The sequence below is a fragment of the Aegilops tauschii genome, chromosome 2, assembly GCF_002575655.3.
Source record: "Aegilops tauschii subsp. strangulata cultivar AL8/78 chromosome 2, Aet v6.0, whole genome shotgun sequence".
Taxonomy (NCBI): domain Eukaryota; kingdom Viridiplantae; phylum Streptophyta; class Magnoliopsida; order Poales; family Poaceae; genus Aegilops; species Aegilops tauschii.
In genome coordinates this window covers 164,542,736-164,614,824 of record NC_053036.3, presented here as the reverse complement: position 1 = coordinate 164,614,824, position 72,089 = coordinate 164,542,736, and the positions used below count along the sequence as shown (strand labels likewise).

The window sequence follows — 72,089 nt, the reverse complement described above, 5'->3', positions numbered from 1 at the left end:
CATAATATGCAAGGTATACACAAAGAGGGAGAATTCCGGCAACTGGAAATCTGGACCAGAAAATGCTACGTCAGGCTACCTATTCTGCACAACTCTAAATGAGCTGAAACTTCACGAGGATTTTTTATGGAATATTTGAGAATTATTGGAGCAAATAACTACCAGAGGGGGCCCACTAGGTGGGCACAACCCACCTGGGCGCGCCAGGGAGCCCAGGCGCGCCCTGGTGGGTTGTGCTCACCCAGGCGGCCAGGCCCACCTATGGTTCCCAACTTCTGGTATATAGGTCATTTTGACCTACAAAAAATAAGGAGAGGACTTTCGGACGGAGCGCCGCCACCTCGAGGCGGAACTTGGGCAGGAGCACTTTTGCCCTCCGGCGGAGCGATTCTGCCGAGGAACTTCCCTCCCGGAGGGGGAAATCATCGTCGTCATCATCACCAACAACTCTCCCATCTTGGGGAGGGAAATATCCATCAACATCTTCAACAGCACCATCTCATCTCAAACCCTAGCTCATCTCTTGTGTTCAATCTTGTTACCAGAACTATAGATTGGTGCTTGTGGGTGACTAGTAGTGTTGATTACATCTTGTAGTTGATTACTATATGGTTTATTTGGTGGAAGATTATATGTTCAGATCCAATATGCTATTTAATACTCCTCTGATCATGAGCATGTTTATCATTTGTGAGTAGTTACTTTTGTTCTTGAGGTCACGGGAGAAATCATGTTGCAAGTAATCATGTGAACTCGATATGTGTTCGATATTTTGATAGTATGTATGTTGTGATTCCCTTAGTGGTGTCATGTGAACATCGACTACATGACACTTCACAATATTTGGGCCTAAGGGAATGCATTGTGGAGTAGAAATTAGATGATGGGTTGCGAGAGTGGCAGAAGCTTAAACCCCAGTTTATGCACTATTCCGTAAGGGACCGATTGGATCCAAAAGTTTAATGCTATGGTTAGAATTTATTCTTAATACTTTTCTCGTAGTTGCGGGTGCTTGTGGGAGGGTTAATCATAAGTAGGAGGTTTGTTCAAGTAAGAACAGCACCTAAGCACCGGTCCACCCACATATCAAATTATCGAAGTAGCGAACACAAATCGAACCAACATGATGAAAGTGACTAGATGAAATTCCCGTATACCCTCAAGAACACTTTGCTTATCATAAGAGACCGTTTTGGCCTGTCCTTTGCCTCAAAAGGGTTGGGCTACCTTGCTACACTTTTGTTACTACTATTGTTACTTGCTCGTTTCAAATTATCTTGCTATCAAACTACTCTGCTACTTATAATTTCAGCACTTGCAGACATTATCTTGCTGAAAACCACTTGTCATTTCCTTCTGCTCCTCGTTGGGTTCAACACTCTTACTTATAAAAAAGAGCTAAAATTGATCCCCTATACTTGTGGGTCATCACCTGTCCCTTTGTAGTAGAAACACTCAGTCTCAAGCTTGGGTCTAGCTTTGGGCTTCTTCCTGGGAGTGGCAACTTGCTTGCCATTCTTCTTGAAGTTCCCCTTCTTTCATTTTCCCTTTTTCTTGAAACTAGTGGTCTTGTTAACCATCAACATTTGATGCTATTTCTTGATTTCTACCTTTGCCGATTTCAGCATCGCGAAGAGCTTGGGAATCGTTTTCGTTATCCCTTGCATCTTATAGTTCATCACAAAGTTCTAGTAACTTGGTGATAGTGACTAGAGAACTCTGTCAATCACTATCTTATCTGGAAGATTAACTCCCACTTGATTCAAGCGATTGTAGTACCCAGACATTCTGAGCACATGCTCACTAGCTGAGCTATTCTCCTCCATCTTGTAGGCAAAGTACTTGTCAGAGGTCTCAGACCTCTTAACATGGGCATGAGACTGAAATATCATTTTCAGCTCTTGGAACATCTCATATGCTCCATGGCGTTCAAAACATTTTTGAAGTCCCGGTTCTAAGCCGTAAAGCATGGCGCACTAAACTATCAAGTAGTCATCATACCGAGCTTGTCAAACATTCATAACGTCTGCATCTGCTCCTGCAATAGGTATGTCACCTAGCGGTGCATCAAGGACATAATACTTCTGTGCAGCAATGAGGATAATCCTCAGATCACGGACCCAGTCCGCATCATTGCTACTATCATCTTTCAACTTATCTTTCTCTAGGAACGCATTAAAATTCAAGGGAATGGTAGCACGGGCCATTGATCTACAACATAGATATGCAAAAACTATCAGGACTAAGTTCATGATAAATTAAGTTCAATTAATCATATTACTAAAGAACTCCCACTTAGATAGACATCCCCCGAGTCATCTAAATGATCACGTGATCCATATCAACTAAACCATGTCTGATCATCACGTGAGATGGAGTAGTTTTCAATGGTGAACATCTCTATGTTGATCATATCTACTATATGATTCACGTTCGACCTTTCAGTCTCAGTGTTCCGAGGCCATGTATGTACATGCTAGGCTCGTCAAGTTTAACCCGAGTATTCTGCACATGCAAAACTGTCTTGCACCCGCTATATGTGAACGTAGAGCTTATCACACCCGATCATTGTGACACCCAAAATTTCATTTGGATTTTTCAAAAAAAAAATATTTGACTTAAGGGAGGTGATATAAGTTTTTCCTTCAAAAGAACCCTCCCTTTCAAAATATTTTTATGGCAAGAGTTTTATTTGGTTTCACCCAAGACTTGATTTTGGTCTTGGAGATTCTTTCTTTTTATTTGGACTCAAACCAAAATACTTCTCTCTTGGAAAAATGTCTTTTGACAATTTCTTGAAAAGCCCTATAGCTTTTGGAATGATCTTTACCCACTTTCAACAAATCTCCCTTGCCATGACCTATGTACAAATCCTCTTCCATAAACCTTTCCCCACCTTTGGATCATGATGTACCTCAACTACAGCAAGTTGAACCTCTCCATATATTTATTTTTCCACTTATTTCTTATCAAAACAATTTCTACCTTATATCTTGATCCTTGGAGATTTACAAAGGAGCTACCCTTTCTGTTTTGATTTTTGCCCCCAAACCAATTTCCCTTCCTAGTCCTTTGAACCCTCAACCAAGATCCATGAAGATCCACTGGTCTTCAGTTCAAAAAATTTCAAACTAGACTTGCTGCAAGTTTGGACCAGATTTGCCAAATTTGATGAAATTCATTCAAATCCTTCTCCAAAAATTCTGAGAAAAATCAGGCAGCCTCTGGATGCATTGAGAGGTCACCTCACCAAGTCCCAGCTCCAGGAAAATTTTTCTGCTTGCCAAATCATTTCATCGAACACCTGCTGGGCACTGTTGCTATCAAGTTCAGTCAAGTTCAGTTAAAAGTGGCTGAAACCACTGTCGTTTTCTTCAGTGTTCGATCTCAATCTCGCCAGTGCCCCGGTGTCGCCTTGCTCCCCGTCCCCTCCCCCTTGTTCCTGCGCCGCACGATCCCCTGGAACCTTGCGGACGTCGGGGACGAGCAGCAGGAGGTGCGCCGCCCTGTGACCGACGCCAGCGGCGGCTTTGCGGCCGCCAGAGAGAGGCGCAGCGCAGACGGCGCCACCCAGCGCCGCCCAAGCCACCGGAGATTGCCGCGTGGTCTTCCACTCCCTAGTGCGCGCTGCCACCCTCGTCGTGAACTGCTGGGCGTGGAGCGCGCTCTCTGCCACCGTCGTGCCCGTGCGGCCACCCCACCGTGGACCGGTGCCATTACGCCATGCCCGACCGAGTTTAGCAGTGGAACGGGACCAGTAACTCCCACTGATGCTGCCTGGCCACCTAAACCCCCTGCCAATCCACTGCCTCGCCGTAATTGCTCGCCGGAGATTCTCCGTTCACGGCCACCCCCTCGAGCCGCCTATAAATAGAGGCCCCGAGCTCCATCTAGTACCCACACCACCTCTGCACTCCACCAAGACCCTGCCTAGCCACTTGAAGAGCCCCGAGGAAGTCTCCTTCCTCAACTCCGGCCGCCGCGACCCGCCACGGGATCCAGCTCGATTCTCTCCCGTGCGTGCTCCTCTGCCTCCCATCTCTTGCCAGTAGCTCTCTAGTGCATCCCTCCTTCTGACCCGCGCTTCAATTCGAAGTTTGCAGCACACCACCGGAGTTCCCCACCATCGCCCGAGCCGCCGTCCGCCGGAGAAAGTGTCGTCATCGACGTGGTGCTCCCCGACGCCAAAGTCCACCACCCACCGACGCGGAAGGACACGCTGAAGCTCTTGGTACACTCAGATCTCCCTGTCTCGCCGTGGTTCGACGCCGGCGACCACAGCAGTCTTCGGGCACCGGCGAACTTTTTAAACCTGACATGTGGACCCCCCTGTCAGCCTCTATTCTCTTCTCCCTCGAAATGTTTTCTGTTGGCGCCTTCGGGCAAATACGTTTTCTCTGTGGGCTTGCGCGTTTCTATTCGAACCGTTTTCTGTTTTCTCAGTTAAACCCCTGGAACTTTTCTGTTTCATTACAGATGAGTCCCTGGACAGAAACCCTTATAACTTTTTAATAAAAAGTGATTTTTGAGTGATTCTTTTTCTGACAGTCTTATAATTTTGTCTAGTTTTTTATGGGATTTATTTGGAAATTTTTTGGAACAACTTTTATGCACGCGTTGGTTTTCACGTTAGTATGCATTTTTCGCTATACCGTAGGTTCCGGGAGAGGTGACGGAGCCGCGAACTTCGCCGAGCTAGACTCCGACTTCTCCGAACCAGGCAAGCATGTTTGAACCTTTGATATGATGGGTGTTTTGCATGTTTGCTTGAATGGTTTGTGCATGGCATATGAGCACCGGTGAGCATCTCGTTGCATGTAAGGCAACTATCCGTGTGCTCCAAAGTTACTGTGATCTCTGATGAGAGATGGCCTAGTCATGTGGTGACATGAAAGGCAGTAAGGTGGTATTGTTGTAGCATGCCAACCTTACGATATCCGATAAATTCCGACGTTAACGTGAACTGAGTCACGTTATCGTTCTTCCCCTTTCCGTGCCGCCACATGTTTTCTGCCAAGAATGCGGTGTAGTAAGTTGGTAACCTCTTTCCGTGTACACACCAAATAGAGGGGCTGGGATGAGGGTTCCATGGCCCTGGATTAAAGCCAGTCATCCGGTCAGGGGGCATGGGTGTTTTCGGTTGGGACCGAGAGGGGGGCACCCCTTAGAGCGCTCGTATATAAATTTGATCCCATGCTACGCGAGGTTGTAGCCTCCCCGTCTCAAGGTTTTTCTTGAACGTTGCCGAGGGTGATTCCTGGCTTCGGAATGTTGAATGGGTGTGTACTGGTTAGACGTGTTTCTTCGAAAACACCGTAGACGGAACTAGTCCCCGTGACTACTGAAATCCGTTGGCTGTGGTTAAAGTACAAACTTTGCAGAGTCAAATCCTTCCGAGTCATCGTATCCATGGTCCAGTAACGTGATCAGCGTATCCATGTCTATGTCGTAGCCTCGTGGTATATTCTTCTTTCCAGTAAGCGAGCATGAGTAGTAAACTTAGCTGAACGTTATTCCTGTGGATGGACTAACCCTGTTGTTTATCTCATGTCTGATTATTCTCTTGATACGATTTAAGATTCATGAGTTACTAAGTTATGAATATAAGCCCTTTATGTGATGTCGCTCAGACGTCCGACTGTGGCATGTTTGTCTCTTACTTTCAATATAAGCCCTTTATGTGATGTCGCTCAGACGTCCGACTGTGGCATGTTTGTCTCTTATTTTCAATATAATCCCTTTATGTGATGTCGCTCAGACGTCCGACTGTGGCATGTTTGTATCTTAATTTCAATATAAGCCCTTTATGTGATGTCGCTCAGACGTCCGACTGTGGCAGGCACTGTATTTTATTTTCTGTTATAAGCCCTTTATGTGGTGTCGCCCCGACGCCCGACTGCGGCATTATTATTCTTGCAGTTTCCTCTCGAGGAGTCATTCAGACCCTCGTTTGGCACCCAGTATTTATTTTGGGATTTCGGGAGGACTACCGCCCGACTTCTCTGATATTGCCCCCTGCATTATTGTCTCTATGTCTGAACGCACTTGTTATTCTGTTCATATGCTTCATGTTTACATTTGTTATATCTTATGTCTGAACTGTCTTGCGAGTACTTTCATAGTACTCACCTGGCTTGTTGATTTGGCCAGATGTTGACGAAGGCGATCTCATGGATGAAGAGTTTGATAGTGAGTCCGACGCCTAGAGGAATCCCAGTCAGTCCCGTGCGATCCTGGATATTGGTCACTTGTATCATATACGCTTCCGCCACCCGCAATAAGTCTCCTCGAGCCTCACTCCGACGCTCGAAGAGCTGTAGTTTTCAGGAGTCATATCACCCACTTCGCGGTGATATTTCCACCACCGTTGTTATCGTGAGTTAGTAGTTATGCCACCCTATCCGCCGTTATGTTTTATCGGCGTGCATGTAATAAAATTGTTGAGCAGTCTCCGCTCAACCTTGTATTATGTTCAGTACTCCTGGTATTTTTTCTTCTGTGACCAAGGTATTGTCTATCAGTGAGAAGGAATTCTTCTCTACTGGTCCGTAAAAGGGATTGGTCTCTCAATAAATATTTTATTGAAAAACCGGTCGTGACAATCATCACGTGGTGTCTCGGCACGACGAACTGTCGCAATGGTGCATACTCAGGGAGAACACTTATAACTTGAAATTTAGTGAGGGATCATCTTATAATGCTACCGCCATACTAAGCAAAATAAGATGCATAAAAGATAAACATCACATGCAATCAAAATATGTGACATGATATGGCCATCATCATCTTGTGCCTTCAATCTCCATCTCCAAAGAACCGTCATGATGTCCATCGTCACCGGCTTGACACCTTGATCTCCATCAGAGCGTCGTTGTCGTCTCGCCAACTATTGCTTCTACAACTATCGCTAATGCATAGTGATAAAGTAAAGCAATTACATGGTGATTGCATTTCATACAATAAAGCAACAAACATAAGGCTCCTGCCAGTTGCCGATAACTTTTACAAAACATGATAATCTCATACAATAACATATATCACATCATGTCTTGACCATATCACATCACAACATGCCCTGCAAAAACAAGTTAGACGTCCTCTACTTTGTTGTTGCAAGTTTTACGTGGCTTCTATGGGCTTCTAGCAAGAATCGTTCTTACCTACGCATCAAAACCACAATAGTGATTTATCAAGTTTGTTGTTTTAACCTTCAACAAGGACCGGACGCAGTCAATTTCCTTTATGCAAAACTAGTTGCATGTCTGTCGGTGGAACCGGTCTCATGAACGTGGTCATGTAAGGTTGGTCCGGGCCACTTCATCCAACAATACCGCCGAATCAAAATAAGACATTGGTGGTAAGTAGTATGATGATCACCACTCACAACTCTTTGTGTTCTACTCGTGCATATCATCTACGCATAGACCTGGCCCTGATACCACTACTGGCGAACGTAGCATGCAATTTCAAAAAAAAAATCCTACGCTCATGCAAGATATATCTAGGAAATGCATAGCAACGAGAGGGGAAGAGTGTGTCCACATACCCTCGTAGACCGAAAGAGGAAGCGTTAGCTTAACGCAGTTGATGTAGTTGAACGTCTTTGTGATCCAACTGATCAAGCACCGAACGTACGGCACCTCCGAGTTCTGCACACGTTCAGCTCGATGACGTCCCTCGAACTCTTGATCCAGCAAAGTGTCGAGGGAGAGTTTCGTCAGCACGACGGCGTGGTGATGGTGATGTGATCCGCGCAGGGCTTTGCCTAAGCACTACAACGCTATGACCGGAGGAGTAAACTGTGGAGGGGGGCACCGCACATGGCTAAGAGAACAATTGATGTGCTATGGGGTGCCCCCTACCCCCGTATATAAAGGAGGAGGGGAGGAGGCCGGCCACAAGGGGCGCGACATGGAGGGAAACCGACTAGGACTCTCTATCCTAGTCACCCCCCCCCTTTCCTTTCTTTCGGAGGGGGGAAGGGGAAGGAGAGGGAGAGGGAGAAGGAAAGGGGGGTCGCGCCCCCTTCCCCTTGTCCAATTCGGACAGCCCATAGGTGGGCGCACCACCCCTTGTGGGCTCCCCTCTCTCTCCGCTATGCCCCATGATGGCCCATTACTTTCCCGGGGGGTTCCGGTAACTTCCCGGTACTCCAAAAAATACCCGAAACATTCCGGAACCATTCCGGTGTTCGAATATCATCGTCCAATATATCAATCTTTACCTCTCGACCATTTCGAGACTCCTCGTCATGTCCGTGATCTCATCCGGGACTCCGAACAATCTTTGGTCACCAAAACACATAACTCATAATACAAATCATCATCGAACGTTAAGCGTGCGGACCCTACGGGTTCGAGAACTATGTAGACATGACTGAGACATTTCTCTGATCAATAACCAACAGCGGAACCTGGATGCTCATATTGGTTCCTACATATTCTACGAAGATCTTGATCGGTCAAACCGCAATGACAACATACGTTATTCCCTTTGTCATCGGTATGTTACTTGCCCGAGATTCGATCGTCGGTATCCTCATACCTAGTTCAATCTCGTTACCGGCAAGTCTCTTTACTCGTTCCGTAATGCATCATCCCGTAACTAACTCATTAGTCACATTGCTTGCAAGGCTTATCATGATGTGCATTACCGAGAGGGCCCAGAGATACCTCTCTGATACTCGGAGTGACAAATCCTAATCTCGATCTATGCCAACCCAACAAACACCTTCGGAGGCATCTTTATAATCACCCAGTTACGTTGTGACGTTTGATAGCACACAAGGTATTCCTCCGGTATCCGGGAGTTGCATAATCTCATAGTCGAAGGAATATGTATTTGACATGAAGAAATCAATAGCAATAAAACTGAACGATCAATATGCTAAGCTAACGTATGGGTCTTGTCCATCACATCATTCTCCTAATGATGTGATCCCGTTCATAAAATGACAACACATGTCCATGGTTAGGAAACTTAACCATCTTTGATTAACGAGCTAGTCTAGTAGAGGCTTACTAGGGACACAGTGTTTTGTCTATGTATCCACACATGTATCAAGTATCCAGTTAATACAATTCTAGCATGAATAATAAACATTTATCATGATATAAGGAAATATAAAATAACAAATTTATTATTGCCTCTAGGGCATATTTCCTTCATTGTCTTCTCCACAACCACCTTCTATTCCACCTATAGTGCTATGTCCATGGCTCATGCTCATGTATTCCGTGAAAGTTGAAAAGGTTTGAGAACGTCAAAAGTATGAAACAATTGCTTGGCTTGTCATCGGGTTTGTGCATGATTTGGATATTTTGTGTAATGAAGATGGAGCATAGCCAAACTATATGATTTTTTTATATGCTTGGGGATGCTTGATACGTCTCCAATGTATTTATATTTTTTTATTGTTCCATGCTATTATATTATCTATCTTGGATGTTTTATATGCATTTATATGCTATTTTATATGATTTTTGGGACTAACCTATTAACCTAGAGCCGAATGCCAGTTTCTGTTTTTTCCTTGTTTTTGAGTTTCGCAGAAAAGGAATATCAAACAGAGTCCAACCGAGCTGAAACTTTACGATGATTTTTTATGGACCAAAAGAAGCCCACAGAGTACCGAAGATGTACCAGAGGAGTCCCGAGGCCACCACAAGGGTGGGGGCGCGCCCCCCGTCCTTGTGGGCCCCTCGTGGTCCCCCTGACTTGTCCCCGACGCAAAAATTCTTATAAATAGGGAAAACCCCGAAAATAAACCTAGATCGGGAGTTCCGCCGCCGCAAGCCTCTGTAGCCACCAAAAACCAATCGGGAGCCCGTTCCGGCACCCTGCCAGAGGGGGAAACCATCACCGGTGGCCATCTTCATCATCCCGGCGCTCTCCGTGACGAGGAGGGAGTAGTTCACCCTCGGGGCTGAGGGTATGTACCAGTAGCTATGTGTTTGATCTCTCTCTCTCTCTCTCTCTCGTGTTCTTAATTTGGCACAATCTTGATGTACCGCGAGCTTTGCTACTATATTTGAATCATATGGTGTTTCTCCCCTCTACCTTCTTGTAATGGATTGAGTTTTCCCTTTGAAGTTATCTTATCGGATTGAGTCTTTGAGGATTTGAGAACAGTTGATGTATGTCTTGCATGTGCTTATCTGTGGTGACAATGGGATATTCACGTGATCTACTTGATGTATGTTTTGGTGATCAACTTGCGGGTTCTGTGACCTTGTGAACCTATGCACAGGGGTTGGCACACGTTTTCGTCTTGACTCTCCGGTAGAAACTTTGGGGCACTCCTTGAAGTTCTTTGTGTTGGTTTGAATAGATGAATCTGCGATTGTGTGATGCATATCATATAATCAAACCCGCAGATACTTGTGGTGACATTGGAGTATCTAGGTGACATTAGGGTTTTGGTTGATGTGTGTCTCAAGGTGTTATTTTAGTACAAACTCTAGGGTTGTTTGTGACACTTATAGGAATAGCCCAATAGATCGATCAGAAAGAATAACTTTGAGGTGGTTTCGTACCCTACAATAATCTCTTCGTTTGTTCTCCGCTATTAGTGACTTTGGAGTGACTCTTTGTTGCATGTTGAGGGATTGTTATATGATCTACTTATGTTATCATTGTTGAGAGAACTTGCACTAGTGAAAGTATGAACCCTAGGCCTTGTTTCGAAGCATTGCAATACCGTTTTCGCTCACTTTTACCACTTGTTACCTTGCTGTTTTTATATTTTCAGATTACAAAAACCTATATCTACTATCCATATTACGCTTGTATCACCATCTCTTCGCCGAACTAGTGCACCTATACAATTTACCATTGTATTGGGTGTGTTGGGGACACAAGAGACTCTTTGTTATTTGGTTGCAGGGTTGTTTGAGAGAGACCATCTTCATCCTATGCCTCCCATGGATTGATAAACCTTAGGTCATCCACTTGAGGGAAATTTGCTATTGTCCTACAAAACTCTGCGCTTGGAGGCCCAACACGAGTCTACAATAAGAAGGTTGCGTAGTAGACATCAACCGTCAAGAACGAGGTTATGTTGACAATGCAAAAGCTCCAGATGCTCAATTCCCAGTCATTGCATCTTCTGAACATTGCTACCCTAGTGCTCTTGCCAAAACAGTCAGGGGTAACGCAACAAACGAGTTTAGCCCGATAAGCCTGATCTTTTTTTTGCAAAGCTTGTCGCAAATATTCTAGCCATGAGTCCACAAGACTGCAACCAAAGATGCACACTCTTATTGCCCCATGCCAAAATGCTTTTATCAGAGGTCAATCCATGACAACTTCATGTACGTGCAGGCAATGACAAAACCCCTGAGGTAGCGTAGGAAACCTTCTCTGTTGATCAAGCTGGACATCTCAAAAGCATTTGACACTGTTGTGTGGGAATTTTTTAGGCTTTGGCGAGAAGTGGAGGTGCTGGATATCTATGTTCCTTTCCACGGCAATAGTGATGTTGGTTATAACTGGGAATAGCGATGCTTTTATGTCATTACCTTGTTGAAGGCATTACTCGGATATGCTCAAACTGGTTCTTCAGGGTGAAAACCTAGATTCTGGCCTTGGTTGGTAGGATCCGGCGACGGCGGCGCTTGAGCATTGATATCTTCCTGAAGGCGTTGTTGTTGAAGAATCTCGTCATCTTTGTGGTGTCATGAGATGGTTGGTGCGGATATGGTCATTGTTGTAGTTTGCCGATCGTGGATCTTAACGCTTTGAGTTTTTCTTTCTCCTCGCCGATGTATAGCTTTGGTCTTTTATGACTTTGCTATCTGCCGGCATATTTTGTGTGTGCGTGTGTTGGTGTTGGTTGTGTGCATCCTAGCTATGCAAAGGCCGGGTGTATGCTCTTTGGGTTTATATCTTCTTGATGCTCATTTTGAGCCAACTAAATCCATGCTTTGTCAGAAAAAGGCAAATAGAGCATGCATTAGAGCAACTCTAACCGATGCTCTAAAAATAGCGAAGGATCTGGTGGAGTAAACCCTGAGTGGAGTATTTTACTCCACTAAGTTTTCGCCGGACCTAACCAATCCCCTATATATAATGGAGTTATTTTTTTCTTTTGCATTTCATTTTCGGCCGCTGGACCACATTTCTTTGCTTCTTTATTTCATTCAACGACATTTTGATACATTTGAGTGCATAATTGACCAATTCTTCGCTACAAGAGCAAAACCAAAGAAAATAAAAACCATAATTAGACGTTTTAAAGGATATTCAACTTTCATAATTGCTCCCATTAGTTGGATTAATATCTTCTCTATGTCTTCATTGTTGATTCTCTCTATTGACTTCTCAATCTTGACACTTCTTTCTTCTTCGATTCGAACGAATTTGACGTTGCTTCGCATCTAGTATCATCTCTACCCTCTATTCTAGCAACGAGTGCATGAGCATCTAACAAATTTCTTGGTATCAATAGATCGCCGTATTCTTCTTCCCAATACCAAAACTTGCATCCATCCTACACACAAATTTGAGCGAACAATGAGCTACCGAAATTGCGCCGAATCCGGTGAACAACCGAATCCAAAAAAGCACATACCCCATCACTTTGCACTTGAAGAACACCCATCTGGGATGTTCCAATGTGGTGGAAACTTGGCGACCTGCCACAGGGGAGCCGACGAGCCGCTGGGCCAGCGTCGAGCCCGGGCGACAACCAAGCGTTTCTTTGCCGGTGAACCGCTGACGGTAGAGATCCGAGCGGCTAGAGGCCGATTCAATACCTGCATGTGGCGCGGAGGCGTTGTCGGGGCTGTGTGGTCCGGTACTCAGCCAATCCATAGCAAAGGCGCAGCCGGCGGCGGTCGGATGCGTCAAATCTAGTGGCGACGGCGGCAGCCTCAAATCTACCGGTTGTGGGCCGGCGACGGGATGGGAGAGGCCCAAATCCGGGCGGTCAAGGACCGCGGCGCAACCTACAGGCGTGCGCAGTGGCGGGCGGGGTTGGGAAGGACGGCACCGACGTAGATGCGACGTGGGAGCGGGGCGGGGGAGACAACGGAGTGGAGGAGAGTTTTTCCTCCAAGCCCGAGCGGTGAATTAAAAATAGAGGCGGGTGAGGATAATTTATCATCCGCTATCGGCTACTGGGGATCGGCTAGGTGCCGGTTAGAGGAGTAAAACCGAAACAAGTGGACACACATGAATGCAACTAAAGCCACAGTTTGACATTGCATGTGAACGCGGATACACAAAATTAGGGCAACCTATCTATACGAGTCTAATGTCTACATTCTCACAGCGACAAAATTCACAAACAATTTCCCAAAGAACATGTCTGACGGAGTAAAATGAGCCTCCAACGGCCAAGGCTGGAATCCCCAGGCCGAAAGCGACGCCCCAGAGCGGGAGGGTCGGATTCCTTGTTAAGGCGTAATAGAATCCTAGAATATTTCGGTGTCGTATTACTATGATTGATCGGACCTTGTTTGATTTCAGAGAAAAAACGCGACCGGAGGCTGTGACGGGCCGGGATAGGCTACTATATCGTGATATATAATAAATAAATAAACAAAACAAAAGACGAAACAGGCTGTCACGGGCCTCAGCTGCAATCTGCACAAATCGCGATGCTCTTTTTTAATCCAATGGTTGTGATAGCTGAGTTTTAGCAAAACCGCCCAAACAGGCAACCAACTCTGTTCGACCACTGTAATGGCGGCCGCCGCCACTGCCACCGCTGCCATCGCCGCCGCATGTTCGTCCAACGTCTCTGCTTCCTGCTCCGACTCCGACTCCGAGGATCTCCGACTCCTCCTCCCAAACCTCCTCCCCGCGTCCGCCGCCGCCGCCCCCTCATCCGAGGCGCAGCTCCACCAATTCCACCTCCCCGCGCTTCCGTCCCCCATCACCGTCCGCACCATCCCTTCCCTCGGGCTCACCTTCCAGCTCTGGCCCTCCGCCACCACGCTCCTCCGCTTCCTCCCAGCCTCCCCGCACCTCCTCCCGCGCCCGCCCGCCGCACACTGCCCGCTCAGCATCCTGGAGCTCGGCTCCGGGACCGGCGCCGCGGGCCTCGCCCTGGCGGCGGCTCTCCCGGCGCACACCGTCCTCTCCGACCTCCCCGCCGCGCTCCCCAATCTCCGCCACAACGCCTCCCTCAACGCGCCCCTCCTCGACTCCCGCGGCGGCTCCGTCTCCGTCGTGCCGCTCCCCTGGGGTGATGCCGCCGCGATGGGGGCCGTGGTGGCCCCAGCGCCGGCTTCTCGGTTTGACCTCGTCGTGGCGTCGGACGTGGTCTACTACGAGGAGTTGGTCGACCCCTTGATAGAGACGCTGCGGTTCTTCGTCAAGGGGGATGTGGTGTTCCTGATGGCGCACATGAGGAGGTGGAAACGCACGGATAAGAAATTCTTCGGGAAGGCCAGGAAGGTGTTCGACATTGAGGTGTTGCACAAGGATCCACCCCCCGAAGGCTGGCGCCATGGTCCGGTGGTCTACCGCTTCACAGTGAAGAAGCAGCGTCACAACAAGTGAAGAAGCAGCTTCCAAAAGGTAATGGATGTAATGTATGCTTGCTTATGCCCATGCTGATTCTACTGCACTGCAAGAATTAAACACAAAATGTTTCCTGTAAACGATGTGACATTGTGCAACTGAGGACAAAATTAAACAGGAAATCTTTCTTCCGAGCTCGGAACAGTATCACATTGTGCAACTAAGGACGAGAATTTAGTTGTATGCTGGTTTGGATTGTGCGTGTTAGAGTTATAATATAGGTCATGTACCCCTTTGTATTTATCCCGTTGTATAAGGGGTTTCCTGCATATGTTCCACACCTGTACATGTATATATATATCGGCCTATGGCCTCATGGGAATACAAGTTGCTTATTCCTAACATGGTATTAGAGCTTTAGGTTTTTTTTTCGCACGCGCAACTCGTGCTTCGATCCACTCCTGCCGTCGCCGCGTTCTCCCTTCGCTCGGCGTCGCTGCTCCATCTCCTCCCGCCAGGCGCCTCTCCTCCTCGATCGCTGTAGGGAGGCCCCCGATCGCGCCCAGCTGGTTCCGCTCGGCGGTCGTCTCCTCTCCCGCCAGGACTTCCGCCGCTCCCGCGCTCAGGCGCTCCCGCCGCTCCCGCCCGCCAGCTCCCGCCGCCCCCGCGTTCAGGCGCCGCTCCCGCCTGGCAACTCCCGCCGCCCGCCAGGTGCTCGCTGCTCCCTCCGTTCCCGCGCTCCAGTGCCTGGACTCCGCCCCTCCCGCCTGGACTTCGCATCCCCTTCCCGCGGCCGCCGATCTCTACTCAGATCGAGCATCCCGATTGGAAGGTCTGATCTCTGCTAAAAAAAAATGTCTGCTGCATCGGGCTATGTTGCTGTCCCTCGCTGTCCGGTGATCTTCGATGGTACTAACTACACCGAGTTCGCTGGCTTCATGCGCATTCACACGCGTGGCATCCGTCTCTGGGGTGTTCTTTCTGGCGAGGTCTGCTGTCCGCCACGTCCGGTTCCTCCGGTGGCCCCTACTCCGCCGACTCCACTGGTTCTTCCTCCGGATGCTAATCAGGCCGCCAAGGATGCGGCTAAGGTTGCTGATGAGGCTGCTGATCGTGCCTATGATGAGAGGGCTTTGGCTTATGAGGAGGCTCTTCAGACGTATCATGGTGCTTTGTCTGTTTACACCCAGTGGCTTGATGATGATGCTCGTGCTGCAGCTGTTCTCACTGCTAGTGTTCTGCCTCAGTTTGCTTCTGAGTTTCTGGGTCTTCCTACTGTCTTCCAGATGTGGACCTGTCTTTGTCAGCGCTATGAGCCCTCTGGTGATGCCTTATACCTTTCTGTGGTTCGTCAGGAGCATGCTCTTCAGCAGGGTGACTCTACTGTTGATGACTTTTATGCACAGAGTTCTGCTATCTGGCGCCAGCTTGATTCTCTCCGCAATGCTGGTTGTCGTACTTGCCCCTGCTGCCAGGCTGTCCAGGCCGATTTGGAGTTTCATCGTGTCTACGAGTTCCTGTCTCGGCTCCGTAAGGAGTTTGAGCCCCGGCGTGCTCAGTTGCTTGCTCGTGGCCGTATTTCTCTCATGGAGGCGCTTTCAGAGATTCGTGCTGAGGAGACTCGCCTACGTGGTGCTGGTTTGCTGGAGGTTCCCTCTGTGCTCGCTACTCGGGTTTCTTCCACTCCACCTGCTGCACCGCCCCATTCTCGCTCGAGTGCTCCGCCGCTCTTGCCCACTCCTTCTGGAGGCTCAGGTCGGCCCCGTTCACATTGTGACTACTGCAACAATGATGGTCATATTGAGTCCCCGTGCTACACAAAGCGGAAACACCTGCGCAAGGCGCGATCATCCTCCTCAGGGACTTCGTCATCTCCCTCGCCAGCTTCAGCCATTGCTTTGACTGAGCAGGATATTCTGCGCCTTAAGCGTCTGCTCGCGGCTTCAGGTTCTTCCTCGACGGGTACTGCTGGTTCTGTGACTGATGCTTCCCGCACTGAGCACCCGCCCTCTACACAGTCAGGTACATTCCCATGGGTTCTGGACTCTGGCGCTTCTTTTCATATGTCTTCTCATTCTTCCGCTTTGTCCTCTCTTCGCTCGCTGGATTCTCCTGTTCATGTCTTCACTGCTGATGGTACTCCACTTTCTGTTGCTAGTAGAGGCCATCTTTCCACTCCTTATTCTGTTCCTGATGTTGCTCATGTTCCTCGACTTACCATGAATCTGTTTTCTGCCGGTCAACTTACTGATTCTGGTTGTCGTGTCATCCTTGATGTTGACTCTTGTTCTGTCCAGGATCGTCGCACGCACACTCTGGTTGGGGCTGGCCCTCGCCGCCGTGATTCTCAGGGTCTTTGGGGTTGGACTGGCTTCATGTTCCTTCCGCTGCCACCACCATCGCCAGTCCCTCCGCTGCTGTCGCCTCTGTTACTGGTTCCTTCAAGCAGTGGCATCATCGACTTGGTCATCTGTGTGGTTCTCGGTTATCGTCTTTAGTTCGTCGAGGTCTTCTGGGGTCTGTCTCAGGAGATGTCTCTTTAGAGTGTCAGGGTTGTCGTCTTGGCAAGCAGATTCAGTTACCATATTCTCATAGTGAGTCAGTGTCTAAGCGTCCTTTCGATTTAGTCCATTCTAATGTATGGGGTCCGGCTCCTTTCGCTTCGAAAGGTGGTCATAAATACTATATTATTTTCATCGATGATTTTTCTCGTTACACATGGCTTTATTTCATGACTTCACGTAGTGAGGTGTTGTCTATTTATAAGCGTTTTGCTGCCATGGTTCATACTCAGTTCTCTTCACCCATTCGTGTTTTTCGTGCTGACTCCGCTGGTGAGTATATCTCTAAGATGTTGCGTGGTGTTCTTACTGAGCAGGGTACTCTTGCCCAGTTCTCTTGTCCTGGTGCTCATGCTCAGAATGGCGTGTCTGAGCGCAAGCATCGTCACCTTCTTGAGACGGCTCGTGCTATGATGATCGCCGCCTCTCTTCCGCCTCATTTTTGGGCCGAGGCTATCTCCACTTCTGTCTATCTCATCAACCTTCAGCCATCTGCTGCTTTGCAGGGCGGTGTTCCTTTTGAGCGTCTGTTTGATCGTTCTCCCGATTATTCGATGCTTCGCTTGTTTGGTTGTGTTTGCTATGTTCTTCTTGCCCCTCGCGAACGCACCAAACTGACCGCTCAGTCTGTTGAGTGTGTCTTCTTAGGCTACAGTGATGAGCATAAGGGCTATCGTTGTTGGGATCCTGTCGGTCGTCGGATGCGTATCTCTCGAGACGTGACTTTTGATGAGTCTCGTCCTTTTTACCCACGCCCATCTTCCTCGTCTTTTTCAGTGGAGGATATCTCTTTCCTCACTTTTCCTGACTCCCCTATCACTCTAGTCGCGCCTGTGCCTATTCGTTCCACTCCCTCTGCTTCTTCACCCCTCGTTGATTCGCCGCCACCATCTTCCCCGGTCTCCTCACCTAGCATGTCACCGGATTCTCCACCTTCATCTCCGGTGACTTCTTCGTCGCCACCCCCTGATTCTACCTTGGTGCTTCCTCCTTCTCTTGTTCCATCTCTTCCTCAGCATTACACTCGTCGTTCACGGGCTGTGGATGCTTCCTTGGATGAGTCGTCCTCTTCCTCTCAGCCTACTTATGGCTTGCGTTCCCGTCCTCGTCCGCCTATTGATCGCTTTGGATTTCCCACCGCTGGTGCTGCTATTCTTGAGCCGACTTCTTACCGTCAGGCTGTTGTTCATCCTGAATGGCAGTTTGCGATGGCAGAGGAGATTGCTGCTCTTGAACGCACTGGTACCTGGGATCTTGTTTCTCTTCCTCCCGGAGTCCGTCCTATCACTTGTAAGTGGGTCTACAAGGTTAAGACTCGCTCCGATGGTACTCTTGAGCGTCACAAAGCTCGTCTCGTGGCTCGTGGTTTTCAGCAGGAGCATGGTCGTGATTATGACGAGACTTTTGCTCCTGTGGCCCATATGACCACTATTCGTACACTTCTTGCTGTTGCCTCTGCACGCCACTGGTCTATATCTCAGCTTGATGTTAAGAATGCCTTTCTTAATGGTGAGCTGCGTGAGGAGGTGTACATGCAGCCACCACCTGGGTATTCTGTTCCTGATGGCATGGTGTGTCGTCTTCGTCGCTCTCTCTATGGCCTTAAGCAAGCCCCTCGCGCCTGGTTTGAGCGTTTTGCTTCTGTGGTCACTACTGCTGGTTTTTCAGCAAGTGCTCATGATCCCGCATTGTTTATTCACCTTTCTCCTCGTGGCCGGACTCTTCTTCTTCTCTATGTTGATGGTATGGTCATCACTGGGGATGACCCCGAGTATATTGCCTTTGTAAAGGCCCGTCTTAGTGAGCAGTTTCTTATGTCTGATCTTGGACCTCTTCGCTACTTTCTTGGGATTGAAGTCTCTTCTACCTCTGATGGCTTTTTTATATCCCAGGAAAAGTATATCCAGGATCTTCTTGCTCGTGCTGCTCTTTCTGACGAGCGCACTGTTGAGACTCCTATGGAGCTCAATGTTCACCTCCGTGCTACTGATGGTGATCCTCTCCCTGATCCGACGCGTTATCGTCATCTCGTTGGCAGTCTTGTTTATCTAGCTGTCACTCGTCCGGACATCTCTTATCCGGTTCATATTCTGAGTCAGTTTGTCTCTGCTCCCACATCGGTTCATTATAGTCATCTCCTTCGTGTTCTTCGATATCTTCGGGGCACGATCTCTCACCGTCTCTTCTTTCCTAGCTCCAGTTCTTTACAGCTTCAGGCCTATGCGAATGCTACGTGGGCTAGTGATCCTTCTGATCGCCGTTCACTTTCTGCTTACTGTGTTTTTCTTGGTGGTTCTCTCATTGCCTGGAAGACGAAGAAACAGATTGCAGTTTCCCGTTCGAGTGCTGAGGCTGAGTTGCGAGCTATGGCCCTTTTGACGGCAGAGGTGACTTGGTTACGGTGGTTACTTCAGGATTTTGGTGTTTCTGTCACTACACCGACTATGCTCTTATCTGACAGTACAGGTGCTATTAGCATTGCGCGCGATCCTGTGAAGCATGAGCTCACCAAGCATATTGGTGTTGATGCTTTCTATGTGCGCGCTGGTGTGCAGGATCAGGTTATTGCTCTTTAGTATGTGCCTTCCGAATTACAGTTGGCGGATTTCCTGACGAAGGCCCAGACTAGAGCGCAACATGGCTTTTATCTCTCCAAACTCAGTGTTGTTCCTCCACCATGAGTTTGAGGGGGGGGGGGTGTTAGAGTTATAATATAGGTCATGTACCCCTTTGTATTTATCCCGTTGTATAAGGGGTTTCCTGCATATGTTCCACACCTGTACATGTATATATATATCGGCCTATGGCCTCATGGGAATACAAGTTGCTTATTCCTAACAGTGCGGGTGCTTCTGCTGGCCCTATATAGTTGATTTCGTGGTACATGATCAAAGTGTTGGATTCTAGTTCCAAATTTCATGAACCCTCACCTAAAATAATACATTGCCTGAACTCTATGGTTGTTTGACATTTTACACAGTTGCTTCGCAAGCAACGGACATGGCAAATTTTGTAGTTTGAGCTTTGGGCATGTCAAGTTTGTTTTATTCAGCGTTACCGTGGTTTAATACTGTTACTTCAGTATGATGGACCTCCAGTGAATATCTCAATGACATGGTGCTCTGTGCATTAGGGACGAATATGGGCATGTAAGATCTTATTTTACTTGACCTTAATTTACTCAGTGTTCCGCATCTTTTGTTTGGTGTTCTGGTATGAGTCAAAGAAACAAAATTCTATACCAACTATTTTTCATTTTAGTGGTTTATCTATTTGGTAATTTGCTCCCTTTTGTTATGGGGTACAGATATAATTATGTAGTTTATTACTTCCTTTTGTTATGGGAGTATAAATATGTTTGCATTATGGTAACAGTCCCAACACTTGAATAGTTCGGTGTAAGGTCGATTCAAGTAGGGCACATCTACATCTAGTTTCTCAATGCACAGTTGAGGGAGTGGAAGGGAACATAGTTCAACAAAAAGGTAACCAAAGATAAGCAGGAAGGACATATGCTCAGTGGTGTTTGTTCACTGTATCTACGGTTAGTAGGTTGTGAGAGTAGGCCTTCACCTGATGTAGTGCCAGAATTGATTTTAATTTTTATCGTCATGTGATGAAATATCCAAATACAAATGTGCAATTGTCTTGCTGAATACAACAACTGCCAACACCACTCTAGGTACTCACTCAGGATACATTCATTGCTTATGTTTTACAGGTAGCCAATCTATACACGAGTAACTGAATTAAACTGTTTGCAGCATCCAGCCAGAGTTAATAACAACATCTCTGCAGTTTAACTTTAGTGCCATTCTAATACAGTCGGCACCAAACAAAATCGAAAATGTTACAATGTTGAACATATAGAAAGGAACTGCCAGACTTAGTAGCCCACCTCTGGCAGCCGCACAGAAGGAGGTGAACTGGATGCATTGGTTGCAGTGTACGAGCTTGTTTTCCCATAACCATTGGACCTCTCCAGCTCCTGCTGCTTGAGTGTCCCATCAGATGAGGTGTATGAAAACCTGCACAGAGAAATTGGCGGTGCAAAGTACATGGCCACTGGCATCTTCGGGGGAAGGTTTGGCAATGGTGCTTCAAACTTCAGTACACTTATGACCTGACGAATCGAAGGTCGGAGATTGTAATCTGGATGTGCACACCATAGTCCAACAACCATCAAGCATGCTGCCTCTCTATCTTCTAATGCGCCATCAAGCCTGCTGTCAACTGCATTAAGAATCTTGTTTCTTCCATAGAGATCCCATACCCACTGAACCAATACGATCTTGTCATCGTCTTCCTTTAGCACAACTGGTCGCCTTCCACATGCAATCTCCAATGCAAGAATCCCGAAGCTGTAGACATCAGATTCTTTGCTTGCCTTGCCAGTGGTGACACACTCTGGAGCCATGTAACCCATTGTCCCAGCTAACACTGTAGTTTGCGAGGCTCGGTCATGGTCAATGAGTCGCGCGAGCCCAAAATCACCAAGCTTGGCATTGAATGCAGAATCAAGCATGACATTGCTCGGTTTGATATCACGGTGAATGACACATTGCTCCCATTCCTCGTGGAGGTACAGGAGGGCAGATGCAACACCTGCGGTGACCTTGAACCTCAATGGCCATGTTATCAAATTACTGTTATCATAGAGGTGTGTGTCCAAGCTCCTGTTTGGCATGAACTCATAGACAAGCAAGAACTCTCCATGCTCATGACACCAGCCCTCAAGCTGCACAAGGTTGCGATGCCTCAGCCGGCTGATGATCTTGACCTCAGATATGTACTCCTTCCTTCCCTGTGTAGACCCTTTTGCCACTCGCTTTATGGCAACATCGAGGTTTTGATCCTTCAAAAGGCCCTGGTAGACTGCGCCGAATCCTCCTTCTCCAAGCTTCCTCTCCAAAGCAAAGTTCCTTGTGGCGGCCACAAGTTCATTGTACCGAAATCTTCTTGGGCCACTCCCTTTTTCAAATTCACCATCAATGGACTCATGATACCCTAGCTTCTTTTGTTTCTCATTTCTTGATCTCCTAGTCCTAAAATGCAGAAGGCACCAAACCAAGCACACAGAACATACCATGACACTTATGGTAGTAGCCAAGCTTATGACCAGTACACTTCTCATCTTCTCAGTCTTCATCAGCTGCAAATCCGTAGAATTGAATTCCCAGTAAAGTATCTCATGGAGCTCAACAAATCTACCCGTGGCAGCTGAGAAGCCAATGGCCACTTTGCCTGGGAGGTATTTTCTGAGATCAACTGTATAAGATAAGGTGGAGTTGCCACTGAATTGTGGATCCTCCAGGTACGTCAAGAAGACGCTCAAGTTCAAGGAGCTGGCCTGGTAACTTACCCACGCATTGGCTATGCGACCATCATTAATGCTACTATTCCACAACACCTTCTCTACGGATACAATTGAATGGATGTCGATGCCCACATGGTCGCCTTTTGGATCCCATGTGTCATCGTGGCTGTCGAACTCAACAGCCACGAGCTCATTGGATGGGTCACTCTGATCACTCCCATTGCTGAAGAGGCCAAGAAAACCACCAGTTGAGCTATTGGGAATCACCGAAGGGTACGGTGAGAGGAAGAAGGCTAGGCCTTCACCGTATGGTTCGTCGGTTGCGGTTAAGTTTGTGGCAGTTATCCTGAAGGTGAAGTGGGTTGAGAAGTCGGCTAACTGACCAGTGGTGGTATCCCAGAGAAGCACTGGATCGGTGTAGACTGCTCGGCCTACACTGTTAGTGATCTCGTCTTTGAGCTGGTCCTTGGTCAGCTTGATCCCCTTGTTGTAGAAGGCGTCCTCCTGGAACTGGATTGCGGTGGACGCAGTATAGTTGGATTCGGTGAAATTCAGCTTGAAGGACAGAGGACTGACGCCGGCAATATTGAAAGTGAAGAATAGGATGAACTGGAGAGCCAGGAAACAAGTTCCCGTGCCTCTCGATCTCATGGCTGGAGAAAGAGCGGCGGCGGTGGTGGGGGGTGGTGGAAGCCTGGAAGGAAGGAAGAAGAGGAACAGAAACAACTTCTGCAGAGCTTAGAAGTTGTCACATATGCATGCTGCTGGAAATAACCAAGAGGGCATCAACTTGGTCAACTCTCGATGGCCTTGCAGCACTCGGGTTGTCATACTGCCGGCCTGCCAATTCCTGAGAAGACAGATGTAAGACAAGAAGAGGAGCAGCTCCGGTTTGGAGCTCTAACATTGGTGGAGGTGGAGCTATCTGAAGCTCTAAAATAATGAACAATGAGTCGAGCTTTCCAACAGGTGAGACGGGGCTTGGTTTGCATCGCCATGGCCGGCCAAGATTAGGGACAAAAGCAGGCACCACCATGGAAAGAGGCCACGGGTCTCGGGGATATCCGCCCAAATGTTGTTCCGATGGTCGAAGACAGGAAGCTATTACGGCCGTTTGGTTCAGCAGATTGCAACAGGTATTGTTATTGTAAGTATATAGTGTATGTGGCAGGCTTCGCCCGACTGGGTTCAGACATTCGGCCTGAAGGAAGGCTCTCTTCGACATGACGTTTACCCTTAGCAATCATGACGTGTTGTTTTCTTCATATATTTAGTTAAGTTGAGCAATCTCATGCTGTGCATTCCCAAGACTAAAAAAAGGGAAGAGAGAAGTAAGTCCAGTAAACCCGAATGCTCAGTACAAATCCTAGTATAGAGAACACAGGCACACTGTCAACCATGAACAAACAAAATTATCACACGCTCTGATATTTTTTGAATGCTCAATACTAGTATAGAGAACACAGGCACACTGTCAAACATGAACAAACAAAACTATCACACGTTCTGATATATTTTTTCGAGTTCACAGGACAAAAATCATTAAGTGACATTCACACAAACCCCTACGAGAGAATGTACGCGGATTATTCTATTCATTTTTTTTCTGATAAAGGACTATATCCACAAATGAGTAACTCAAATCAACACTCAAAACCTGCAGGGATTCTACCACGCGTAGTACATTGTCGAGTGAAGCAATCATATCCTACTCAACATGTAACCGTCAATCTTGCTTGTCGCTGGAGTTCGTGTCATCAGTTGGCCACACCACTGTTTCCATTAGCCTCTCACGCATGAGCTCCAGGTTCTCATTTGAAATCCTCTCGTACATTTTCGTATGGTCGCATTTCTGATCATATGCCAAAAAGAAAAAACAGAGGTAAATATTTTTCTTCTGCACTTTGCATCCTATGCTTATCTTAGAACCGGTGAAATGGCCCTCTGTCTGCATTATTTACCTTAATCCATCTACCGTATAAGTGAAGGCGCGTGACCATCACCCTCTCTGCCAAGTCTTGCCTCTCCTGGTATACATGTACGTAACAGGTTAAGAATGATCAGGATTGCATTGCTTTATTTCCTCGTTTTTCTTTTCTGTAGCCTCGGAGCAAGAGACGAAGATGATACCTTCGAGAGTGCTCGCAGGAAATGTATACCCTCTTTTGCGTCATTGACGACAAGATAACTGAGAAAGGATAAGTATAATTTTTGAAAAAATATTTCGAAGTATTCGAACTGTCCAACAGGGAAACCCATTTGCATGCAAGAGGCCAAGGAGAAAACATCTTACTTATAAAGCCAAGTGTATGCCGGCGGGTTCATCTCATACAACTGATAGAGAACCGTCTGTGTGGCCTTGTAAGTGAAGTAATTCATGATTTCCTGCAAATGGAGACATGTCAAAGGGGACGGCCATCGAAAAATATGGCGTCAATAGGCATAGTGAAACAAACCACGGCTAAGGTAAGGGGACGGTCTACAACTTTTTTTTTTTGAGGGGTAAGGGGACGGTCTACACCTACGCTGCCTGGTTTGAAAAGATATCCAAGCCATCTTTCGAAGGGCCTATTTGGATCAGATAATTCCCATAAGAATCTTGTAGGATTTTGATACACCCTACTTTCTTTTCCATATATAGACTTTTTGGATGAGAAAATGAGGCCATCAATATTCATATGGATTGTTTCTCACTCTTGTAGTCCCTCCATTCCTAAATATTTGTCTTTCTAGAGATTTCAACAAGTGATTACATACGGAGCAAAATGAGTGAATCTACACTCTAAAATATGTCTATATATATCAGTATGTGGTAGTTGATTTGAAATCTTAAAAAAGACAAATATTTAGAAACGGAAGGAGTATGATTTTTGGCAAGATACCATTTCCCCGTCTGAATTTGCTTTCATGTTTTGCATGGACTTTCTCTATCTTCAAAGGGATTGTCTATTTATAAGTTGCTTTTCTCGGTAAAGATTTAAAAGTTGTTTGGGGTCTTTTAAAATCTCATTCATATTTCTAAGCCTTTGGATCAACATCCAACTGCTCTCACGTCCAAAGTCGCTTCATATGTAACCTGCAAACCAAAATCTGCACTATAATAGTGCATGTTCAAAGATTGCAATTTTAGACTTCATAGTACACTGTTCTATCTGAACTAGTCTTTCGTAAAAAAAAAACACCTAAGAATCAGCGAACGTGTTGAGGTTTTACTCGTTATACTGTGATTCTATGTTTGAAAATGTGCACTTCTTAAGTGACTAGTAGTAATATTTATGGGAATCACGCGACAGAGGATTAGCAAAGAAACAAGTTCAGAAGTCCAAATGCGCTCTCGAGGATACGCATGAATATTCCCCGGAAAGAAAAAGGGTAGACACATGAATATTATCGTTTCGTCAGAAACTACCGCTGCTCTGATATATACGGAGTACATATCAATCTTTTCTTTGCGCAAATCAGTACGCCCGCCCACCGACTTTAATGTGGATACCAGTTAGTGCAGCGACCATTCACCGTACGTACCAATTCCACGTCCCCGAACCCGTCTTCGTACTGCCCGCCGAACGCGTCAGCGATGACCAGGCCGCGGCCGGCGCTCCCCCTCGGCCGGCAGCGCCACCCCAGCCCGCCTCCGGCTCCGGCCGGTCCCCGGGACGGCGGCCGCGGAGAGACGGACGGCGCCGCCCCGGCCACCACCGGCGTGACGACCGCTGCGGCCTGGGCGACGGCCATCGCGGCGCAGTCGCAGAAAGCAAGAGGACGGCGAGATGCTTCTTGCGCAGTGACGACCTCGGGCGGTGGCACGCTGAAAGAGAAGGAAGAGATGCGGGATTCGGATGGGTGGTGTAGCCGTGTCCGTATGACGGCAGTGGAGGGATCCAGGTGGGGCACAGACGCACAGTGGCTGAAGGCAGGAGAAGCGAGGGTGTTCTATTTTTCGTTTTTGGTTCTTTTTTCTCCATTTCTTTTATGTTTCTTTTCAGTTTCTGCGGAATCTTTTTTTTACGACGATAACTGACACACGTGTGGCATCTAGGGGGTTGTGCCGCACGCCCTGTGTGGCACGGAGACAACCCCGCCCGCACGACGGCGTCCGGGCACACGCAGACACAGCCCGCGCGTCCGGTGTGTGGCACAATCGCCCACACGTCCAGACGATCGACCGCGCTGCCCGCACGACCTAACACGTCCATCGTCCCGGCCTGCCTTCGAACCCCAGTTCGACCTGCGCCGTCGTCTCCTACCTCTCGATCCCCTATCTCCATCGTCTTCCTTCTCTAGTTGCCATCAGTGGCGGATCCAGGACCCAGGCCGGGTGGGCCTGGGCCCTGGGCGTGAAGAAACAAAACTGCACTAAGTACAGCATCATGGATACTGTAGCAGTACTGTACACGTACTGTAGCTAGCCTAGGGCCTGGGGCTTAGCTAAATCCTGTGTCCGCCCCTGGTTGCCATGGCAACCAGAGCAGATCCCTAGCGCCTCCCCACCCCCCCCCCCCCACGACGACGAGCTAACAGGTCGATCTCCGATCTCCTTCTATTTCTCGTCCTTCTTCTGTCCAGAAAATTAAAATTCCAGATTGCCCACGAAGATGGCGACTAGATCCACACTGTCAGGGCAAACACACCATGGATTTGTGTGTATTCCCCTTTGCCCACCAACATACGTCATCTGCCATGTTGTATCCTAGAGTTGAACTAAGCTTCTGGGTTGGATTGTTGCGAGTAGTTGCTCAAGAAGGATGTGTAGGATTCACTAAAATTAGGGGAAGAAAGGAGGAATTTGGGTGGTGCATAGGGAGGGAGAAAATTAATTGCCACCTATATCTGATGTTATTTGCCACCTATCTTTGCCGTTAGCTGCCACAATGTTATGTTGTTACTTGCCATCATATTATCTTGGCTGTTGCCATCAGTTCAAAATGATAGTTGGCATCCAGATTTTAGAAAAGAGAATGAATGTGCATGTCCTACTTGCCATGATGTATTGGTTGTCTATGCAAGAAATGTGATATGATTGCCGTGTTTTCTTGTCTTTGCAAACAGGAAGAATGCATTTTCGGATATTCATGCGTTCTTGTTCATGCAGTGTCTGGAAACACAGTGGGAGAAAAAGCGAAAAATGAATCACGAAGACGACACTGATCCTTGGTTTTCTCAAAGGCCGTAAATGCCCCCTTGGGATGCAGCAGAGTACAATCAACTCATTTTCGCAGGGCCGTTGCTGCCACTACTAGAGCAGTACGCGAGCATCGGTACGATGCATGATCAAAAAAGGGACAGTTGCCATGTCTGTGACGAGGAAAATGGCATTCTACTTATGTCCCACAATGTCATTTTTCGCAGGTTCTTATGACCCAACCACACACACAGGGATACCATGGCAAGTTTAGACACAGGGCGCTAACGCTGACAGATGTACGGGAGACCAACTTCAAGTAGCCAATGTGGCAAATCAAGGTAACGCATACGAAAGAGAAACATACTGGTGTGGCCATGAAATTAAACTTGCAAGGATGGCAAAGACTTACAAGTTTTATGAAAAAAACGCAGGACCTTCATGCAACACGTGCCAACAGGCGGCAACCATGTACTTGCCATCAACGTCGTACACAGGTGAGTCGTATGAAGTGATTTTGTGGACAGTGAATCAGGAGAAGGAACATAGCTGGCATTGGTGTTTACGTGGTGACTTGACAAAACGCAGTTGCCGTGTCTGGACAACTGCAGTTGCCGTGTCTGGACAACTGCAGTTGCCATGTCTAATCAATTGCAGTTGCCATGTCTAATCAACTGTGATTGCAATGTCTAAACAACTGTGGATGCCAAGTGTGAACAAATCTGTTTGCGATGGTTGAACCACTACATGTGCCATGTTGTACAAACTACAGTTGCCATGCATTGACTAACTGCTAATGATCGCAGGTTGTTATGGTGGAACCACATCGGCAAACGTATCGTGGCAAGCTTCCCCGTTGCAGGCCAATGCTATTGCAGATAGAGCACAACAAATTGGAATGACAGACCAGCTTCGATTAGCACATGCAGCACAACAAGGTAAAAATATGTGAACCAGCAAAACAGTAGTGCATTTGCTTTTGTGGAAAAGCATGGGGGGAAAGTGGATTTGTCACGGTGGTGGCGGAAAACAACAAAAATGCTACCAAGTGGACACGTGCATATAATAATCTATTGTCTTCAGGATTTGTCAATTACTGTCTGCATGTGTGCAACATTCGTGACTGACTCCATTTGCCTAGTGGGCTCGTACCTAGAATGCAAGTATTGATGCTAAATGTGATGGTTGCCATGTCTTAGCAACAGTAGCTGCCATGTTTGTTGGACTGTAGCTGCCATGGTTGAAAAACTGCAGTTGCCATGGCTTGCTGTATGAATGATGTCATGCCAAATCAGATGCAGTTGCTATATTCCGTTACGATAAACCTGCCATTCAAGCAATGCTTACACACGTACCTGTTTTTTTGTAGGACCTTCAACTACAATCAACAGCGGCGCGGGGACATCTACTGCGGGAACCTCTGAGCACACGGAAGGAGCGTTCCACCAGCAAGTCAACAATACTGCCACAAATAATGCAGAATCAGTGTCGGAACTGGCAATCGTTCCAGCAATGACGACAAGCACACCTTTGCACAACAGCACAAGCAACACTCAAGCAAATGAAACAGCCGCCGATACTAAAGTGAATGATGAAACTGATGACGAAGCACAAGGGGATGAAGAAGATGAGCAATCAGAAATCATGATACCTCAACCACCATATGTTGGGCAGAGATTTGGTTCGTTTGAAGATGCCAAGGAATTCTACCAGAGATATGCAATGTTCCATGGGTTTGCGGTGAACACCGAATACCATAGGAAAATTAAAAAAACTAATGAGTACAGCAGAGGTGAGATGAGGTGCTACAAGGCACGAAGGAACAAGAAGGGTAAAGGTGTTGCGCCTGTCGTGCCGGAACGAAAGAGAGGTATCATTATCAAGACGGGATGCCCTGTCCGGTGTAAGCTAAACGCAGATGGAGCACGGTGGGTGGTCACCGAATATTTCGACGAACACAACCACGAACTCATAAAGAAGTTTGACCTGGTAAAATTTCTGAGCGCCCACAGAGGATTCAGCCCCCTCGAGAAGAAATTCGTAAAATTGCTACATGATTGTAACGTCGGTCCATCAAGAATGGTCCAAATATTGTCCCTGATCCACAGTGGAGATGGTAGACTGAGTAGCATGCCCTACATACCAGCAGACATCACAAACCTAAAGGCAAAGTACCGTAGAGATAGCAGGTTGGCTGACATAGAAGACACGATAGCCTACTTCGAAGAGAAAGCAAAGCAGATGCTGATTTCTTCTACAGGATAAGATTGGACGATGAGGACCGTGTCAGAAACATGTATTGGGAGGATGGTGCTGCAAGAAGAGCCTACAAACATTTCCGTGATTGCATTTCGTTCGACGCGACATATCTCACTAATATGTACAAGATGCCCCGCGCTCCATTCATAGGAATAAGTAACCACAATCAGTCATTGCAGTTCGGTTGCGGCCTCGTTCGGAACGAAGATATGGATGGTTACACTTGGGTGTTCAAAACCTTCTTGGAGTGCATGGGTGGACTTGCTCCGATGAACATAATAACAGACCAGGATTTTAGCATGCGTGCAGGCATAAAGGAGGTCTTTCCATTGGCAGTGCACAGGCACTGCAGGTGGCATATTATTAAGAAGGCTGAGGAGACGCTAGGACCATTCTTTGCTGACCGTCCAGAGCTGCACAAGGCATTAGAGTTGTGCGTGGACCACAACTTGACGGTGGAGGAGTTTGAACAGAGCTGGACGGCTATGATTGAAACATACCAAGTCCAAGACAACGAGACACTTACTAGCCTGTGGGAGAAGCGAATGTACTGGGTGCCGGCCTACTTCATGTAGTGCTTCTTCCCATTTCTGCAGACTACGCAGCGCAGCGAGGGGTTCAACGTTGTTTTGAAGCGGTACGTGAGCCCTGGCAACTCATTGCTCAGTTTGCCAAGCAATACTCAACTTTGCAACAGAAAATACTGGGATCTGAGCTACAGCAAGAAGCAAACACCGCGCTCAAGCAACCTAAATTGCTAACATATTTACCAATGGAGAGGCAGATGAGCAAGATATATACCAACAAGATTTTAAACAAGTAAGTGGATTATCTTACCGTCTTATTTGCACAAGCATGAAGATAGTAGGTGCCATATAGAATGCAATGGAGCTGCCAACTTTTTGACATGTTAATCTATTGTAAATAGCCACTAAGTACATTGTAAGCATGATCTGTAGTTGCCATGTGAAATCAACTATAGTTGCCATGTGTTTAAACTGTAGTTGCCATGTGTAATGAGCTGTAGTTTCCATGTGAAATGGTATGTAGTTGCCGTGGGAGACAAATCTGCATTTGCCATGTTTTATGAACTACATTTGCCATGTTAAATAATCTGCATTTGCCATGTTAAATGTTATGCAGTTGCCATGTCAATATTATGCAGTTGCCCTGTGGAAACTTTTGAACCCAAGAAAAATGTGGGAAAAATAAGGATTTCCATGCCATCATTGATTTTAGATACGTTTGCTATGTTACGACCTACCTCAACATAAGGTGCTACACACATAAAAAATGAGAGTTTAACAAAGCACAATAACATGCAGATTCCAGGAAGAAATAAAGCGTGCCAGCATGTACACGGCTTACCAGGTGGACGAACATACGTTCAAGGTGTGTTCTCTCTTGGGCATGTCGGATTCAGAACCTGAAGACCCAGACAAGGGAAGGAACTACTTTGTGAAGGCCTCGATAAATGAAGGCGAATACTACTGCCAATGCTGCAAATTCGAACGGGACGGGATTGTGTGCTGTCACATACTGAAAGTAATGGACATGCACACGGTAACGCGATTGCCCCGCCATTTCATACGTCGGCGATGGACTTGGGACGCTGACGATGCGTTGGGGCCACAAACATCAAATGCAGTTTTGGTTGTGCATGATGAGAGACCAGAGGCAACCATGGACGCCGTGAGGCATGTTGTGTTGACCAAGAACTATGCTAAACTAATAGATGAAGCATGCAAGAGTGATGAGACAGCGAGGGTGGCAGAAAAACACACTAAGGCCCTGAAAAGATAGCTTGATGAGATCAAAAAGAGGAAGGCTGAAGAAGCCTTACACATGTTCCCCCGCACCTCAAGTGTGCCCTCGTCCACAGGTCCATCATCTGGAAACTCGGAGGTAGGGTCTGGAACAGCAAGCACGCAAACCCAAGTCAAGAACCCGCCCCGTTCCATCACAAAAGGGCGTCCAAAAGAGGTGACAAATCAGGGTTGGAAATTCAAGCAAAACACAAGAAAACAAAGAAAGGGATGGGCAATCCGTAAGCAACTGTGGAGGATTGTAACTTGGGTGTTGGTAACATTTTTGTAAGTAGATGGTCTAGATTTTAAAAAATGGGAGAATGACTGTTAGTGGGCATCAGAATTTGTAGAAAATGCCATGAATGAATGACTAAAATTGCCATGTGTGTGCTACTAAATCTGCCATGCAGCTTCCATCGAATATGCCATGTTATTTCTACTGAATCTGCCATCGCGTAGATTTTCGTTTTCAGACAACACATTTATTCCCACACATATTGTATTGTATGCATACTATGAACAAACTAGTTGAAATGATCACGTGCAAAAAAACACGAGATAACGACTGCTTATGAACTACCATGCTAACCGATACAGTTAGCAATGCAAAAAACCCAAAAACCAAAAAACGGAATGATTACTTTCACTAACCATGTCTGATCAACTATATTTTCCATGTTTCAGGCATCATAGACTCATTCAAACACCCAACTGGTACTACCAACCACAAACACATAAATAGTAGTGAACATAAACGTAGTTGTTGTCACACCTAAGCAGGTTCACATCCACACATATATTACAAATATTCAATGGCACTCACACGCCACCACTATATACTAGACTACAGGGGGATGCAGTCATAACATAGCACACGGACATAGTTTTAAAAGAACAAGTTGATACCTTACATTCCTCAGCCACAGAATGTAAGGTAGGCATGCGGTATGGAGCACCACATCATCACTTGTACTTCTTATTGGCTCTTTTGACAGCTTCCTCTATGAACTCTCGTGCGTTGGCCCACGTGCTGTGATCTTCATTCATCAACCAGTTCCATGTGTATATTTTGCGGAGCTCAACGACCATTGCAGCTATGACGACAGGGACCCGTCGTGTAGCGATCCGACCTCAGGCAATCAAATCTCTGTGTATAAGTGTCATCCCTGGATCGGTAATGCTGACACACACAGTACTCGAAGGATTTATAACAGAGTTCAATCACACACTTATCACATCGAATGTCTCAAAAGAGAACTTATTACAATAAATATGGCTTAAGGCCATCTAAATAAGATAACAACGGAAGGCTTGGAAGATAAAGTGAGTCCATCAACTCCAACGGCATAGCTGAGTGCACGACAACGACCTAGCGCACCTTATTCTTCGTCTGAAAAGTCTGCAACATGATATGTTGCAGCCCGAAATAGGTCATCACATGGAATATGTTGGCAATATAACACAGTAGAGCAATGAACAAAGTAAATGCTATCACTACATGCATATATGACTGGTGGAGGCTCTATGGTTATAATGTTTTGCGAAAAGCCAAATTTTCCCTACAACAAAGGAATATATTTTGCTTAACTATCATGGTAGTTGATAAATATTGAGAATGGTAAACCCCCATCACAATCCCAATTAAACAAGTAATTAACAACCCAGCAAATTAATTTAGAGTGATGAGATCAACATGATAATCCAAGAACCAGATACTCAAGATTGTCCATAACCGGGGACACGGCTAACCATGATTAGTTTGTACACTCTGCGGAGGTTTGCGTACTTTTCCCCACAAGACTCGATCTCCTCCGTTGGATTTCTCGCACTACATGGTGTTTGAGAAACGGATGACCGAGACACAGTCTTTCAAAAGCACTAACTCTTTACTCTGGGTGGACAATTACACCTACTTTCCCCTACATCTGCTAGCCCACCACTGAAAGAGGTCATGCAACATACTCAACTATGCTAGAGCCCATAATAGCTTTAGCTACACACGGAAGTTTCTAGCATGAATAATCTTATGATCCCTTTGAGCCTGGGTGGCGAACCAAAGGACAACAGTGGTATATCCCCAGGTGCCCGCAACCAATCCACCCAGATGTGTGTTTAAGTAGCCACCTTAAGTTAACCATTAATTTAACACTCTCACATCTGTCATGGATACACTCAAACCCAATCCACGTCTACGAGCATAGCATGGCAATATAAGCATAACGTAGAGGTAACTCCCAAGGGTTTGATAATAAAAGGGCAATAGGTTCTACCTCATGAACTACTTCCCAATACCCACATGTTATCAATTCCTAACCATGCAATGTTTGAGGATTGAAACTAATGCATAAAAACTGGGTTTTAAAGGGATATGATCAAAGTGTTACTTGCCTTGCTGACGATCTGCAAACCCTAGAGACTCGTAGTAGCACGCTTCGCACTTCGGGAATTCTATCGCAAACAAACAATAGCATACATAAGCACTCAAGCATAGATGCACAGGTAAACTTCAAATAAGAAGATCAATCTGAAAGTTCAACTGAAGAGCTTCGATTTGCAAAAAGAATCAATCGAATCGGAGCTACGGAACTGAAACTACGGTCGAAAGAACCTTGAATTCAAATCTGCTTGGAACCAAATTTTAGATTGTCAAAACCTTGTTCAAGTTGACTAAATAGAAATAGGGGCTCGAGACGAAGATTTTGGCGTTGGTTTCACTGGATTTGGACAAACGGTTAAGAAACGACGAGGGTTTGAAGATCAGGGGCTAATCTGCGATAAAAATAATCATGGATAGGTCCCTGGCCAAAAAAGAAAAATCTATCGGACGAACATCCGCTAACAGAGACGAACGGGCGAATTCGTTCGTTAAAACGAACGAATGAACGTTGCAAACGAACTAAACCGAGAAAAACCGAACCAGTCTAAATAAATAAATAAATAACCGATCTAGGGTTTTGAAGAAAACCGGGCGGTTTTTACCTAAACCGAAAAAACGGCGGCGAGATCCGCGAAGTCCGGCGGCTTTCGGCGGGCGGGGCGGCTGCGCGGGGCGATGGCGGGGTGACGCGGGTGGTGCGGGGCGGCGGCGGCTGCGCGGGGCGGGGCGCGGGGCGGCGAGGCAGGCGGCGCGGGGCGCTGCTGCTGCTGCGGGCGGCGCCGGCTCGGGTGGCAATGTGGGGGCGGGGGTGGCGGCTTATAAGGAGGGGAGGGGCGGGGCGGCTTGGAGGAGGGGCAAGGGTGGCGGCGGTCTCTGGGTTGGCGGCGTGCGGCAGGCGGAGACTGGCTCGGGGTCGATGGCGACGGCCGTTGGGCTTCGGCCCAGTCGGTCCAAAACTTTTTTTAATAAAATTCTGCCGAGAAAAATCCTAATTAAAATATAAAAAATGCTAAAAATGCCAAAAACAATTTTCACCGTCTAAATAGAATATTTAGAACATAGTGAACATTTTCTTGGCCTAAAATGCAATTTTGAAAATGCATATTTTTCTAATTCAAATAAAATAGCAATAAAATTCAAATAAAATTATTTATGATTTTAACATTTTTTATATTATCTCCTCTCCTTTATTTTTATATTGAAATATTTCGGAGAGAAAAAAATTAAAACCAAAATGATCCTCTTTTCAATATTTGAGAAAATTCAAATATGAAAATAATAAAATCCCCAACTCTCTCCGTGGGTCCTTGGGTTGCTTAGGATTTTTAGGATCCAAAACCAAAATGCAAATAAAATATGATATGCATATGATGACCTATGTATAACATTCCAAATTGAAAATTTGGGATGTTACAAACCTACCCCCCTTAAGGTGAATCTCGCCCTCGAGATTCGGGTTGGCTAGAGAATAGGTGTGGGTGGTCTTTCCGTAGATCATCCTCTCGTTCCCAGGTGGCTTCGTCCTCGATATGGTGGCTCCACTGAACTTTGCAAAACTTGATAACCTTGCTGCGGGTAATTCGGCTGGCAAACTCGAGAATCTTGACTAGTTTCTCCTCGTAGGTCAGATCACTATCCAACTGAATTGCTTCCAGGGGCACTGTATCTCTCAGAGGAATATCGGCCATCTCAGCATGGCACTTCTTCAACTGGGAAACGTGAAACACATCATGAACTCCTGACAGTCCTTCGGGTAACTCCAACTTGTAGGCCACTTCTCCCATACGTTCCAAAACTTGGTATGGTCCTACAAATCTCGGGGCTAACTTTCCCTTAACTCCAAAACATTTAACTCCTCGCAGAGGTGGCACATGAAGATATGCTTTGTCTCCGATTTCATAGACTACCTCCTTGTGTTTTGAGTCTGCATAACTCTTCTGTCTGGACTGAGCTACCTTCAGTCTATCTCGAATCAATTTAACCTTCTCTTCTGACTCTTTGATCAAATCTGGTCCAAACAACTGACGGTCTCCAACTTCATCCCACATTAACGGTGTCCTGCACCTCCTTCCATACAAAGCTTCGAAGGGTGCCATCTTCAAACTGGCTTGGTAGCTGCTGTTGTATGAGAACTCTGCGTAGGGCAAGTTATCATCCCAACTAGATCCATAATCTAGCGCACAAGCTTTCAACATGTCCTCCAGAATCTGATTGACTCTCTCGGTCTGTCCATATGTCTTCGGATGAAAGGATGTACTGAACTCTAGCCTGGTTCCCAAAGTCTGGTGCAACTGATGCCAAAACTTTGAAGTGAACTGTGTTCCTCTATCTAATACGATGGTCCTCGGAACTCCATGCAGACATACGATCCTGGTCATATATATCTTGGCCAACTTCGCACTCGTATAAGTGGTTTTCACTGGGATAAAGTGAGCCACTTTGGTCAAACGATCTATTACTACCTAGATGGAATCATATCCCGATCGGGTCCTGGGTAATCCGGTGATAAAATCCATGCCAAGCTTATCCCACTTCCATTCGGGTATCGACATAGGCTGCAGTAATCCTGCTGGCTTCTGATGTTCTACCTTCACTCTCTGACATACATCACATACGGTTACATACTCGGCAATATCCTTCTTCATACCAGTCCACTAGAAACGCTCCTTTAAATCCAAATACATCTTGGTGTTTCCGGGGTGTATCGAGTATGGCGAGTCATGAGCTTCCTGTAGTATCAACTTCCTGATCTCTGCATTATTGGGCACATAAACACGGTCCTCAAACCACAAGGTGTCGTGAAAACCTTTGGCTTTTCCTTTGCTCATCTTCTCCTTTATCTCGGACGGTGACGAACTTCATCGAATGTAACCTTTCTCCAATAACTCCTTGATCTGCTTCTTAATCTCCTCCAGATCATTTGCGGGCATCCGGTATGGTCTCTTCGATATCGGTCTGGTGCCTGGCAACAGCTCTATCAAAAACTCAATGTCTCGATCCGGTGGCATGCCTGGTAATTCCTTTGGAAATACATCCGGATAATTCTTCACTACAGACACTTCCTCCCGAACAACTCCGGAGAGAGAATTTACTTGGGTTCTCTTTGGCGCATGCCTGGATACATACTTGATCCTTTTTCCCTCCGGTGTGGTGAGCAGAATTGACTTGCTGGCGCAATCGATGTTTCCCCCATACATAGATAGCCAATCCATTCCTAGTATCACATCCAATCCTTGTGACTCCAAAATTATCAGGTCTGAGGGGAAAACATGCCTACCTATGGTTACTGGCATCTGAAAGCATCCTTGGCTTGCCATATACTCCGCTCCTGGCGAGCTTACTAACATAGGGGTCCTAAGAACTTTGGTGGGCAACTTATACTTATCCACAAATCCCCTTGAAATGTATGAATGCGATGCACCAGTATCAAAAAGAACGATTGCTGTAAATGACTTAACCAAAAACTTACCGATAACTGCATCTGACTGCTCTTCAACCTCCTCCACGTTCACATGGTTCACCTGTCCTCTGTTGAAAGGGTTGGGCTTCTTCCCAGAGCTTCCATTGCCATTTCCATTCTTTGGTTCAGGACACTCATTGGCGTAGTGTCCAGTCTTCCCGCACTTGAAACAAGTAATGTGACTTTGGTCCTTCTTGACAGGTGTGGCTGGGTTAGAGCGGTTCTGATTACTACCTGTCCCATTCCCATTTCCATTCTTGGGGCCACCGTGGTTATGCGAGCTTCCTCCATTGTGGGTATGGTCTCCATGGTTATGGGTATATCCTCCCGAGTTCGGGGTAAAACGAGGCTTCTGCTGAGCTCCTGAATCTTCCCTTGTCCATACTTCCTTTTGCGGTTCTCAATCTGCTGCTGCTTCCCTTCAATCATAAGAGCCTTGTTTACCAGCTCCTGGTAGTTGTTAAATGTTGCCACCATTAACTGCATACTCATCTCATCATTCAGTCCTTCCATAAACTTCTCCTGCTTAGCGGCATCTGTGGCCACATCATCTGGGGCATAGCGGGCTAACTTACTGAACTCATCCACGTACTTCCCCACAGTACGATTTCCTTGGCGCAAGTTATGAAACTCATGCTTCTTCATGCGCCTAGCTCCCGCTGAGACATGAGCAGTGCGGAATGCTTGCTGAAACTGCTCCCAAGTGACATTGGCTATTGGGAAAGTGGCTGTGTAATTCTCCCACCATGAGGCTGCGGGTCCATCCAATTGATGTGTGGCAAAATGCACCTTCTCAACATCTGTGCAACCTGCGGTGGTCAACTCTCTTCTAATCCTTCGTAGCCAGTCATCAGCAACTATTGGCTCGGTGCTACTGGAAAACACCGGTGGCTGCAACCTTAGAAAACGGGCTAAGTTGTCCACTGGTGGTGGTGGCGGTGGGTTGTTGTTGTTGCCTTGGTTCTGGACTAGTAGCTGCATCAAGGCATTCTGCTGTTGGATCAATTGAGTGAGCTCCGGTGGGAAGGCAAATCCGGGGTCATGTCTCGGAGGCATCTGATGGGTTTAGAGGGGAGAGATTAGAATAGAATGAGGTCTAGTGAGAAAACACTACCCATATGCACATGAGACAAACACATTCATATCACACCAAAATCAATTCAAACAAGGGCATACAATCGATCTAACTATCATTACAGTGCTCGGACTACTAATATATACATGGGGGAAAATACTACTAATAATATGGGGGTCTACTAGAAATTTTGATCGGTGGAAGACTCCATGATATCAGCTCCAGCTTCGTCTTCATAGTCATCATCACTACTGTCGGGGTCGGAGTCGGTGTCGTCGATGATGATGTAGTCCTCAGAACGAATGTCATCGGGATGGTCGTCATCTGCTCCTGGCGCGGGGTCTCCCATGAACACTCCTAGCTTCCTTGCCAGGTCGTCATTCTTCTCCACTAGTATTGTGATTTCCTCCTCGTATCCGTCGCGTGTAGACTTGAGTTCCTCTTGTATCTCCATATTCCGGGTCATCACTTTCTTCAGGTCTATCATGCTTGCACACATCTGGTTCTCCTGTCGACGAATGTGCTGGTTTAACTCCTGGATGAAAGCTGCAATGGACTTGTCCCTCCTGGTGCTGATCATCTCCCATTGCTCACCTCGGCGCCCACATATCTGGTAGATGGCGTCCTTAAGATCCTTGTGATAAACTTCGCCGATGCGTCCCATGGCGATGTGGGCTGCCATACTCTTACCTAGACTCCAGGTTGGTGCATCAAAGGAAAACTCTATGGGCTCAGTGACTGGCGTGAATGTCCTTCCTGGAACTTGAACTCGAATCATCCATCGCTTCTCTTCTGGTAAAGTGGCGGTGTAGGTCCTGGTGAAGCTTGGTATTCCGATGTTCAGGTACCTAGTGACTTCCTTCAAGTGTCGTCCGGAAGGTGTGTCTTCATCTGGTTGTGCAAACTTGTTCCTTGAGTCCGCCATCCTATAGAGTGGAAAATGGAGAGGAGTCAGAAATGAGTAGAGAAGAGTGACCTATGGCTCATCTTAGTGGTCGTGTCCTACAATCTGTGTGTGCTTTGATACCATCTTGTAGCGATCCGACCTCAGGCGATCAAATCTTTGTGTATAAGTGTCATCCCTGGATCGGTAATGCTGACACACACAGTACTTGAAGAATTTATAACAGAGTTCAATCACACACTTATTACATCGAATGTCTCAAAAGAGAACTTATTACAATAAATATGGCTTAAGCCATCTAAATAAGATAACAATGGAAGGCTTGGAAGAAAAAGTGAGTCCATCAACTCCAACGGCATAGCTGAGTGCACGACAACGACCTAGCGCACCTTACTCTTCGTCTGAAAAGTCTGCAACATGATATGTTGCAGCCCGAAACGGGCCAGCACATGGAATATGCTGGCAATATAACACAGTAGAGCAATGAACAAAGTAAATGCTATCACTACATGCATATATGGCTGGTGGAGGCTCTATCGTTATAATGTTTTGCGAAAAGCCAATTTTTCCCTACAACAAAGGAATATATTTTGCTTAACTATCATGGTAGTTGATAAATATTGAGAATGGTAAACCCCCATCACAATCCCAATTAAACAAGTAATTAACAACCCAGCAAATTAATTTAGAGTGATGAGATCAACATGATAATCCAAGAACCAGATACTCAAGATTGTCCATAACCGGGGACACGGCTAACCATGATTAGTTTGTACACTCTGCGGAGGTTTGCGTACTTTTCCCCACAAGACTCGATCTCCTCCGTTGGATTTCTCGCACTACATGGTGTTTGAGAAACGGATGACCGAGACACAGTCTTTCAAAAGCACTAACTCTTTACTCTGGGTGGACAATTACACCTACTTTCCCCTACATCTGCTAGCCCACCACTGAAAGAGGTCATGCAACATACTCAACTATGCTAGAGCCCATAATAGCTTTAGCTACACACGGAAGTTTCTAGCATGAATAATCTTATGATCCCTTTGAGCCTGGGTGGCGAACCAAAGGACAACAGTGGTATATCCCCAGGTGCCCGCAACCAATCCACCCAGATGTGTGTTTAAGTAGCCACCTTAAGTTAACCATTAATTTAACACTCTCACATCTGTCATGGATACACTCAAACCCAATCCACGTCTACGAGCATAGCATGGCAATATAAGCATAACGTAGAGGTAACTCCCAAGGGTTTGATAATAAAAGGGCAATAGGTTCTACCTCATGAACTACTTCCCAATACCCACATGTTATCAATTCCTAACCATGCAATGTTTGAGGATTGAAACTAATGCATAAAAACTGGGTTTTAAAGGGATATGATCAAAGTGTTACTTGCCTTGCTGACGATCTGCAAACCCTAGAGACTCGTAGTAGCACGCTTTGCATTCCGGGAATTCTATAACAAACAAACAATAGAATACATAAGCACTCAAGCATAGATGCACGGGTAAAGCTTCCAATAAGAAGATCAATTTGAAAGTTCAACTGAAAAGCTTTGATTTGCAAAAGGAATCAATCGAATCGGAGCTACGAAACTGAAACTACGGTCGAAAGAACCTCGAATTCAAATCTGCTTGGAACCAAATTTTAAATTGTCAAAACCTTGTTCAAGTTGATTAAACACAAAGAGGGGCTCGAGGCAAAGATTTTGGCGTTGGTTTCACTGGATTTGGACAAACGGTTAAGAAACGGCGAGGGTTTGAAGATCAGGGGCTAATTTACGATAAAAATAATCGCGGATAGGTCCCTTGCCGAAAAAGAAAATAAAAAGAAAAATCTATCAGACGAACGTCCGCTAACAGAGACGAACAGGCGAATTCGTTCATTAAAATGAACGAATGAACGAACGAATGTTCGCAAACGAACTAAACCGAGAAAAACCGAACCGGTCTAAATAAATAAATAAAAACCGATCTAGGGTTTTGAAGTAAACCCGACGGTTTTTACTTAAACCGAAAAAAATGGCGGCGAGATCCGCGAAGTCCAGCGCGGCTCCGGCGGCTTCCGGCGGGCAGGGCGGCTGCGCGGGGCGACGACGGGGTGGTGCGGGTGGTGCGTGGCGGCGGCGGCTGCGCGGGGCGGGGCGGCGAGGCAAGCGGCGCGGGGCGCTGCTGCTGCGGGCTGCGGCGGCTCGAGTGGCGATGTGGGGGCGGGGTGGCGGCTTACAAGGAGGGGAGGGGCGGGGCGGCTTGGAGGAGGGGCAAGGGCGGCGGCGGTCTCCGGGTCGGCGACGGCGGCATGCGGCAGGCGGAGACCAGCTCGGGGTGGTGGCGACGGGCCCTGGGCCGGCTGGGCTTCGGCCCACTCGGTCCGAAACTTTTTTTAAAATAAAATTCCGCCGAGAAAAATCCTAATAAAAATATAAAAAATACTAAAAATGCCAAATACAATTTTCACCGTCTAAATAGAATATTTAGAACATAGTGAACATTTTCTTGGCCTAAAATGCAATTTTGAGAAATGCATATTTTTCTAATTCAAATAAAATAGCAATAAAATCCAAATAAAATTATTTATTTGATTTTAACATTTTTCCTCCAATATTTCTTTTATTTTGGAGAAGTCATATTATCTCCTCTTCTTTATTTTTATATTGAAATATTTCGGAGAGAAAAACAATTAAAACCAAAATGATCCTCTTTTCAATATTTGAGAAAATTCAAATATGAAAATAATAAAATCCCCAACTCTCTCCGTGGGTCCTTGGGTTGCTTAGGATTTTTAGGATCCTAAACCAAAATGCAAATAAAATATGATATGCATATGATGACCTATGTATAACATTCCAAATTGAAAATTTGGGATGTTGCACGTCGACCTTCCCACTTTGCAAGGTATTCCAACGTGTGAAAGCCACAATCATGCCTATAAAGAAAAGAATCAGGTGAACTCAAGAGAACACAAAAAAATCATAAACTTCAATGCAGAGGTGACAAAAGGTTTAGGATTGGCGTGGAGGACAAATGAAAAAAAGATAGTAATTGCCGGTTTCCTTGCTTCGTAGTCGCGACATACTCGATTGGAAAATGACTGATCTGGACCTTTGAGTTTTCGTAGTGACGGTTCCATGTCTCTTTGAGGTTGTTGATGAAGAATTCAGCAAGTGTAGTAAGGTCTTCATCAGATTCTGAACGCATTCAATCAAGCACCTCGAATCGTTGGTTCTTTAGGTCAAGGCAAATCGTGTAGTGGTGACCACACTTGTCATCTGGGTTGTCTGGTGCAAGCTCCTGGAACATGGGGAATAGGACCTGCAAGTAAAATAAAGGAAAAGAAAAAGCAGAGTTCACATCAAAAATAGAAAATGATGTAGTTGAAAAAATGATATGTAAAGATATTGCCGGATACAGTAAGAGGTACATGAATGACAAAGCAGCAAGGGTCCAAAAATGCGCCCACAGAGAATGTTTATTTGCCATGTGTAATTAAAAGAAGTTGCCATCCATGTATAAACAAAGTTGCCCAATATTTTTAGTGAAGTTGCCACATAGGTTGCATTAAAAACAGTCAGACTTATTTTACATGGCAGCTGTTGCCACATGAAAACATCTGTCACAAAACAGTATGTCGCCCACATATGAAGTATAGCTACTGACAAAACATACCATGGAAGAAATATGTGCAAACAAAGAAGGAACACTCACACATTTCTTCGGTGTGAGCTTGAATTCACCATGCGCGGCAAAATGCTTCCTCAGGATTTTATGGTGGAAGTCATCATCCCATATTTTGCAGGTCACGTTGTACTGCATGATCGTCTTGTTGGGACAAATATCCATATGCCTGTTGATGAAGTCAATCCCACACGCAACTACATTCTTCGACATTTTACCAAGTGGCCCTCACAGACTCGGCAAGATCACCCAGGTCGACGTACGTCGCATCACATTGTATGATTTTGGTTCTGTCCAAACATGAGCTGTATGAAAATGATATAACATGAAAGAACCATGTCTACTAAATAAAATAAAAATAAAACATAAACAACGCATGGCTGGAATAGCAAAGGAAAAAAATCAGAGAAAAGCAAGTGAGGGGTTATGTGGTGTGGACATTACGCTTTCAGCTCCTTCATGTGCTTGCTGTTCGACCTCGCATTTCCAAAACGCTTGACAATATCGTACAGATGGTTCTGCTCCTTTGTGGCCTTAACTTCGGGCTCATAGTCATCCACGGGTGGTGCGTGAACTACCCTATGCTGCCTCACAGATCCAGGGGTGGCACTTCTAACGGTATCCTCGGATACCGACTCAGCAGGCACGTTAGAACTTGATTGCCCCTGACCCCGTGAGGACCTCCTCTTCAATGCTTCCTCCTCAATCCTGTGGTGAGCTTCATCAAGTGACGGCGAATCTCCTCAGGGGTGGCTGCAAGGATCAAACAGTGGGTTAGGAAACTTGGAAACAACAAGTTATTGTGAAAAGGAGTGCAGAATGTGAACTATAGGTGCAAATTACAAAGTGTCCATGTGGAACCAACTCTAGCTGCCATGTGCAGTGCACTGTAGTTGCCATGTGGCAACAACTGCAGTTACCAAGTACATTGAACTGGAGTTGCCATGTGCATTGCAAATGGAATTGCCACATGGCAACAACTGTAGGTGCCATGTTGCAGCAACTCCAGTTGCCATGTGCATCTCATGAGATTTGCCACCACCAGTAAGAAACCAAAAAAGCTTGTGACAAACGTCAGACTAAAAAAATGTAGAAACAAAATGACAAACACAAAAAAATGTACCTTGCACTATCGGCTCAGCAAACTTCACAGCCTTCCTGCCATCAGCCATTGGTCGTGCCATCATTGGGGTCGTGCCCGCCGAGAAAGCAAAGGCAACAGGCATAGGATCTTGCACCACTGGTTCATCTTGACTGTGATCGATGCCAAGGCTACAGCTCGGTGGGGTGAAATCCATTGGGTGCCTCTCCTGCCTACCAGCCGGATCGCGAACAAGTTGCTTGGCAGAATCCATGGGTGACAGATCAACAAACATTTCTGCCTCGTCTGCTGCAGAATCATCAGGCTTATTAGTAGGGCGGGGCGTGCTGCCAGCGGTATCAATCGCAACTTTCTTGCCAATCTTCTTGTTTGGGTTGTATGGGACACCAATGTTGACTAGGAGCTTAAAAGTGCGCAGATTTAAGTTGGGGTTCTCCACGGCGGTGAAAGACACAATCTGCTCCGGACGTTCACCTCCTTCAGTCATGCACGGCTTGCCACCTGCGTTAGTTGTACTCCGGACTTCCGTTTTCTCCATAACATTGCTTTTGGCAGGAGGTGGGAACAGTGTGGAAGCAGGCACACAACCAGAGTCATCTCTGCTGCTCCTAGCTACATCTGGTGCATTGGATATGTCTACAGGATGCTTGCGGGGGCTACGCCGCCTAGGTGGAAGACCAGCTCGCGCAACGGTCGCCGTAGCAACCTCTGGACCACAAGAAGCTGGGGCATTGTGCCATGAGTCTCACCTGTGGATGGCATCTCATTCTGAATTGTGGCCGCAACCCTTTCTTTTGTGGACGTAGAAGTACCACCAGCCATACGCTTGGAATCCGTATCAGATGAGCGGGAATCTTCCTTGTTTAGGTTGATCTCGGGAGCGTCCACTTCAACACTTGTTGATCGGGTGGCATGGGTCACAGCAGCATCCCTCATTGCCAGCAGAGTGGGCAATATCTCAGCAGTCCTGGCAGATACTGACTCATCACTCCCAGATGTACGGATGCCTGTTGTTGTAGCTTGCACATCTGCAACCGGCGGAGATGGTCGGCCGCTTGCATCAGAGCTAGTGGGAACAGTGGACGGTGTAGCAACAGTTTTGTCGACTGGCGGCTCATGAACATCTGAGTTGCCACTTGTCGACAACTTGGAGTGAATGCGTTCGAGAGGGTCTCTAGGGTTGTGTTTGGTCATGCGTTTAGTAGTCTTCTTCACCCTGCAAGAAAGCACATGAAGAGTATAAAAAAGTGAACAAAATAGTTTCCATGGTAGTCATCATAAAAATGAAAAATGTGAGATGTGCCAGAGCTGCCATTTGAGAACATGGTATGGATAAGCACACATGACAATGTAGGTGGTGGAAGTCAGTGGAAAGCTGCTAGTTGCCATATCAATGGAATAAGAATTACCATGTGGCCTAGTTAGCAGTTGCCATACAGAACAAGCAAGAGTTGCCATGCAGCAAAAAATAGATCATGAAAAAATAGCAGTTGCCATGTGGAACTGATGGCAGTAGACCATGTGGCAAGCTGGACAGCTGCCATGAAAAGCAAACGGCAGTTTCCACATAAATGTATCAAGTAAAAAAGTTGTGTATGATCTAGAATGCATCAAGCAAAAAAATAGCACCATGACAATGAAAAACAGGGAGAACCTACTTCTTGATTGTCTCCTCAAGTCTTCCAACACGACAGGATCCCCGGTGTAGGACGCCGACGTACGAGGAGACGACCTAGTGCAAGTGGTGTCACCAGCAGTGGGAGCACCCTTGTTCAAAAGTGGCGTTGGCGCTTGTTTCTTCTTAACTGCTCGTCCACCAGCTTTCGCCTCACTGCACGTAGAAAAAATGGCATAAAAGGATACCAAGTGTGAGACACAAAAATCGTGCCGCACTTAGCAAACAATGAAAAAAGGGTCGGTCTGTTAAAAAGGAGGGACAAACAAAACACTAAGTAGATGTCGAACCTCCTCCTAGCAGCTACGGGATCGGTCCTAGACCTCTTTCCAACAGAGCCCTGCCCAACATCCTCTGGAGCCCTGCCCCTCTTTGAGGGCGACACCCCCGTGTCTCTCGCAACTGTTTGTTCAATGACTTTCTCCGGTGGAGGAACATTTGGTGCAGCCTTGTCCTTCTTACCACCTACACGAACTTCAACATGCTCATCCTCGTCGGTTTCATGTTGCACATTCTCCATGTCATTGTCATCGTCCTTGTCGAGACCAGCATCTCCATCTAGCTCATCTTGCGTGTCAGGGAGCTCCTGAGAGCTATTGTATTCGCACCGGCCACGACAACCAGTTGGTCGATGTGTCCGTTCTCCAATGAATGGTGTGAACTTCCTCACAACCGCGTCGCTGTCAGAGCCATTAAGTGCCGTCCAACCCTCAACCAACTTCCCGAGCAAGTTGGTCATGCCAGAAGCAAACTGCCCAACTAAATGCTCAACAGGTGCCCTCGCCTGAGCACAAAACAAAAAGTAGCAATAACAAAACATATTAGAGTCACGTGCGTAAGAACAAATAAACCAAAACAACCATAGAGATATATCAAAATGCAAAGAGAAAAACAATTTCAAAAAACAAAATAAACATCCTTGATTACCTCAGCAGGACAAGATGGAGCTGAATGCACATCCATCCACTTGCCAAAGTTTTGTGGCCCACCAAACACACTGTAGTCTATAGCATGCTTGGCCATCAGCTAGAAAACAGCAAAAACAACTAAGATGTAAGAGAGAAATAAGGAGCAGTGACTAACAATTCATGTATTGCAAAAAAGAGGAAAAAAAGGAGTTTCGACACGGATGGCGGAGTTGCCGTATGGGGTCAGACATGGGTGCCATGTGCAGACAGCCATGGTTGCCAATGTATTTATCTCTTGTTAGCCACAAATGGTTGCCGTATGGGGAATTTTTTTCATACGTTATGCAACATCGAAATTGAAGAATGTCGTGCAAGAAAGAAGGCAGAACTAACCTGCAGTTTCCCATATTTCGTATCAGTTATCCTGTCTGCAGCAAGCACAACCTTGACAACATGAGCTTATGTGGAGGCGGCGGACCTCCTATCCCCGTAAAGTCGATGGTGGACAGATCAAGACGGTCGATGTACATTAGCTGGTATACACAATAAAAAAGAAAGCTATGTCAGTTGCCATCATGCTATGTTGAAAAGAAGCTTATGTAGTTTCCTTGAGTCATCAAGTTGAAGGGAATGAAGAAAAAAGATTTGCCATCTATCTATGTTAGTTGCCATCATGCTATGTTGGCAGTTGCCATCTTGTTATGCTGGTAGCTGCCACCAGCTCAACATCATGGTTGCCATGCAGATTGTATAAAAGAGAATGAATGTATGAAATGAACATTTTTTGTGTTGTTGAAAAATGATATTGCCTTGTAGGCAGCAACTACAGATGCCATGGATCAAACAAAAGTCACTTTAACATGTAAAAGATTCACACATAAAATGAAACAAAGGGTTGCCATGCACGATCTTGTACGGTTGCCATGCACGATCTTGTACGGTTCACACGTATCAACAGCTGCGATGTCGATTTAGGAAAACAGTGAACCGTGATAAGAGTATTTGCAAAAGAGTAGGGAAAAAATACCATTAAGTGCAAGCGACAACCCTTCTGGTACATCTTGTTTGAGAATGCATCATGCAGGAAGTCCGCGATGAATTTACACCAATTCATGTTCTTAACGTCTTTCAGCTTCGCCTGCACAGCACAATTTCAGGACAAAAAGTTGCCGCATCAGCATTCTAATGAAAACGTCAAAAAACTGGCAGTGACTAGCTTCCAGATGACATCAAAATGAAAAGATTGAAGGGAAAAAGAAGTAGAGAGAGAGCATTTACCAGGATGGGGAAGCACTTGTTGCTTGGGCGAAGAGATGTGGTAGGCGCAAAGACAGCTGAGATCAAGTACATGAGCAGCTTCATCTTAAATACCTCGCCATGGGTTTTCATGCCCTCCAGCGAAGTTGCCAGCACAGTCATATCCGGCATGGATGCCATCCCAGGAAACAAACGGGCGAACAAGGCTTCCTCAATCTTATTATTCACCTCATACGGGACTTTGATTTCTCCATGGGGCACACCCAAAGTGCAGAACACAGATTCCTCATCCAAAGGCAGTCTTCCACGTCCCGGAATCACGAATTCCCTGGAGGCGGGATCATAAATCTCACCGAGCCAGCCGCATACAGGGTTCACTAGATTCTTGCACCGAACATCCAGCAGAGCCCGCATCCCCATCTCACCGGCAGCTCCCTTCTGCTCATCGGTAAATCCCTCGGTCAATATAGTCAGGCATTCTTGTGAAGCCCTATTGCGATGACGTTTCTTCTTCTGCATAACAGAAATAGGGTCATTTGTTGCCATGTTCAATGTCATGCAAATTTAGTTCTAACGGAAGATTGAAAACTCAATGTGACATTAAAAACATATGGGGGTGGAAAGTGACCTCATCGCCATCTTTTGTCCGACCAGTCGCGCGATTCTGTTGTGTTAACTCCATGAAGTCATCATCATCTTGATGGTCACCGCGAGCCATTGTGCTACGATGAGAACAAAACACACGTTAGGGTGAAATGAAAACACAACAGACGGATACGGAAAGAAATGCATAAAGTAAATATTTACTGGATATCATCGATGAACAAAAATGAAAACTCCATGGTTGCCCCAAAGTTTAAGCACCTGAAGAGGGCAGTAATTGCCATGTGCTGAACATGCACAAAAAGGCAGAAAAATAATCAAATGGAAAAGCAATTGCAGAAACATGGCAACTGGACGTGTATGTGCTTCTGAAGGAAGTAGTTGCCAGCAAGCAGAATCTACTTGCCATGTTGGCTCCAATTAAAGTGGCAAATGAGGCATAGCATAGGAACTCCCACCCCCTAGGATTGTCCAACATGAAATGTGGCAACTAACACATTGGCTTCATAAAATGTACAGATCACATCTGCTAGGTTCAAGTTGCCATGTTAACACAAGGCACTTCAAAAAAGGGCAGACAACTTCGGCTGCACAACATATAATGTGGCAACTCACACACTGGCCTCATGTAAAAATGAGTTGCCATGTAATACATTCAAATATGTTCAGCTATCACAAGTCAGCATGGCAAACGCAATTGAGTCTATTGCACAGTCAATTTGCCATTATCCTGCATATGACATGGCAACAGGCATAGTGTATTCAGAAAATTAGTTGCCACTTGGAAGTATAGTTGTGGGTAAAACAAATGCAATGAAAATTGCCATGACTGCCATGATCACACACTTAAGTATGCAACTATCTAGAGGTAGAAATCATACACAAAAATTACTCCCTGAATTGGATCTCACAAACTGACATTATCCTACAACTGACACGGTTGATTGAGAAAATTAGTTGCCATCAGTGATGGTAGTTGTTGAAAATGCCATGACTGCCATTATCCTACAGTTTGAAATGCACCTAACTAGATCTAGGGTTCAATCGCAACTATCATACCCTGAATTCAACAACAACAAAATGCCCTACACTGATGGCCATAGCATTTCGAGGCAAAATCAGAACTAACATCTAGAAAATCCCCGCACAAACACAGGCAAAATACAGATGCGGCTGCAGACCAGGCGAGCCACACCGGCATGACTGCCACCGCGGCGGCGACGAAACTGCACAATGCCACCCTAAATGGCAAGCACGCGACTCCACCGCCGACGGGGACGCCGGAGCACCGCGAATCGGCCGGAATGTTGAGGAAACTCGAGGGGAAATTGACCATAGAGGGAGGAGACAGAAACCGTAGGCAGGAATGTGAGCATGGAGGGAGCCATACCTTCAATCTGTGGCTCCTCCGGCGACGACGCTCCGGTCCGACGAACCCCACCAACGGCCGCGAATGCGGTCGACTCTTTCGCCGCCGCCGTCGCCTTATCCTCTCGGTTTCTCCTCAATCGAATGCAACTGGTGTGGAAGGTGGGTTGGGGAGCAATGAATGGGAGGGGAGTAATGAACCGCGAGGGGAGCGCGAGTGGCAAGTCGTGGGAGACGGCAACCGCAGTCAGGCGTGGCGTGCGGGCGCGACGGCAGTTCCACCGCACACCCCAACTCGCAACCGCTGACCTCGGAGGAAAAACCGGCGTGCGGACGAACTACCTACATGCCACACACAGGACTTGTCCTACGTGGCACACCAAATCCACCTTTTCGTGTCAAGATTCGTGCAGAAGACAGTGAACGACGATCCAGGCGTGTGGGCGAGTTGGGTAACGCCCGGAAAACTTCCAATCTACTCATCATCAATCATGATAATACAATGAATACCAAAAAATAACAAATAATATATTCAGATCCTTATACCACCTAGCGACGACTACAAGTACTGAAGTGAGATGGAGGTGCGCTGCCATCATCGCCCCTTCCTCACTGGAGCCGGGCAAAACTTGTTGTAGTAGACAGTCGGAAAGTCATCGTGCTAAGGCCCTATAGGACCAGCGCACCAAAACAGCAACCGTCGCTGAGAAACTTAGATTGGAAGGATCCAACCTGCAAACACACAAACAAATACCGGATCCATGTGGATCCACCGAAGACAAACGCCAGCCAAATCCCGCGAGATCCCCCAGAGACAAACCTCCACACGCCCTCCGATGACGCTAGAAGCACCACCGGGACGGGGGCTAGGCGGGGAGTACCTTATTCAATCTTAAGAGAGCCACCGCCGCCTCGTCTCTCTGAGCAGGACAAAAACCCTAAAGAAACTCGGAAAAGCATCAAAACACGAGAGGAGCGGCAACCCATCTCAACTCTCGCCTAGCCAGTACCCTAAAATCCCTCCGCTCCCCGGATCTCTACCACCCCCCATTTGTCAAGGTCGGTGGTTTCCCTCTCCTCTGTCTGTACACCGGCGGCGAGAGAGGGGGGACCTCTGTTTTACGTGTTCGGTATGTAGTTTGGATTAGGTTTTGGTTCCGTTATGACGTTGTTCGGATGGAGGTGGCGACGTTGCTTTTGAATAACAGTGCCCCGGGTTCAACCCTATCTAGGCACATGGTCAATGATGTCTAGAAGCCTTTGGGACAGTGTCATCATAGGATGTGTGCTTCCACGTCATCTGGTGTTGGTTTGGTTGTTGGCTTGCTGTTGGTGGCATCGTCTTTTGTGTAGGTTGTTCTGTTGGGAAACGTAGCATGCAGTTTCAAAACATTTCCAACGCTCACGCAAGATCTATCTAGGAGATGCATGATACGTCTCCATCGTATCTACTTTTCCAAACACTTTTGCCGTTGTTTTGGACTCTAACTTGCATGATTTGAATGGAACTAACCTGGACTGACGCTGTTTTCAGCAGAATTCCCATGGTGTTATTTTTGTGCAGAAATAAAAGTTCTCGGAATGACTTGAAACTTCACGGAGAATATTTTTGGAATTAATAAAATATACTGGCGAAAGAATCAAGGCCAGGGGGCCCACACCCTGTCCATGAGGGTGGGGGGGTACCCCCTGGGCACGCCCCCTGCCTCATGGGCCCCCTGGTGCTCCACCGACCTCAACTCCAACTCTATATATTCACGTTCGGGGAGAAAAAAACCCGAGAGAAGGATTCATCGCGTTTTACGATACGGAGCCGCCGCCAAGCCCTAATCTCTCTCGGGAGGGCTGATCTAGAGTCCGTTCGGGGCTCCGGAGAGGGGAATCCGTCGCCATCGTCATCATCAACCTTCCTCCATCACCAATTTCATGATGCTCACTGCCGTGCGTGAGTAATTCCATCGTAGGCTTGCTGGATGGTGATGGGTTGGATGAGATTTACCATGTAATCGAGTTAGTTTTGCTAGGGTTTGATCCCTAGTATTCCACTATGTTCTGAGATTGATGTTGCCATGACTTTGCTATGCTTAATGCTTGTCACTAGGGCTCGGGTGCCATGATTTCAGATCTGAACCTATTATGTTTTCATGAATATATGTGAGTTCTTGATCCTATCTTGCAAGTCTATTGTGACAACCCCGATTTGACCGTACACTAATCATGCACGCAAATGTGTACGATCAAGATCAGGGACTCATGGGAAGATATCACAACACAACTCTACAACATAATTAAGTCATACAAGCATCATAATACAAGCCAGGGGCCTCGAGGGCTCGAATACAAGTGCTCGATCACAGACGAGTCAGCGGAAGCAACAATATCTGAGTACAGACATAAGTTAAACAAGTTTCCTTAAGAAGGCTAGCACAAACTTGGATACAGATCGAACGAGGTGCAGGCCTCCTGCCTGGGATCCTCCTAACTACTCCTGGTCGTCGTCAGCGGGCTGCACGTAGTAGTAGGCACCTCCAGTGTCGTAGGTGTCGTCGTCGACGGTGGCGTCTGGCTCCTGGACTCCAGCATCTGGTTGCGACAACCAGATAGAAAGGAAAAGGGGAAAAGAGGGAGAGAAGCAACCGTGAGTACTCATCCAAAGTACTCGCAAGCAAGGAGCTACACTACATATGCATGGGTATATGTGTAAAGGGGCATATCAGTGGACTGAACTGCAGAATGCCAGAATAAGAGGGGGATAGCTAGTCCTGTCGAAGACTACGCTTCTGGTCATCTCCATCTTGCAGCCTGAAGAAGAGAGTAGATTGAAGTCCTCCAAGTAGCATCGCATAGCATAATCCTACCCGGCGATCCCCTCCTCGTCGCCCTGTTAGAGCGATCACCGGGTTGTATCTGGCACTTGGAAGGGTGTATTTTATTCAGTATCCAGTTCTAGTTATCATAAGGTCAAGGTACAACTCCGGGTCGTCCTTTTACCAAGGGACACGGCTATTCGAATAGATAAACTTCCTTGCAGGGGTGCACCACATAACCCAACACGCTCGATCCCAATTGGCCGGACACACTTTTCTGGGTCATGCCCGGCCTCGTAAGATCAACGCGTCGCAGCCCCACCTAGGCTCAACCGAGAGGTCAACACGCCGGTCTAACCCTATGCGCGCAGGGGTCTGGGCCCATCGCCCTATGCACACCTGCATGTTGCGAGGGCGGCCGGAAGCAGACCTAGCCTAGTGGCGTTCCAGTCCAATCCGGCGCGCGCCGCTCCGTCGCTGACGTCAAAAGAGCTTCGGCTGATACCACGACGCCGGGATACCCATAACTACTCCCGCGTAGATGGCTAGTGCGTATAGACCAAATGGCCAGACTCAGATCAAATACCAAGATCTCGTTAAGCGTGTTAAGTATCCGCGAACGCCGACCAGGGCCAGGCCCACCCCTCACCTAGGCGGTCTCAACCTGCCCTGTCGCTCCGCCACAAAGATCCACTTGCGGGTACTCCTACGAGCCGACCCGACTTTAGTCATAACATGTGTCATGTATATAGTATATAAGTATATACCCATGATCGCCGCCCAGGTGATCACGGCCCGATAGTATAGTACAGCAGACGGACAAGGATGTAGGGCCACTGATGGAAACTAGCATCCTATACTAAGCATGTAGGATTGCAGGTAAAGGTAACAACAGTAGTAGCAAGGATAGGCTATGCATCAGGATAGGATATCGGAAAGCAGTAACATGCTACACTACTCTAATGCAAGCAATATAGAGAAGAATAGGCGATATCTGGTGATCAAGGGGGGGGGGCTTGCCTGGTTGCTCTGGCAAGTAGGAGGGGTCGTCAACTCCGTAGTCGAACTGGGCAGCAGCAGCGTCGGTCTCGTAGTCTACCAGAGAGAAGAGGGGGAAAGAAACAGTAAATACAATGCAAACATAAGCATGACGATGCGTGACATGACAATGAGCAGTGCGAGGTGTGTCCTAACGGATATGTTAGGCAGGTGTGGTGGATGAACGGACTACGTATCCGGATTCGTCTCGTCGTTCTGAGCAACTTTCATGTAGAAAACATTTTCATCCGAGTTACGGTTTAAAAGATATGAATTTTCAAAGATTATTTGAATTTCTGGAATTATTTGAATTTAGCAAAAATGAATTATGACGTCAGCATGAGGTAACGCTGACGTCAGCAGGTCAACAGGTCGGCTGACCAGTCAAACCAGACAGGTGGGTCCTACCTGTCATAGACAGTGGACTAACAGAAGATTAAACTAACTAAATTTAGATTAGTTAACTACTGGACCCCACCTGTCATTGTCTAATCATCTAAACTAATTAGTTTTAATTATTAAAATGTTTTAATTACCGAATTAAGCGGTGGGGCCCGCACGTCAGTGGCTGGGGCCTGCCCAGTCAGCAGTTGACTGGGTCAACCCAGTCAACTGGGACCCACTGGCAGTGGCACTGGGGTGGCCCCAGGCCAGCCACGTCGGCGGCCGGCGGCGGAGCGACTCCGGCGACCAAAATCGCGGCGGCGCGCGGCTGGCTCGGCTCGGGTTTAGCGCACAGGGGGTCCCAGGGGCCGCGGTTGCTTGCGTTCGATGCGGCTCGACGCCGCGCGTCGAACGGTGGCGGTGCGGGGTGCTGGGGAGGACGGAGCGGAGCACCAGGAGCTCGCCGGCGGCGGGGTGCTTCGGGCGTGCGGCAGAGGCGGGGCTACGGTGCGAACTGGGGCAAACCGAAGAGCGGGGCGAGGCCTACTCGATGCGGCCAAGGCAACGGAGGCACGAACGGGACCAAAAGGTCGCCGTGGCCACGCCGGCGACGAGGCCAGGCGGCGGAGGGTGCGGCCTAACGCGGCGCGGTGACTACGGCAAGCTAGCGAGCTAATGGAGAGGGGGAGGAGGAGCAAGAGCTCACAGCGGGGCGTAGCCGTTTAGAGCGGGCGCGGGGAAGGCGTGGTGCAGCCGGAACCGACGGCGAACGGCGGCGGGGATCCAACGAGGAAGAAGATGGCGCGGGGTCGATGCAGGGTTCCCGGGGCTCGGGCCCGTGTTCGAGGAGGACGGGCTCGACGCGGCGGAGCTCGTGGACACGTCGGGGAGGAGAACGGGGCTCGGTGGCCGCGGCTATGGCGCAGCCATGGCGACGGCGGCGCTCGGTTGCGGTGGGGAACGAGGTGGAGCTGAGGGAGGAGGGAGAGGCGCAGGACCCGAGGGCGAGAGTGGGGGCGAGTGGGAGGCGCGATCGAGGAGGCGGGGCGTGGCGGCCTTATCCTCCCCCGTCGCCGGCGAGGGGGGTGCGGCGGGGACCTGCCCCTGTTCCGACCCCGGTCGGGGGAACAAGGAAGGGGAGGGAGCGACCGAGCGAGGTGGGCCAGGCCGGCTGGGCCTCGGGGTCGGCCCAGTTGGGCCAGGGTCCAGTGGGGGGGGGTTCCTCCTTTCTTCTTTTTTTTCTGTTTGTTTTCTCTGTTGCATTTTCTTTTCTTTTTATTTATTTTCTTTTCTGTTTTACATCATTTTAAAATAGTTAGGCATTTTCTAAAAATATGTTTTCTCCACAATAATTATCAGTGCAATATCTGGCACCCACCGAACATTTTTGCTTAAATTTTTGAAAACTTTTATTATTGACATTAATTTGAATTTAAATTTTGAAACGGTTTCGAATCATCGCGAGGTTAACAACAGTAACCGTGGTGACGTGGCATCATTAACGTGAGATTACTGTAGCATGATTATCCGAGCGTTACAAATCTCCTCCACTACAAGAAATCTCGTCCCGAGATTTTAGGAGGTAGAAGGAAACAGTGCGGGGTATTCATCACGCAAGCGATCCTCGCGTTCCCAAGTGGCCTCATCTTCAGAATGGTGCGACCACTGGACCTTGAGAAACTTGATCGCCTTCTGACGTGTGCGGCGTTCAGCTTGGTCGAGAATGCGGACCGGATGCTCCTTATAGGAGAGGTCCTGCTGCAATTCGAGCACTTCATGATCCACAGCTCGGATTGGGTCCTTGAAGCAACGGCGGAGCTGTGACACATGGAACACATCGTGAACCTGAGAAGGTTCGGTGGAAGTTCCAGTTGGTATGCCACTTTTCCATGCCTTTCGAGAATAATGAATGGGCCAATATATCGAGGAGCTAGTTTGCCCTTGATTCCGAAGCGGTCAGCACCCTTCATTGGTGTGACTCGAACATAAGCCTTTTCGCCAGGTTGATAGACCATGTCTTTATGATGACGGTCATACTGACTCTTCTGACGTGACTGAGCAGTCTTGAGATTCTCACGGATAATGCGGACTTGTTCTTCGGCATCTTGGATAATATCCGGACCGAAGAGTGGACGTTCCCCAGTTTCTGACCAGTTCAGAGGGGTTCGGCACTTTCGTCCATATAACACTTCGAAGGGGGCCATCTTCAGACTAGCTTGATAGCTATTATTATAAGAGAACTCAGCATACGGGAGAGATTCCTCCCATTTCTTGCCGAAGGAAATAACACAAGCTCGAAGCATGTCTTCGAGAACTTGGTTGACGCGTTCAACTTGCCCCTGTGACTGAGGATGAAATGCAGTACTGAATGACAGATGAGTTCCCATAGCTTCTTGGAAACTTGCCCAGAATCTTGAAGTGAATAAGCTACCACGGTCTGAGCTGATAACCAATGGAATACCGTGGAGTGAAACAATCCTGGACATATAGAGCGTTGCCAACTGGCTAGCAGTGATCGTTTCTTTGACCGCCAGAAAATGTGCAACTTTGGAAAGCCGGTCAATGACGACAAGAATAGCATCATTACCTTTCTGTGATTTGGGAAATCCAGTGACAAAGTCCATCTCAACATGGTCCCATTTCCATTTAAGAATAGAGATAGGTTGCAGAGTTCCAGCAGGTCTTTGATGTTCTGCTTTGATACGACGGCAAACGTCACACTCAGCGACATAACGAGCAATGTCTTGCTTCATATTAGACCACCAGAATCTCTGACGGATGTCTTGGTACATCTTTGTACTACCAGGATGGATACAAAGAGGCGTATCATGAGCTTCTTTCATAACTTCCTGTGTCATATCCAGGTTTTTCTCTGCACATGGCACCACTAAGCGGCCCTTGAAGTATAAGGTGCCATCTTCAACAATAGTGAAGAATGAGGGTTTTCCTTCTGCGAGGTAGCGCTTAATCTTGTGGGCTTCAGAGTCATACTTCTGTAGCCTTTTGATGCTATCCACGAGATCTGGTTTAGCAACTAGGGTATTGAGGGAACCCTGGGTAACAACGTGGAGGTTCACCTTGCCAAACTCCTTAGGAGGGGGAGCGAGTGCACCCGGAGGGACAATATGGAGGTTCAGCTTCCTGAATTCTTCAACAAGCGAGGGCTGAACTTTGTGAACCTGGAGGTGGTTGCAGTAAGACTTGCGGCTCAAGGCATCAGCCATTACATTAGCCTTGCCTGGCGTATAGGAAAAACCCAAGTCAAAGTCTGCAACAAGCTCCATCCATCTCTGCTGACGGAGGTTCAGGTCTGGCTGAGTAAACAGATACTTCAGACTTTGGTGGTCAGTGAAGATCTCGCAACGATTACCGAGAAGGTAATGTCGCCACTGCTTCAGCGCATGAATGACAGCAGCAAGTTCGAGGTCGTGAATTGGGTAGTTCTCTTCGTGAGGGCGCAATTGCCGAGAGGCATAAGCAATCACTTTGCGGTCTTGCATTAGGACACAACCTAATCCTTGACGGGAAGCGTCGCAGTAAATGACGAAGTCCTTCTTAGTATCAGGTGGAGCTAGAACTGGAGCAGAAGTCAACTTGTCTTTGAGTGCCTGGAAACTTTCCTGACATTTGTCTGTCCATTGGAACTTGACGCCCTTATGCAACAGATTAGTCAGAGGCCTGGCGATCTTGGAGAAGTTCTCGACGAATCGATGGCAATAGCTGGTGAGATCGAGAAAACTTCTGACTTGCTTAACGTTCTTGGGAGGAGTCCAATCAAGGATAGCCTGGACTCATTCAGGGTTGACGGAAATACCATCCTTAGAGATGACATGCCCAAGATAGGTTACTTCCGGTAGCCAGAATTCACATTTGGAGAACTTGGCATATAGTTGATGCTCTCGTAGCTTCTCTAGCACAAGTCGAAGATGTTCAACATGTTCTTCTTCGTTCTTGGAAAATACCAGGATATCATCCAGATAAACCACAACGAACTTGTCGAGGTAATCCATGAATATATAGTTCATCAGATGAGAGATGGTGGCTGGAGCATTGGTTAAACCGAAAGACATGACGGTGTACTCGTATGAACCATATCGAGTCACGAAGGCGGTCTTTGGGATATCCTCTTCGCGAACACGGATCTGGTGGTAACCCAACCTCAAGTCGAGCTTAGAGAACACTGACGAACCCGCCAGTTGACCATACAGATCATTGATCCGAGGAAGAGGGTATTTATTCTGAATGGTAGCTTGGTTTATAGGACGGTAGTCTTGAACCAATCGGTTAGTCCCATCCTTCTTCTTGACAAAGAGAGAAGGTGCTCCCCAAGGAGAGCAACTTGGGCGAATGAATCCTTTGCGAAGAGATTTGTCGATTTCCTCCTTAAGCTCAAGGAGTTCATGCGGCGGCATTTTGTAGGGTCGCTTGGCTATAGGAGTGGTGCCTGGTTTCAAGTCGATGATGAATTCGACAGCTCTAGCAGGGGGAATCCCTGGAAGTTCTTCAGGGAAGACGTCGAGGAATTCAAGCACGACGGGAATGTTTTCAATGCCCTCGAGTGGTGCAGCGTTCAATGCATTCAATGCATAGAGCCTTGCCTCGGCATTTTGCACCAGATGGGCTTGGTAAGTAACTATCTCATCTGAAGGGTGTAGCAGATGGACGGTCTTAGTGGTGCAAACGATTGAAGCAGTATGCGCTTTTAACCAATTCATTCCCAGAATGAGATCGATGCTACAAGACTTCAGTACGATGGGAGAGACAAGAAATTCCAGTCCTTCGATTTCAACGGGGACGTCGTTGCAATCATGGAGGTTCGACATTGGCCCGCAGGGGTGTGTACTAATAGTGAAGCATTCATGTCTTCGCTTCTAATGCCATGCATGAATGCAAAATCTTCTGACATGAATGAATGTGATGCACCTGTATCAAATAAAACGGATGCTGGTACTGAATTTACGAGGAGTGTACCCATCACAGTAGCAGGCTGGTCTTGAGCTTCGTTGAGATCAACGTGGTTGGCATGAGCACGACCATAAGACTTAGCATTGTTGTTGCGGGGCTGGTTGTTACCACGGCCAGTTGCTGGAAGGGCCAGTTGATTCTGGTTCTGGTTGCATTCTCTAGCACGGTGCCCTGGTTGACCACACCTGAAGCACAAGCCATTATTGGGAGTGGGAACAGGGGCTTGGGACGCTGGGGCTGGAAGTCTTGACTGCCTAGATGGTGGTGGAGGCAGACGAGGTGCAGCATAGGTCTGCCTTGGGGCAGATGCATTTGGACGGTACATGCTGTTCGGGATCCATATCTTACGCTTCTGTGAGGGCGAGCCCGAAGATGAGCCCGTGTCACGGTTGCGCCTGTGAGAGCTCTGGTATTCCTGCAGACCAGTTTCAACATTGATGGCCTTGTTCACCAAGGTGGCGAAATCAGCAAAGTCATGCACTAGAAGTGCGAGCTTGATGTCAGCTTGAAGGCCATCACAGAACTTCTCCTGTCTGCGTGCATCAGTTGCAATGTCCTCCTCAGCATAGCGAGACAAGTCCAGAAACTCCCGCTGATAAGCTTCAACAGTTTTGTTGCCTTGGGTGAGGTTGCGGAACTCACGCTTCTTCCGGTCCATGACTCCTTGAGGAATGAAGCGGGCACGGAAAGCAGCTTGGAAGTCTGGCCAGGTGATGATTGTCCCAGTTGGCAGAGTACGCCTGTGGCTGTCCCACCATTGAGCTGCGGGTCCCTTCAGAAAGAAGGAAGCAAAGTTGACATAGCTGGCAGGGGCTACATCGGCAGACTCCATCTCATAGGTGATGTCACGGAGCCAGTCATCAGCATCCAGAGGCTGAGTTGAGCTGCGGTACACAGTTGGATTCAGGCGCATGAAATCCTGCAGAGTTACTGGGGTTGGTTGCTGGTCCATATTGGGGCGAGGAAACTGAGCCATCATATTTTCCATGAATTGGCGGTTCAGTTCAAACTGTTGGATCATACCAGCCATGTACTCAGGTGGTGGCCACCACAACCACGACCACCTGGTCTAACCATCCTGCTAATATATAACAGGGGTAGTTCAGCATTGAGAAATTTGCAAAGACAAGAATCATTCATGATGAAACATGCATAATGAAAGGAGCACGATAGCTACTACATAGTAGTTGGCATAACTTACAAAAGGGGTCATGCATAGAGTTCAGTACATAGAGTTCAGTACATATGCATGGGTATATGTGTAAAGGGGCATATCAGTGGACTGAACTGCAGAATGCCAGAATAAGAGGGGGATAGCTAGTCCTGTCGAAGACTACGCTTCTGGTCATCTCCATCTTGCAGCCTGAAGAAGAGAGTAGATTGAAGTCCTCCAAGTAGCATCGCATAGCATAATCCTACCCGGCGATCCCCTCCTCGTCGCCCTGTTAGAGCGATCACCGGGTTGTATCTGGCACTTGGAAGGGTGTATTTTATTCAGTATCCAGTTCTAGTTATCATAAGGTCAAGGTACAACTCCGGGTCGTCCTTTTACCAAGGGACACGGCTATTCGAATAGATAAACTTCCCTGCAGGGGTGCACCACATAACCCAACACGCTCGATCCCAATTGGCCGGACACACTTTTCTGGGTCATGCCCGGCCTCGTAAGATCAACGCGTCGCAGCCCCACCTAGGCTCAACCGAGAGGTCAACACGCCGGTCTAACCCTATGCGCGCAGGGGTCTGGGCCCATCGCCCTATGCACACCTGCACGTTGCGAGGGCGGCCGGAAGCAGACCTAGCCTAGTGGCGTTCCAGTCCAATCCGGCACGCGCCGCTCCGTCGCTGACGTCAAAAGAGCTTCGGCTGATACCACGACGCCGGGATACCCATAACTACTCCCGCGTAGATGGCTAGTGCGTATAGACCAAATGGCCAGACTCAGATCAAATACCAAGATCTCGTTAAGCGTGTTAAGTATCCGCGAACGCCGACCAGGGCCAGGCCCACCCCTCACCTAGGCGGTCTCAACCTGCCCTGTCGCTCCGCCACAAAGATCCACTTGCGGGTACTCCTACGAGCCGACCCGACTTTAGTCATAACATGTGTCATGTATATAGTATATAAGTATATACCCATGATCGCCGCCCAGGTGATCACGGCCCGATAGTATAGTACAGCAGACGGACAAGGATGTAGGGCCACTGATGGAAACTAGCATCCTATACTAAGCATGTAGGATTGCAGGTAAAGGTAACAACAGTAGTAGCAAGGATAGGCTATGCATCAGGATAGGATATCGGAAAGCAGTAACATGCTACACTACTCTAATGCAAGCAGTATAGAGAAGAATAGGCGATATCTGGTGATCAAGGGGGGGGGGGCTTGCCTGGTTGCTCTGGCAAGTAGGAGGGGTCGTCAACTCCGTAGTCGAACTGGGCAGCAGCAGCGTCGGTCTCGTAGTCTACCAGAGAGAAGAGGGGGAAAGAAACAGTAAATACAATGCAAACATAAGCATGACGATGCGTGACATGACAATGAGCAGTGCGAGGTGTGTCCTAACGCGACAGTAGGTGGTACCGGCGAAGGGGGGGAACATCCGGGAAAGTATTCCCGATGTTTTGCGTTTTCGGACAGACGGACCGGAGGGGGAAAGTTGTGAGTTCGATATGTTAGGCAGGTGTGGTGGATGAACGGACTGCGTATCCGGATTCGTCTCGTCGTTCTGAGCAACTTTCATGTAGAAAACATTTTCATCCGAGTTACGGTTTAAAAGATATGAATTTTCAAAGATTATTTGAATTTCTGGAATTATTTGAATTTAGCAAAAATGAATTATGACGTCAGCATGAGGTAACGCTGATGTCAGCAGGTCAACAGGTCGGCTGACCAGTCAAACCAGACAGGTGGGTCCTACCTGTCATAGACAGTGGACTAACAGAAGATTAAACTAACTAAATTTAGATTAGTTAACTACTGGACCCCACCTGTCATTGTCTAATCATCTAAACTAATTAGTTTTAATTATTAAAATGTTTTAATTACCGAATTAAGCGGTGGGGCCCGCACGTCAGTGGCTGGGGCCTGCCCAGTCAGCAGTTGACTGGGTCAACCCAGTCAACTGGGACCCACTGGCAGTGGCACTGGGGTGGCCCCAGGCCAGCCACGTCGGCGGCCGGCGGCGGAGCGACTCCGGCGACCAAAATCGCGGCGGCGCGCGACTGGCTCGGCTCGGGTTTAGCGCACAGGGGGTCCCAGGGGCCGCGGTTGCTTGCGTTCGACGCGGCTCGACGCCGCGCGTCGAACGGTGGCGGTGCGGGGTGCTGGGGAGGTCGGAGCGGAGCACCAGGAGCTCGCCGGCGGCGGGGTGGTTCGGGCGTGCGGCAGAGGCGGGGCTACGGTGCGAACTGGGGCAAACCGAAGAGCGGGGCGAGGCCTACTCGATGCGGCCAAGGCAACGGAGGCACGAACGGGACCAAAAGGTCGCCGTGGCCACGCCGGCGACGAGGCCAGGCGGCGGAGGGTGCGGCCTAACGCGGCGCGGTGACTACGGCAAGCTAGCGAGCTAATGGAGAGGGGGAGGAGGAGCAAGAGCTCACAGCGGGGCGTAGCCGTTTAGAGCGGGTGCGGGGAAGGCGTGGTGCAGCCGGAACCGACGGCGAACGGCGGCGGGGATCCGACGAGGAAGAAGATGGCGCGGGGTCGATGCAGGGTTCCCGGGGCTCGGGCCCGTGGTCGAGGAGGACGGGCTCGACGCGGCGGAGCTCGTGGACACGTCGGGGAGGAGAACGGGGCTCGGTGGCCGCGGCTATGGCGCAGCCATGGCGACGGCGGCGCTCGGTTGCGGTGGGGAACGAGGTGGAGCTGAGGGAGGAGGGAGAGGCGCAGGACCCGAGGACGAGAGTGGGGGCGAGTGGGAGGCGCGATCGAGGAGGCGGGGCGTGGCGGCCTTATCCTCCCCCGTCGCCGGCGAGGGGGGTGCGGCGGGGACCTGCCCCTGTTCTGACCCCGGTCGGGGGAACAGGGAAGGGGAGGGAGCGACCGAGCGAGGTGGGCCAGGCCGGTTGGGCCTGGGGGTCGGCCCAGTTGGGCCAGGGTCCAGTGGGGGCGGGGGGTTCCTCCCTTCTTCTTCTTTTTTCTGTTTGTTTTCTCTGTTGCATTTTCTTTTCTTTTTATTTATTTTCTTTTTTGTTTTACATCATTTTCAAATAGTTAGACATTTTCTAAAAATATGTTTTCTCCACAATAATTATCAGTGCAATATCTGGCACCCACCGAACATTTTTGTTTAAATTTTTGAAAACTTTTATTATTGACATTAATTTGAATTTAAATTTTGAAACGGTTTCGAATCATCGCGAGGTTAACAACAGTAACCGTGGTGACGTGGCATCATTAACGTGAGATTACTATAGCATGATTATCCGGGCGTTACATCTATAGTCACCTACTATGTGTTATGATCCGGCAACCCTGAAGTGACAATAATCGGGACCACTCCCGGTGATGACCGTAGTTTGAGGAGTTCATGTATTCACTAAGTGTTAATGCTTTGGTCCGGTACTCTATTAAAAGGAGGCCTTAATATCCCTTAGTTTCCAATAGGACCCCGCTGCCACGGGAGGGTAGGACAAAAGATGTCATGCAAGTTCTTTCCCATAAGCACGTATGACTATATTCAGAATACATGCCTACATTGCATTGATGAATTGGAGCTAGTTCTGTGTCACCCTATGTTATAACTATTGCATGAGGAATCGCATCCGGCATAATTCTCCATCACCGATCCAATGCCTACGAGCTTTCCACATATTGCTCTTTGCTTAGTTACTTTTTCGTTGCCACTGTTACAATTACTACAAAGCTGCTACTATTACTTTTGCCACCGTAACCGTTACTTCCATACTACTTTCCTACTAAATACTTTGCTGCAGATATTAAGTTATCCCGGTTGTGGTTGAATTGACAACTCAACTGCTAATACTTGAGAATATTCTTTGGCTCCCCTTGTGTCGAATCAATAAATTTGGGTTGAATACTTTACCCTCGAAAACTGTTGCGATCCCCTATACTTGTGGGTTATCAAGACTATTTTCTGGCGCCGTTGCCGGGGAGCATAGCTCTATTCTTTGAGTCACTTGGGATTTATATCTGCTGGTCACTATGAGGAACTTGAAAGACGAAAGAACTAAGATTTTTCCCTCAACTACGAGGGGAGGTAAGGAACTGCCATCTGGCTCTACAATTGATTCACCTTCTGTTTTGAGTAAACTTGTGACACCTAAACCTGCTTCTACTATTAATTCTGATATGTCACATGTAATTGATGATGCCACTTCTGCTATGCATGACACTTATGATGAAACTACTTCTATGCTTGATACTACTGTGCCACTAGGTGAATTTCTTGATGAACAACTTGCTAGGGCTAGAGAGAATGAAATTATTGAAACTGATAATATTGATGAAAGTGATGATGAAGATTCTCCCCCTAGATATGAATTGCCTGTTGTGCCTGAGGGTTACGTTATGGATGAAGAAGCTGCTAGAGACTTTCTTGCTTGCAATGATAGGAATGATCTTAAGAAATTATTAGCTAAGCTGAAAGAAAAGTCTTTGAATGCTAGAATGAAATATGGCCCTGCTTTTGCTACTTCACCTATTTGTGTTATTGATAAGGATTATGATTTCTCTGTTGATCCTGAGATAATTACTTTGGTTGAATCCGATCCTTTTTATGGCTATGAATCTGAAACTGTTGTGGCACATCTTACTAAATTAAATGATATAGCCACCCTATTCACTAATGATGAGAAAACTCGCTACTACTATATCCTTAAGTTATTTCTGTTCTCATTAAAGGGTGATGCTAAAACATGGTTCAATTCTCTTGATCCTGGTTGTGTGCGTAGTCCCCGGGATATGATTTATTACTTCTCTGCTAAATATTTCCCCGCTCATAAGAAACAAGTTGCTTTAAGGGAAATATATAATTTTGTGCAAATTGAAGAAGAGAGTCTCCCACAAGCTTGGGGGAGGCTTATCCAATTACTTAATGCCTTGCCTGATCATCCTCTAAAGAAAAATGAAATATTTGATATCTTTTATAATGGACTAACCGATGCTTCCAGAGACCACCTGGATAGTTGTGTTGGTTGTGTTTTCAGGGAAAGAACAGTTGATCAAGCTGAATTGCTATTGAATAATATGTTGACTAATGAAAATAATTGGGCACTTCCTGAACCAACTCCTAAACCAACTCTGAAGAAAAGGGGTATTCTATTTCTCAGTCCTGAAGATATGCAAGAGGCAAAGAAATGTATGAAAGAAAAGGGTATTAAAGCTGATGATGTTAAGAATTTACCTTCTATTGAAGATATACATGGTCTTAATTTGCCGCCTGTTGAAGAAATACATGGTCTTGATAACCCGACACAGGTAGTAAAGGTAAATTCTCTCTATAGATTTGATGAAGGTGATATTCCTCGTTATAAGTCTACTAGCCAATGCTTTGATGAGTTTGATAATTTTATTGTCAAACAAGAAAAGTTCAGTGCTTATGTTGTTAGACAATTGAAACGCAATGCTTATATGATTGAACACTTGAGTGATTATATGTCTAGAGTTAAGGGTGAACTTAAACTCATTAGTAAACATGCTTCTATGGTTACCACTCAAGTAGAACAAGTACTTAAAGCTCAGAATGATTTGCTCAGTGAATTAAATAATAAGAAGAATGATAATGCTGTTAGAGTTATGACTAGAGGGGGTAAAATGACTCAGGAACCTTTGTATCCTGAGGGCCACCCTAAGAGAATTGAGCAAGATTCTCAGAGAACTAATGTTGATGCATCTAGTCCTTCTAAGAAGAAGAAAAAGAAAAATGATAGGACTTTGCATGCTTCTAGTGAACCTGTTATTGACACACCTGAGAATCCCAATGATATTTCTATTTCTGATGGTGAAACACAATCTGGTGAGGAACATGAACCTAGTGATAATATTAATGATGATGTTCATGTTGATGCTCAACCTAGCAATAACAATGATGTAGAAATTGAACCTGCTGTTGATCTTGATAACCCACAATCAAAGAATCAACGTTATGATAAGAGAGACTTTGTTGCTAGGAAGCACGGTAAAGAAAGAGAACCATGGGTTCAGAAACCCATGCCTTTTCCTCCTAAACCATCCAAGAAAAAGGATGATGAGGATTTTGAGCTCTTTGCTGAAATGATTAGACCTATCTTCTTGCGTATGCGTTTTACTGATATGCTTAAAATGAATCCTTATGCCAAGTATATGAAGGATATTGTTACAAATAAGAGAAAGATACCGGAAGCTGAAATTTCCACCATGCTTGCTAATTATACTTTTAAGGGTGGAATACCTAAGAAACTAGGAGATCCAGGAGTACCAACTATATCGTGCTCCATTAAAAGAAACTATGTTAAAACTGCTTTGTGTGATCTTGGAGCCGGTGTTAGTGTTATGCCCCTCTCTTTATATCATAGACTTGATTTGAATAAGTTGACACCTACTGAAATATCTTTGCAAATGGCTGATAAATCAACTGCTATACCTATCGGTATTTGTGAGGATGTGCCTGTTGTGGTTGCAAGCGTTACTATTTTAACGGACTTTGTTATTCTTGATATTCCTGAGGACAATAGTATGTCGATTATCCTTGGTAGACCCTTTTTGAATACTGCAGGGGCTGTTATTGATTGCAACAAAGGCAATGCCACTTTTCATGTTAATGGTAATGAGCATATGGTACACTTTCCGAGGAAACAACCTCAAGTCCACAGTATCAATTCTATTGGAAAAATTTCAACTATTACTATTGGAGGTTTTGAATTTCCTCTTCCTACTATCAAAAAGAGATATGATATTCTTATTGTTGGGGATGTGCATATCCCCGTTGAGGTAACCTAGTGCTATTCGAAAATTCTCCGGTTTCATGCGATTCGGAATGAGTTTGTTAACAAGACTTGATCGACCTTGTTAGTGGATTCCTTTTGATGAGCATGAGATGGATGAAGTTAGAAAGCACAACCTTCTGTACCCTCCTTTTACTTTCTGTTATTTAGATTAAATAAAGCAAACATAGTATTTTCTGTCTGTTTTCTGAATTATCCTAGCAATAAAAAATACCCCAAAAATAAAAGTTCTCCAAATGCCCTGAAAATGAAATATGATTTTTTTCTAGAATATTTGAGAATATCTGGCACTGAGAACACATCAGGGGGAGCCAGCACCTGGCCACGAGGGTCCAGGGTGCGCCCACCCCTGGGCGCGCCCCCTGCCTCGTGGGCCCCTGGTGGCCCCCTCCACTTATTCCAGCACCCACACACTCCTTCTTCCTCCCAAAAAAAATCACCAACCAGCTCAAGCACGAGTTCTAGCTCATCTTGCTGCCATTTTCGATCTCCTTGCTCAAAGCTCCACTCACAAAACTGCTTTGGGGGATTGTTCTTCGGTATGTGACTCCTCCAATGGTCCAATTAGTTTTTGTTCTAGTGCTTTATTCATTGCAAATTTTTGCTGCTTAGGTGACCCTTTTCTTGAGCTTGCATGTCAAATTTATATGGTCCCAAGTAGTTCTAATGCATGATATAGTCTCTAGGCACTTGTGGGAGTAGTTGCTATCAATTTTGTTGAGTTTGGTTCACTTTTATTTTAACTTACTAAAAATTTCAGAAATTGATGAAGAGATTTTTGAGGGGCTCTTCGAGCCGAAGCTCGAAGGATAAGCAAAATGAAGAGGATAAAAGGCCCAGATATAATCTCCCTCGCACCGCGGAGGTTCGGTCGTGTGAACGGCCTTGTGATGATTTCTTGAGGGCAGCCGGGATTCATGATGGTTTTTATTATTTGGCTGAGAATGCGGGCCTCACCGACTTCCTCCGCGACCAGCGCGAACAGTATCTCCTACTCACTAATATTTTTGTGGAAAATTTTCATTTCCATGCTAAGAGATCACCACCTTCGGTAGATTTTTATTTATATGATGGGTTTAAGGAGATGTCACTATTTGATTTCTGCCGGGTATGTAAGATACCCTTTACGGGCAGCATAGAGGAACCACATCGTAATGATGTGGAAGGGTTTATTGATATGATTTCTGTAGGGGAAATGAGGAAAGTTTCCGATGCAAGAATCACTAGCATACACTTTCCTGTTCTGCGTTACTTTGCAATATTTGCTAGTAGATGTTCAATTGGTCGCGGGAACTGTGGAAACCTTAGTGCCCCTGATATTGTTATTTTGTGCCATGCCTTGTTTCGTGATAACACTTTTAGTCTAGGCGCTATTGTTGCCAAGTGGTTAAATCTGAACCGTACGAAGGGTCCCATCTTGGGAGGTATCTTCGCCTCACGCCTCGCTGCATACTTTAACATACATATTAGGCATTATGAGAAAGAAGAAAGGTTGCTGCCTTCAGTTTTTCTAGACTATAAGAGTATGGTAGCACATGGTTTTATTGTTAAGAATAAGAAAAAGATGCTTAACTATAGATTGATATTTGATAAAAATTACTTTGAGACTATTACTTTGGCTGCTCCTTCTTTGTTTAACTTATCTTCAGGCAAGTATATATCTTGTTCTGCCGAAGGCATTTCATGCCTACCAGAGCCTCACACCAGCTCCAGAGCCAGAGCCGGAGCCACAACTTGATCCTCCACGTCAGTTTGTTTACCAGTGGGATCCGGAGGAGATCGCCAATCAGTGGTACCCCAAGGCTCCATCTCAGTACGACCCCAACTACAACTTTGATCCATGGGCATAAACCAACTTAGGCCAAAAGCCTAAGCTTGGGGGAGTACGTATTTCTCACCGACATTACATTCATGTTCACACACTCATGCTAGTTTTCGGTGCTCATACTTTTTCACTGTACTATCCATGCTAGTATTTTCCTTTTTCTTGCTTTCTTCTTGTGTGTTTGATAAACCTTTAGGAAAAACCAAAAAAATTAGTTGTAGCTTTTAGCTAGTTTACTTTCCATGCTTGTAGTATAAATAATTAAAAAGAAAACCCAAAAAGATTTCCTGTTCTTCTTTTTCTTGTTGGGAGCTTTCCCGTGTATGGTTTTATTTCTTTTCTTTTCTTTGGGGGTCGAGAGGAGAAGACCATGATCAAAATGTTGAAGTGGCCCTTATATGCATTATTGTTGATTTAACCAAGAGCCCATATTACCTTGTCTTCTCCTTTGTATCAGATGCTTGCAGATTTCAACTTAGTCCAATGCACGTGCACTATTATTATTATCCACATCATTCGGTCGCGCAAGTGAAAGGCAATAATGACGATATATGATAGACTGATTGAGATGAGAGAAGCTGGTATGAACTCCACCTGTCTTGTTTTTGTAAATATGATTAGTTCATCGTTCCTGATTCAGCCTATTATGAATGAAACATGTTTGTAATGACAATTAGAGATTATAGTTGCTTATGCCATGCTTAATCTGCTCGGAGTTTATAATGGTTTACCTTGCATGCCAACATGCTATTAAAATGGTTGTGATGTGGTATGATAGGGTGGTATCCTCCTTTGAACGATTCGAGTGACTTGACTTGGCACATGTTCACGCATGTAGTTGAAACAAAATCAACATAGCCTTCACGATATTTATGTTCATGGTGGATTATATCCTACTCATGCTTGCTCTCAATGTTTATTAATTTTAATGCATGTTCGTGACTATTGTCGCTCTCTAGTTGGTCGCTTCCCAGTCTTTTTCTAGCCTTCACTTGTACTAAGCGGGAATACTGCTTGTGCATCCACTTCCATAAAACCGCAAAGTTATTCCATATGAGTCCACCATACCTTCCTATATGCGGTATCTACCTGCCGTTCCAAGTAAATTTGTATGTGCCAAACTCTAAACCTTCAAATGAAATTCTGTTTTGTATGCTCGAATAGCTCATGTATCAACTAGGGCTGTCTGTATCTCCCACGTTATGCAGGTTATTCTCAAGAGAAGTGGACTCCGCTCCTCACTCACGAGAAAATGGCTGGTCACCGGGATGCCTAGTCCCATGCTCTAAGCAAATCAAATCGATATAATTGCAAACAAAACTCCCCCAGGGTTGTTGCTAGTTGGAGGCACTCGTTGTTTCAAGCAAGCCATGGATTGATGCTTGTTGGTGGTGGGGGAGTATAAACTTTATCATTCTGCTTGGGAACCGCCTATAATGTGTGTAGCATGGAAGATAGCGAGATCTCTCGGTTGTTATGTTGACAATGAAAGTATGCCGCTCAAAATATTATTTATCTCTATTCAAAATCGAGCTCTGGCACCTCTACAAATCTGTGCTTCTATTTACTTTTATGTTGAGTCATCACCCTCTTATTAAAAAGCACCAGCTGGAGAGCACCGCTATCATTTGCATGCATTACTATTAGTTTATATTGGGTATGACTATGACTGGATCTCTTTTACCATGAATTACAATGTTTAGTCAGTCCTTGATCTTCAGAGGTGCTCTTCATTTATGTTTTGCGGTCTCAGAAAGGGCTAGCGAGATACCATCTTGTTATATCATATTATGATTGTTTTGAGAAAGTGTTGTCATCCGAGATTTATTATTATTGCTCGCTAGTTGTTTATGCCATTGATATGAGTAAACATGAGACCTAAATGTTATTGTGAATATGGTTAGTTCATAATCTTTGCTGAAAACTTGAATGCTGGCTTCACACATTTAGAACAACAAGAGCAAACAGAGTTTGTAAAAAAAATTCTTCATCACTTTCAGTTTGTCAACTGAATTGCTTGAGGACAAGCAAATGTTTAAGCTTGGGGGAGTTGATACGTCTCCATCGTATCTACTTTTCCAAACACTTTTGCCCTTGTTTTGGACTCTAACTTGCACGATTTGAATGGAACTAACCCGGACTGATGTTGTTTTCAGCAGAATTGCCATGGTGTTATTTTTGTGCAGAAATAGAAGTTCTCGAAATGACCTGAAACTTCATGCAGAATATTTTTGGAATTAATAAAAAATACTGGCGAAAGAATCAAGGCCGGGGGCCCACACCCTGTCCACGAGGGTGGGGGCGCGCCCACCCCCCTGGGCGCGCCCCCTGCCTCGTGGGCCCCCTGGTGCTCCACCGACCTCAACTCCAACTGTATATATTCACGTTCGGGGAGAAAAAAACCAGAGAGAAGGATTCATCATGTTTTACGATACGGAGCCACCGCCAAGCCCTAATCTCTCTCGGGAGGGCTGATCTGGAGTCCGTTCGGGGCTCCGGAGAGGGGAATCCGTCGCCGTCGTCATCATCAACCTTCCTCCATCACCAATTTCATGATGCTCACCGCCGTGCGTGAGTAATTCCATCATAGGCTTGCTGGACGGTGATGGGTTGGATGAGATTTACCATGTAATCGAGTTAGTTTTGTTAGGGTTTGATCCCTAGTATCCACTATGTTCTGAGATTGATGTTGCCATGACTTTGCTATGCTTAATGCTTGTCACTAGGGACCGAGTGCCATGATTTCAGATCTGAACCTATTATGTTTTCATGAATATATGTGATTCTTGATCATATCTTGCAAGTCTGTAGTCACCTACTATGTGTTATGATCCGGCAACCCCGAAGTGACAATAATCGGGACCACTCCCGGTGATGACCGTAGTTTGAGGAGTTCATGTATTCACTAAGTGTTAATGCCTTGGTCCGGTACTCTATTAAAAGGAGGCCTTAATATCCCTTAGTTTCCAATAGGACCCCGCTGCCACGGGAGGGTAGGACAAAAGATGTCATGCAAGTTCTTTCCCATAAGCACGTATGACTATATTCAGAATACATGCCTACATTGCATTGATGAATTGGAGCTAGTTCTGTGTCACCCTATGTTATAACTATTGCATGAGGAATCGCATCCGGCATAATTCTTCATCACCGATCCAATGCCTACGAGCTTTCCACATATTGCT

At 46.7% G+C, this 72,089-nt stretch overlaps 4 protein-coding genes across 4 annotated transcripts; 2 read left to right on the top strand and 2 right to left on the bottom strand.

Moving 5' to 3' along the window:
- The first annotated feature begins 13,619 nt into the window (after positions 1 to 13,619).
- LOC109770811 (uncharacterized) lies at positions 13,620 to 14,676 on the top strand. Its single transcript, XM_020329522.4, has one exon. The coding sequence runs from the start codon at positions 13,687 to 13,689 to the stop codon at positions 14,506 to 14,508; it is 822 nt and encodes a 273-aa protein (XP_020185111.1). The 5' UTR covers positions 13,620 to 13,686; the 3' UTR covers positions 14,509 to 14,676.
- A 6,144-nt stretch (positions 14,677 to 20,820) lies between these two features.
- Positions 20,821 to 23,090, bottom strand: LOC109770810 (L-type lectin-domain containing receptor kinase IX.1). The gene has a single exon (XM_020329521.4). The coding sequence runs from the start codon at positions 22,996 to 22,998 to the stop codon at positions 20,917 to 20,919; it is 2,082 nt and encodes a 693-aa protein (XP_020185110.1). The 5' UTR covers positions 22,999 to 23,090; the 3' UTR covers positions 20,821 to 20,916.
- Positions 23,091 to 23,828: 738 nt separating this feature from the next.
- On the bottom strand, positions 23,829 to 26,209 carry LOC109770809 (chaperonin-like RbcX protein 2, chloroplastic). Its single transcript, XM_020329520.3, has 5 exons — positions 25,873 to 26,209; positions 24,641 to 24,732; positions 24,478 to 24,535; positions 24,309 to 24,374; positions 23,829 to 24,199 (listed from the first exon to the last, which is right to left on the bottom strand). Exons 1-5 carry the CDS (start codon positions 26,080 to 26,082, stop codon positions 24,074 to 24,076), a joined length of 552 nt encoding a protein of 183 aa, XP_020185109.1. The 5' UTR covers positions 26,083 to 26,209; the 3' UTR covers positions 23,829 to 24,073.
- Positions 26,210 to 29,763: 3,554 nt separating this feature from the next.
- Positions 29,764 to 30,303, top strand: LOC141040854 (protein FAR1-RELATED SEQUENCE 5-like). Its single transcript, XM_073506969.1, has one exon. It carries the CDS (start codon positions 29,764 to 29,766, stop codon positions 30,301 to 30,303), a length of 540 nt encoding a protein of 179 aa, XP_073363070.1.
- Positions 30,304 to 72,089: the final 41,786 nt, after the last annotated feature.

Coding starts and splice junctions, on each gene's coding strand:
- LOC109770811 (XM_020329522.4), top strand. CDS start 13,687: ATGGCGGCCGCCGCCACTGCCACCGCTGCCATCGCCGCCGCATGTTCG.
- LOC109770810 (XM_020329521.4), bottom strand. CDS start 22,998: ATGAGATCGAGAGGCACGGGAACTTGTTTCCTGGCTCTCCAGTTCATC.
- LOC109770809 (XM_020329520.3), bottom strand. CDS start 26,082: ATGGCCGTCGCCCAGGCCGCAGCGGTCGTCACGCCGGTGGTGGCCGGG. Junction 24,733..25,872: donor GGTTCGGGGACGTGGAATTG/GTACGTACGGTG, acceptor CTCCATTTGCAG/GAAATCATGAATTACTTCAC. Junction 24,536..24,640: donor GCATACACTTGGCTTTATAA/GTAAGATGTTTT, acceptor ATCCTTTCTCAG/TTATCTTGTCGTCAATGACG.
- LOC141040854 (XM_073506969.1), top strand. CDS start 29,764: ATGTATTGGGAGGATGGTGCTGCAAGAAGAGCCTACAAACATTTCCGT.